Raw genomic sequence first — 72,089 nt, forward strand, 5'->3', positions numbered from 1 at the left:
ATCCGCTACCCACAAATTCAGAAGATGCTGTACGCGGTGATCCTGACGCGGCGGAAGTTGCGACACTACTTCGAGTCTCATCCGGTGACTATGGTGTCATCCTTCCCCCTGGGGGAGATCATCCAGTGCCGAGAAGCCTCGGGTAGGATTGCAAAGTGGGCGGTGGAAATCATGGGCGAGACGATCTCGTTCGCCCCTCGGAAGGCCATCAAGTCCCAGGTCTTGGTGGACTTTGTGGCTGAATGGGTCGATACCCAGCTCCCGACGGTTCCGATCCAACCGGAACTCTAGACCATGTTTTTCGACGGGTCGCTGATGAAGACAGGAGCATGCGCGGGCCTGCTCTTCATCTCGCCCCTCGGGAAGCACCTATGCTACGTGCTACGTCTCCATTTCCCGGCGTCCAACAATGTGGCCGAGTACGACGCTCGCGGTGACGCGCAGTGTTGGGGACCTTCGGCATCCGAAGGTCCTCAAAAACAGGATTTAACAGTATTTCTGGAGTATAATGTGTGAACAGGTATCTTCGGACTCAAGTCGGCACCACAGTAGACCAGAATAATACGAAGGTTGATACAGCGCCGAAGGTGTGAACAGGAAAGCTTCGGCGTGACAGCAGAAAGTGAAACCGACTTAAAGATGAAAAGGCTATTTAGACCTCGACAGATTACTATAGAATTATTATCAACTGTAAAGGGCATGAATGTAATTTTGTATGGGTTGTGTCCCGCGCCTATAAATAGGTGAACAGTACTCCCATACTGTTTACGCTAACTTGGCATTCGCTTTTTGCGTCACGCTTGTACTATCATCTCCTTCCAGTTGAAGGTACATTTGTAATTCAATGATATTCCTGTTTATACCTAATAATAATAGATAATTGTTTATGTTGTCTTTTATATTCCTTACATTTCATCCTTCGTCACTGTATGATGAATTTATGGAAATACGTCATTTATAACCTTCGTCCAGAAACCATTATATCCTAAAGGAAATAATGCTTCGAAGGACGAAGGGCTTTAACGATTAACATTTTCTATGTTGCCTTGTTCTTAACTCATAGCATTTGAGAACAAGTCCCCAACATTGGCGCCCACCTCCGGTGAACCCACTTCCACTCTTCGAGTTTTTTTGAACACCTTCGGCGATCATAAACCTTCGTTATGGCGCCGAAGAAAGCTTCAGCGACTGGGGCTGCAGCTCTGCAACCACTGGATCACAATCAGGAGACAATCTCCCTTCGGGAGGCCCGAAGCCAGAAAAGGAAGGCTGTCAGCCCGACACCACCAGAGGACGAGATAGATCAAGAAATCAGAGATATGGAAATGCTTCATCAACAAGTACAGAGGAAGAAAGAAAAGATGGCCAGGCTAGCTGAACTGCAGAGGCAGATAGACGAAGCCTCTGAAGAAGTTCGTCATCTTGCTCAGGATGAACAACACCGAAGGCCTCAGCACCAAGACCTTCATCAGGAGGGTTTTCCCAATGAAGATGACTGGTATGACAATTTCCATCATGGGAATTTTGTTTTTGATGATGCTTCTCCTCTGTCCGCTGAGCTGCAGGCTACACCTTGGCCTCCGTCCTACAAGCCACCTCAGCTTCCCGTATTTGATGGCCACTCAGACCCGAAGCAGTTTTTGATGAGCTATGAAGCAACAGTATCTTCGTATGGTGGCAATGCTGCAGTCATGGCCAAATCTTTCGTTATGGCTGTCAGGAGTGTGGCTCAAACCTGGTATTCCTCCCTTCGACCAGGAACGATCACTTCATGGCAGAAGCTGAAGGATTTGTTGTTAACTAGCTTCCAAGGATTTCAGACGAAGCCGGTCACTGCTCAGGCTCTGTTCCAGTGCACCCAAGATCACGAAGAATACCTTCAGGCGTATGTCCGAAGGTTCTTGCGTTTGAGGGCACAGGCACCAACGGTGCCTAATGAAATTGTCATTGAGGCCATGATCAAGGGGCTTCGGCCAGGACCGGCAGCTCAGTACTTCGCTCGGAAGCCTCCTCAAACTTTGGAGAAGCTGCTCCAGAAGATGGACGAGTACATTCGGGCCGATAATGATTTTCGCCAAAGAAGGGAGGAGGCTTTCAGGTTCTCTGAAATGACCAGGGGCTTCGGAGGGAGGTTCTACCCGAGGCACGTGAGATCAATTCATAACTCTACACAAAATGATGATAGAGGAAGCCAACAACAAAGGCCACAATGTTCCTCACAGGCTTCGGGGCAACAGCAAAGCTCCTTCAGACCACCAGCTCCAAGAGGCAGAGGCGCCAGGGGCTTTGGAGGAAGATTTGGCGATCAACCGAGAAGAATCTTTTGCTTATTCTGCGGTGAGAACAAAGGCCATACTACCAGGATGTGCCATGTTACTATTCAGAAGCAAAAGGAAATAGCTGAAGCAGCAGCACAACAAGCTCAGCCGAAGCAGGTCATGCATACAGCTTCGTATCATTCGCCCTACATTCCAGAATATGTGGGCAACCATCCTGCAGTTTCTGTTGCTTCGGCGAGCCAGCCTCAAGTTTCTTGGCAACAGCCTCCGCCTCCACCTCCGTTGCAACAAGGCCAGCAGCCAGAAGGGAGCCAGTATGCTCCACACCAGAGGGACTTCAGGGAGCAGTCCGAAGCTCGTACAGTCAATAGCACTGTGCCAGAGTCAAAGCACATCTATTGACAAATATCCTACCTTAATAGCAATCTTTTTCATTCAGTTTTATTTTTTGTAATAAAGGACATTGTTTAGGTTTCATGTAATTAGTTTCGTTGATTTCTACAAGGAAAATATATTTTCTTCACAGGCTTATATTGATTAAAGTTCAAAGACTTGTGATAACAAAGAGGACCTTCGAACTATCGCAAATTCTTCGAAGCAACAAAAAGTCGTTCTAAGGAACGCAGAGTAAGTTTGCCGAAGTCACAAAAAAGTCGTTCCAAAGGGAGCGCAGTGTAAGTTTTCTGCTCCAAAGTCGTTCCAAAGGGAATGCAGAGCATACAGCGAAAAGTCAACGCTGATACCGCCTAAGTAAAAGGCGAAGCGCGAAAAGTCAACGCGAATACCGCTGAAAGTAAAAGGCGAAGAAGCTCCTAAGGGAGGCTTACAGCGAAAAATAAACGCTGATTCCGCTGAAGTAAAAGGCGAAGAAGCTCCTAAGGGAGGCTTATAAAAGATTGTGTTTTATTGCAGGGATGCGTATGTATCTTCGGAATAAACATCATCGCACATAACATAACATCATCGCATCATTTCGCATAGCATAAGCATCATACATCATTTTGCACATGGCACAAGAGGTGGACACATTATCAATCTACAGAAGAACGCTTTCAAAAAAGGGAGAAATCATAGTCACAAAAAGATACATTATTGATCTTCGGAAGTGTAGCTTCGGAAAAAATTTTCACGAAGCCTGGATATTATTCATCAGAACATTGGATATTGTTGTGACAAAGATAAATTTTTCTTCACGAAGCATGAAAAGAAGGGAAGGTGTTTTTTCGTCAAAGACTCAAAAGCGGTACGTGTAAAGTTTCATGCATCGTAAAGAATTGACTAACAAAAATAGGTATATTACATTTGGGGTTACAAAATGTTACAGTATATTACATTTCAGAAGTTTTCACAAAAATACTTAATCTTCTCTCAAAACGACTTCTGCAGCCTCGTTCAGGAGCCGATTGACGACTTCGTCCATAATATCTTCAGCCATCTTTTTAATTTCGTCGTCTCCTTTCGGCTGAGGGCCCGAAGACGTTTTAGCAGGATCTGAAGTAAGACAGGATACGGCTACATTGCTATTACAAATCGCAAACAAATCTTAAAGCCTAAAGATTACAACACAATAAAAACTATTAGTTAATACCTAATTGACCTTCGGCCTCTGCGCTCTTTTCAGCAGCCTCAGCTACTTCTCTAGCATCGTGAATGCCCTTTTCACTTCTTCGAATAATTTCTCCGGCCATTTCTCGGCCACCATTATCCCAGATATCGGTAAAAAACTTTCCACCAATTATACTAGCTTCGGCCGAAGGATCTCTTGCATCTTCAAAGGACAAAGCAGCTTCAGACTGTGCTAAAATTTTTACATGTTCGCAGCCCTTCTTCTCTAAGATGGTGGCAATCCCTCTGGCACCAGAGAAGGCACATATGTCTCCTCGGCTATTTAAAATTTCTTCGAAGGCCTCAGCTTCGTGGTCGATCCATTCGATGGGACCTTCGGGATTGCCTCTCGTAAAGTTTTCTTCGCTTGAGAAGGCGCCAACCCTGGCGAAGCTAGCTTTTAACTTCTTAACACACTCTATAGATTTGTTATAGCATCTCTTTCTGGACGAACGAAGCTCTTCAACAGTTATTTCTAGGTGATCGGCCCATTGGTCGCTGAGTTCTCGCTTTGTTTCTTCAAGTATGCGTTCTTCCTTGGCTCTGGCCAGTTGTTTCCGAAGATCTTCAATTTCCCGCTTCTGAGTTTCAGCTTGACCTTTGAAAGCAGCTTCGTCCTCCTTTATTTTATTTATCAATGAGTGCAAAATTTTATCTTTTTCGAGACCTTCGTTCCTCAGTTCAATAACTTCGGAACGAAGGTTGCTCAGGGCTATAGAACACCCTTCGTCTTCAGCATCTTTCTGTGCCCTGAGGGCATTGCTAAGTATCAGGCCCTGCAAAGAGAAATATGTCTGCGTCAATAGGTTTAAACAAACGAAAAATTTTGGAATCAACAAAAAATACAAGGATTTCATTTGTCGCACCTTTAAGCTATTGTAAGCTAGGCTGTCGGCCAGATCATTCTTCGACAGCACCGAAAGCCCATCTTCTAAAGTTGGGAATCCGAAGCTCCTGCTCATCTCCCGACAGACAGAAATTTCCTTGCTGTTAGGGAGACAATACAAGAAGTCTTCTTCTCCACTGCCATTGAATATTAACGCCCCCTTTGGATATTTCAGTTTCTGGGCGTAGTGCTGCGCCTCTTGCTCTTCTTTTTCTGATAATTTTTTCCCCGAAGCATGACGAACAATATAATCACGAACTTTGGGGGATGCTTCGGGGGCAATGACACCGGTTTCTTCAACAAAAGTTGGCTTTGTTATATTTTCTGCCTCACTTTCCAAGGATTTTATCTTTGCAGGCTCTGAGGGCCCAGCTTCGGTTTCAGTCTCTTGCCCTGGAGCTTTAGAATCAGAAATTTCAGTTGTTGTTTCAGGAATGACAGCAGCCCTCTTCGGAGGTGTGCTTGAAGATTTGATCGTTTCCAGTACATCTAGCACATTAGCCATTCTCTTTCTTTTTGGAGTCACTGCTGGCACTTTTTGATTTTTTACTGTCTCAATGTTTGCTGCAGGACTCAAAACTTCTGATGTTTTGGATCCCTCAGTTGCTTCTTTTACCTCTTCCATTTTTTCTGTGGACGGCGCTTCGGCCTTCTCTTTCGTTTCTGATAATAAAATCTTTGATTGTTCCAATTCTATCTTTGTTGGCACTTCGGCCGTTTCTGCGACTTCTGGCAGCAAGGTTGGCTCGGCTGGTTTTTCAGCTTCGGTGGCCGAAGAAGTTTCTCCGGTAAACTCAGGCACCGAAGCTGGTTCAATATAGCGCGGCCGATGTGTAAGGACCTTTATCTTCTTTCTTTTCGGTTCTGGCTCGCTAGGAGCAGTTGCAGCTTCTTCTTTTGCAGAGGTTGTGTTTTTCTTTTCTGCCTTCGAATGGGATAGCAATAGTCAGGGTAGACAAAACCGATTGCATCAAATACCCGATTCAGCCTCTTCTTCTTTCGGCCTCCGAAGGCTGCTGACATTGCAGTGTCTTCGGCCTTCGAATAAGCCCCAAGCAGTTCATCACTTAAATTTTCAATACTTTTTAACCAGTCATCATCTGGCTCAACGAATTTATCTCCAAATTTAAAAGTGTACTTCAACCTGATAAGTCCACCTTCGTCGGCCTCTTTTACGGTTTCTTGTGGCATTTCCCATTTCTCCGCGAGCGGCCATACCCTGAAGGCAATATGCTCTTGTACTAAGTCTCTCGTTCCAATGAAAGAGCAGACTGCGCCGAAGGCCCTCTGGCATTCTTCGGCAGCTTCATTCATTTCAACCTTCGGCCTCCGAAGGCCGAAGCTTTGCCAGATAGGGCGCATAATTATACCTTTGATGTCTTCTCGTATTGTCAGATCATTCTTCACATAAAACCATTCTGTCATCCAGTCGCCGGGCCATCTCTTCCGAAAGGTTGGCACGGGGCAGCTTGACCCGGACCGAGAAACGAAACTATAGCAGCCAAAATTATTGTGATACTGTTCCTTACCCCAAGGTTTTGTTTCGTATGATAATTCGTGTATATTGCAGAAGCTTTTTGCATCAGGCTTCAGACCTTGGCTTCTCACGGCCCACACAAAGATATTCAGCCTTATGATTGCTTCGGGGGTAAGTTGGTGAAGATAGACTTTGAAGATTTTCAACACCTCCACGACGAAGCTGCTCAAGGGAAATCGCAGTCTAGCTTTCAAAAAGCTTCGGTACACTACGACTTCATTCTCTTCAGGGTGTGGGCACGTTTTTTCCCCTTCGTCGGCCCTCACAATGGATAAATCCCGGAAATACCTTCCTCTCATGTTGACAAGATGATTCTCTTTGATAGTTGATTTACCATAAACTGAATGGCTTGGTCGCCAGGGACGATCTTCGGAGTCTTCACCACCACTGTCCACATCATAGCTATCACTGTCACCAGTATCTTCAGACAAACCTTCCAGAATCTCCTTGGTGATTTTTTCTGTATTGGTCTTTGACATCGCTATAAGAAACCCCAAGTTTTTCTCTTCGTCCAGGCTCAGCTTCATCTCAGCAGCAGTCTTCTTATCCTCAGACATCTTCGGAGACACTAAAAACTATTTTCAAAGCTGAAGCTTCAAAACTAAAGGCTTAACAAATCTTAGTGCACAAGAGCTAAAAATTGAGTGAGCGGGAGCAGTTGGCCAGAGAGCGTGTCAAATGAGTTTGCGGTATGACCGTATTTATACGCCAAGTGCGTTGAAAATTGGAAGACCCCGCTTGTCAGTGAATGTTGCTATTCTAGCAAAGGGAAGGTGTTTTTTCGGACCTTCGGCGTAAAGCCTTCGTCCATGTCGCAATCTAAATTTATTATTTTAAACAAATTAATATTGCGAGGGGCTACTGTTGGGGACCTTCGGCATCCGAAGGTCCTCAAAAATAGGATTTAACAGTATTTCTGGAGTATAATGTGTGAACAGGTATCTTCGGACTCAAGTCGGCACCGCAGTAGACCAGAATAATACGAAGGTTGATACAGCGCCGAAGGTGTGAACAGGAAAGCTTCGGCGTGACAGCAGAAAGTGAAACCGACTTAAAGATGAAAAGGCTATTTAGACCTCGACAGATTACTATAGAATTATTATCAACTGTAAAGGGCATGAATGTAATTTTGTATGGGTTGTGTCCCGCGCCTATAAATAGGTGAACAGTACTCCCGTACTGTTCACGCTGACTTGGCATTCGCTTTTTGCGTCACGCTTGTACTATCATCTCCTTCTAGTTGAAGGTACATTTGTAATTCAATGATATTCCTGTTTATACCTAATAATAATAGATAATTGTTTATGTTGTCTTTTATATTCCTTACATTTCATCCTTCGTCACTGTATGATGAATTTATGGAAATACGTCATTTATAACCTTCGTCCAGAAACCATTATATCCTAAAGGAAATAATGCTTCGAAGGACGAAGGGCTTTAACGATTAACATTTTCTATGTTGCCTTGTTCTTAACTCATAGCATTTGAGAACAAGTCCCCAACACGCAGCTCGTTATCGACCAAGTCATGAAGAACTCCCACTGCCACGACCCGAAGATGGAAGCCTACTGCGATGAGGTTCGACGCCTGGAAGACAAGTTCTACGGGCTCGAGCTCAACCACATCGCCCGACACTACAACGAGACTGCGGACGAGCTGGCTAAAATAGCCTCGGGGCGAACAATGGTTCCCCCGGACGTCTTCTCTCGAGACCTGCATCAACCCTCCGTCAAGACCAACGACGCGCCCGAGCCCGAGAAGGCCTCGGCCCAGCCCGAGGCACCCTCGGCTCGGCCCGAGGCACCCTCGGCTTGGCCCGAGGCACCCTCGGCTCGGCCCGAGGCACCCTCGGCTCGGCCTGAGGTACCCTCGGCCCCCGAGGGTGAGGCACTGCGTGTTAAGGAGGAGCGGAGCGGGGTCACGCCTAATCAAAACTGGCAGACCCCGTACCTGCAATATCTCCACCGAGGAGAGCTACCCCTCGACCGAGCCGAAGCTCGGCGGTTGGCGCGGCGCGCCAAGTCGTTCGTCTTGCTAGGAGACGGGAAGGAGCTCTACCACCGCAGCCCCTCGGGCATCCTCCATCGATGCATTTCCATCACCGAAGGCCAGGAGCTCTTACAAGAGATACACTCGGGGGCTTGCGGCCATCACGCAGCGCCTCAAGCCCTTGTTGGAAACGCCTTCCGACAAGGCTTCTACTGGCCGACCGCGGCGACGGACACCACTAGAATTGTCCGCACCTGCCAAGGGCGTCAATTCTATGCAAGGCAGACCCACCTGTCCGCTCAGGCTCTGCAGACCATACCCATCACCTGACCGTTTGCTGTGTGGGGTCTGGACCTCGTCGGCCCCTTGCAGAAGGCACCTGGGGGCTACACGCACCTGCTGGTCGCCATCGACAAATTCTCCAAGTGGATCGAGGTCCGACCCCTAAACATCATCAGGTCCGAACAGGCGGTGGCGTTCTTCACCAACATCATCCATCGCTTTGGGGTCCCGAACTCCATCATCACCAACAACGGCACCCAGTTCACCGGCAGAAAGTTCCTGGACTTCTGCGAGGATCACCACATCCGGATGGACTGGGCCGTCGTGGCTCACCCCATGATGAATGGGCAAGTAGAGCATGCCAACGGCATGATCCAGCAAGGGCTCAAGCCGCGGATCTACAACGACATCAACAAGTTCGGCAAGCGATGGATGAAGGAGCTCCCCTCGGTGGTCTGGAGTCTGAGGACAACGTCGAGCCGAGCCACGGGCTTCACACCGTTCTTTCTAGTCTATGGGGCCGATGCCATCTTGCCCACAGACTTAGAATACGGTTCCCCGAGGACGAGGGCCTACGACGGCCAAAGCAATCAAGCTAACCGAGAAGACTCGCTGGACCAGCTGGAAGAGGCTCGGGACATGGTCTTACTACACTCGGCACGGTACCAGCAGTCCCTGGGACGCTACCACGCCCGAGGGGTTCGGTCCCGAGACCTCCAGGTGGGCGACCTGGTGCTTCGGCTGCGACAAGACGCCCGAGGGCGGCACAAGCTCACGCCTCCCTGGGAAGGGCCATTCGTCATCGCCAAAGTTCTGAAGCCCGGGACGTACAAGCTTGTAGGATTACGGGGAGGCTACGCTAGCGCAAAACAAAATTTTTCATCCCCATAATACCAAGAACTACTGCGGTTATAGGTCATGGAATTACCACTAGACGCGCAGAGCAGCGGAAGACGTCTCGATGTAGACGAACGCGTCGAGCAGTGTCGTGCGGTCGCCGGCGTCCTTCACGTCCTCGCACGGTTCGTCCAAGTGCTCCAGATGTAGCACCTCCGAGGTATCCACACGTACAGGGAGGAAGCGCCGCGTACCGAACTGCTAGGTTCGCGACGGCGGCTTGGCGAGGGCGAGAGGTGGGCGGCGGCTGTTAGTTCGCTGGTGGCGAATTAGGTTATCCCTTAACCGCGCCCCCGCCCCTCATTATATAGGCGTTATGGTGGGCTTCTGACGCCGAGGCCCATCATTAACCCTAAAGCCCAGTCTAATTTCGGATCTAATCCGAATTAGGCTTCCTTCCCCTTAAGTGTGTGACCCTATAGGTTCACGTACAAATAGACATAGGCCGAGTACTCTTACTTGGCCCAATAATTGACAGCGGCCTCTAGCAAGACATGTCAACTCCTATGTGTACGTAAAGATCATATCAGACGAACCATTGCGACATTACGTACATGTTGTTCCCTTTGTCTCACGATATTTGGTCTGGCTCTAAGCTGACCTCTCTTTCTCGATACTGTGAATTGGAATCCTTTCAATGGTTAACTCTTAACCCTAGCACGGCCATGCATTTCTTGATCCAATCACTCGAGGGGCCCAGAGATATCTCTCTCACAAAGAGAGGGACAAATTCCATCTTGACTGACCATGCCTCATAGCATGCTTCCTGACAAACCCAAAACTACCTTTATAACTACCCAGTTACGGGATAGCGTTTGATAGTCCCTAAGTAAGTCAATTCACATCTTGAGAACATGCGACAATCTCAGGTCTAAGGATACAGTATTCATGTTGCAAGAAGAGAACTATATTACAATATCTCACGTTGGGTCGGTCCAGCCTCATGTCATACATGCGCCCACATTATTAGTTTAACATCTCCATGTTCATGACTTGTGAAATGTAGTCATCAACTAATACATGTGCTAGTCATCGACTCTGACTAGGGACATCATTTAGAATAACCATATAAGTAAAGAATCTCACAAACAATTCACATAATTGCTAATCAATACAAGGTGCCTTCCATGGATATTCAATTAAGCAATATATATATCATGGATACAAAGAAATATGCTCATCTCTATGATTATCTCTAGGGCATATTTCTAACAGTCTCCCACTTGCACTAGAGTTAATCTAGAAGATATCTAATACCCATAGATCTCACGTGTGCCTCATGCTTAGGTTGTGGAAGAGGTTTTGTCAAAGGATCAACAACATTCAAATCTGTATGTATTTTGCATATCTTTATCTCACCCCGCCTAATGAATTCCCGTATGAGGTAAAACTTCCGCAGTACGTGTTTGTTTTTCTGGTGGTTCCTTGGCTCCTTAGCTTGCGCAATAGCCCCATTGTTGTCACAGTAGAGGTTCAATGGGCTAGATGCATTAGGAAACACACCAAGCTCGATGAGGAACTTCCTTATCCAAACACCTTCCTTCGCAGATTCAGAAGCTGCAATGTACTCGGCTTCTGTTGTAGAATCAGTCACAGTCTCCTGTTTGGAACTCTTCCAACTAACAGCACCACCATTTATTGTGAACACAAAACCTGATTGCGATTTTAACTCGTCTGGGTCAGTTTGGAAGCTAGCATCGGTGTAACCAGTTACAACGAGCTCCTCCTTACCCCCATATACCAGGAACATATCTTTAGTCCTTCTTAAGTACTTAAGAATGCCTTTTACCGCTGTCCAGTGATCCTCACCTGGATCAGCCTGGTATCTACTCGTAGCACTTATAGCGTATGAAACATCTGGGCGTGTACTTATCATGGCATACATGATTGATCCAATCGCTGAGGCGTATGGTACCTTACTCATGCGCTCTCGCTCATTAGCCGTCGCAGGACATTGCATCTGGCTAAGGTGTTTACCATGTGACATAGGTATGAAACCTTTCTTGGACTGTTCCATGTTGAACCGTTTCAAAACCTTGTCAATGTACGTATCTTGACTTAATCCTATAAGCCTCTTCGACCTATCTCTATAGATCCTTATGCCCAAAATATATGCTGCTTCCCCTAAGTCCTTCATAGAAAAACTCTTTTTCAGTGAAGCCTTGACGGACTCCAGCATAGGAATGTCATTCCCAATCAATAATATGTCATCCACATACAAGATCAGAAATACAACAGCGCTCCCACTTTCCTTCTTGTAAACACAAGCTTCTTCTTCATTCTGATGAAAACCAAGCCCTTTGATCACTTCATCAAAACGAATGTTCCAACTCCGAGATGCTTGCTTCAACCCATAAATGGATTTCTGAAGTTTGCATATCTTTCCAGCATTGATCGGATCGACAAAACCCTCGGGCTGTATCATATACACGTCCTCATCTAGGTTTCCATTAAGGAAAGCTGTTTTGACATCCATCTGCCAAATCTCATAATCGAAATATGCGGCAATAGCTAGAATGATCCGAATAGATTTAAGCATCGCTACTGGCGAGAATGTCTCGTCATAGTCAACTCCTTGAACTTGTCGAAAACCCTTTGCAACAAGTCGAGCCTTATAGATGTGAACATTTCCATCCATGTCTTTCTTCTTCTTATAGATCCATTTGCATTCTATAGGTCTAACACCATCAGGCGGGTCAACCAAGTTCCAAACTTGATTTTCTCCCATGGAATCTATCTCGGATCTCATGGCGACATGCCATTTCTCGGAATCTGGGTCCATCATCGCTTCTGAATATGTTGCAGGTTCGTCGTTGTCTAACAACAAACTTCCCCATTGCCCAACAATAGCACTTCTCCTCGTGCCTCACGAAGCCTTGCTGACCTTCGTGGTTGTGGTGGTGATTCTCTTGCCATAGACGTCTCAACTTGTTCTGCTACATTAGCATCACTTGTTGAATCTTGTCCCACTGGCTCATCCTGAACTTCTTCAAGATACACCTTTTGTTTACTTTTCTCTCTTTTGAGAAACTCTTTCTCTAAGAACACACCGTTCCGGGCGACAAACACTTTGCCCTCTGACCGGTGGTAAAAGTAATATCCTAAAGTTTCCTTTGGATATCCCACGAACATGCACTTGTCCGATTTTGGAGTGAGTTTATCCGACTGTAGTCGCTTGACGTAAACCTCACAACCCCAAATCTTCAGAAAAGACAAGCTGGGAGTCTTCCCAGTCCACATCTCATATGGTGTCTTAACTACGGACTTAGACGGTACCCTATTTAGTGTGAAAGCTGCTGTTTCTAGAGCGTATCCCCAAAACGACAAAGGTAGGTCCGACTGGCTCATCATTGATCGAACCATATCCAATAAAGTCCGATTACGTCGCTCAGACACGCCATTCCTCTGAGGCGTTCCAGGCGGCGTAAGCTGTGGAACAATTCCACAACTCTTTAGATGATTGCTAAACTCATGACTCAAATATTCACCACCACGATCTGATCGCAGTGCTTTAATTTTCTTGCCACGCTGATTTTCTACTTCATTCTGAAACTCTTTGAACTTTTCTAAGGATTCAGACTTGTGTTTCATTAAGTAGACATACCCATATCTACTAAAATCATCAGTGAAGGTTATGAAGTATTGGAATCCTCCCCTAGCTGTCGTACTCATTGGTCCACACACATCAGTATGTATGAGTTCCAATAAATCTAACGTCCTCTCTGGTAAACCCGTGAAGGGCGCCTTGGTCATCTTACCAAGTAAGCAAGCTTCACATGTCTCGTATGATTCAAAATCAAACGAAGTTAAAAGCCCATCAGAATGAAGCTTCTTCATGCGATTCTCACTTATATGACCCAAACGACAGTGCCACATGTAGGTAGGACTTAAATCATTAGGCCGAGGCCTTTTAGCACTAATATTACAGATAGGTGCATCATCAAGATTTAAAATGAATAACCCATTCATAATGGATGCAAAAGCCACAAACATGCCATTCTTAGAGATCACACAACCATTGTTTTCACTCGCAAATGAATAACCATCCTTCATCAAACATGAAGGAGACATAATGTTTCGACTCATACTAGGAACTAGATAACAATTATTTAACTCCAAAATAAATCCTGATGGGAGGTGGAGTTGCATCGTCCCGACGGTCAACGCAGCAACTCTTGCATTATTGCCTACCCGGAAATCAACTTCTCCTCTTTTCACGCTTCTACTTCTTATCATTCCCTGCATCGAATTGCAAATATGGGCAACCGATCCGGTATCAAATACCCAAGAATTAATATAAGAATCAGCAAGAAAAATTTCTGTAATGTGAATAGCAAGTGTACCTGTTGCGGCTGTACCCTTACCGCCGCGATCCTTAATAGAGGCCAAGTACTGCTTGCAATTCCTTTTCCAGTGACCAAGTTCTTTGCAATAAAAGCACTCTGCATCTGCAGCTGGTCCAGCCTTGGGCTTTTGATTGGGCTTGGATACTGTATCCTTTCCCTTGCCCTTCTTCTTTTGAGACTTACCCTTCTTCTTAAAGTTGGGTTTGTTTTGGACCGCCATCACATGGCCGCTGCTGCCAGCACTTTTCTTTATGTCCCCCTCTGCAGTTTTCAGCATGCCACATAGTTCATTGAGGCCCCTCTCCGCCCCATGCATATGGTAGTTCGTGATGAAGTTTCCATAGCTGGGCGGAAGAGATGCCAAAATGAAGTCAGTGGCCAACTCTTGGCTTATTGGGAAGCCTAGCTTCTCCAACCTCTGACTGTAACCAACCATTTTGATTACGTGTGGCCCAACTGCTGCGCCTTCTGCTAGCTTGCATTCCAGAAAGGCTTTGGACACATTGAACCTTTCAGTCCTAGCCTGAGTCTGGAACATATCCTTGAGCGCCACGATCATATCGTACACCTCATGGTTTGTCTCAAACTGCATCTGGAGCTCAGGCTCCATGCAACCAAGCATTAGGCAACTTACTTCAAGATTAGCATCCATTGCTTTCTTGTAAGCGGTTTTAGCTGCGGCAGTTGCATTTTCACCAGGATCCTCTGGCAGTGGGGAGTCTAGAACGTCTTCCTTTTTTCAGCCCTGAGAACAATTCTCAGGTTACGGATCCAATCCGTATAGTTTGTTCCATTTAACTTATCCTTTTCAAGAATCGATCGCAAAGTAAATGTTGGTGTGCTAGGTGCCATTTATCTACAACAAAATAATGCAAAATACTAAGACAAAAATATCCATGACAGAGTAAATCATATTAAACATTTAATAGTCTACTCCCACTAAAATCAATATCCCTCGATTGATACTTAGTGATTCAGAACCCACAACTAACAAGTCTACTAGTGAGCTTTAGCATCACCGCTAGAAGACAAGGTAGATCGGTAAGCAACTCCTTGCTAATCATATCATATATATGACTCCTGTTGTTGGGTGACATCTCTATGTCTCGGCTCCCAATCTTATGCCTCAAAGTCCTTAACCATTAAGCTGACTTTGTTTAAGTTAACCAACCCTTTCTGCAGTTCGTATCCGATACAAACCTATCTAGTCAAGGAAAACTGGTGGCACCCTAATTTCATAGACCCACCACCAATTGTACAAGACTTATGATAGTGCAAGGTTTGGAGAGGCATTAAAGCTTAAACATTTATGAGGGATCGTCCTACTTATAACATCGCACGCAAGGACATATATGCAATATAAACAAGTAGAACAATAAGAATGGCATTCACACAACAGTTGTGATTCGGTATGGCTTGTTTTTCACATGGTGATCTCCATCTCCAATAATCTGTCCATCACGATGATCTCCATCTCCATGATATAGGTATGCCATCCTCCAGGTGATGAGTCCTTCAAGACCTATCTAACGTATGCTGGTAAAACAAATTACATATACGCTTTGGATCATCACATGTTGACACGCAGGTCATTACATTAAATTTGGACAATACATGTGGCTCCAGCCGTATTGCCCTGGTCACGACACGCAGGTCATGAATAATTTGTTAACATGCATCACATACACATAATAGCCATACCGATCACAGGATTCCATGCATCGTATGTATGGAAATTCCACTGGAAATCTCATGCGGTTGATCAAATCAACCCAAATCCGAGACTTTCGACCCGAAGAAGATTACACTCATGACGTCGATCTGTTGCGTCAATCTGCTGGTTGTGTATGCAGTTAGCCCCGATGGTGATTCCAGCCGGTAGGGGCAAGTCGCGCATACAACAGAGAAGGACGAACTGATCTCTCCAGTCATATCCGATGTAATCTACTTCAACCCTTTATTACCAATTGATCTAATCAAACCGTGCATCAAGTAGATCCATCACATGAACCTAGATCCAGACCTAAAACTTACGCAGAACCTGCCTCTGATACCACTGTAGGATTACGGGGAGGCTACGCTAGCGCAAAACAAAATTTTTCATCCCCATAATACCAAGAACTACTGCGGTTATAGGTCATGGAATTACCACTAGACGCGCAGAGCAGCGGAAGACGTCTCGATGTAGACGAACGCGTCGAGCAGTGTCGTGTAGTCGCCGGCGTCCTTCACGTCCTCGCACGGTTCGTCCAAGTGCTCCAGATGTAGCACCTCCGAGGTATCCACACGTACAGGGAGGAAGCACCGCGTACCGAACTGCTAGGTTCGCGACGGCGGCTTGGCGAGGGCGAGAGGTGGGCGGCGGCTGTTAGTTCGCTGGTGGCGAATTAGGTTATCCCTTAACCGCGCCCCCGCCCCTCATTATATAGGCGTTATGGTGGGCTTCTGACGCCGAGGCCCATCATTAACCCTAAAGCCCAGTCTAATTTCGGATCTAATCCGAATTAGGCTTCCTTCCCCTTAAGTGTGTGACCCTATAGGTTCACGTACAAATAGACATAGGCTGTGGGAGATAGATATCCCCCGGGTCCACTAAAAGAGTAAAGGACCTCACGAAAGGCCCAAGGGCCCAATAAATCGTAAGGTCATTCTTTCGTGGGCCTGGGGAGAAACAACCGGCAAAGTAGAACGACATGAGGCTGGATTGGTGCAAACCCGGACGGCCCACAGTGTCGAGCGAATGGCTGCAACAGAGATCCGACTTTCCTGCACTGGAGTCTCCATGCAACGAAGCCATGCGAGGATAAGTCGGCGAGGGTTACGTAGGGATAATCTCAAGAGGTTCACTATCTTTTAGCTACTTGTTGTTATCTTACCCACGTGAACTGCCCCACGGTCGAGTATATAAGGCCTAGGGGGCACCCCTTCAGAACGATCGACCCTATCATACTTAGCCACCCACGTAAACTCTCTGTGCCTTCAACCCAGAGAGCCCTCTTGTAACCACAGCCGAATTCTCATCAGGACGTAGGGTGTTACGCATCTCTAAGCGGCCCGAACCTGTAAATCTTGTTCACTGTCTCTCGTGCGATCGGCACGAACCATTTTGCTACAGTCGTTGACACCGTCCTACTCCTAGAAAACACCTTGAGGGGCAACCCCGGGTGTGCGGTCGGACCCAAAACACCGACAGCTGGCGCGCCAGGTAGGGGGTGTGTCGACGATCCAAGCTAGCTCAATGGCCGTCACCTTCCACAGCAAAGTCGCCGTGCGTCCCGGATCTGTATTCTGCTTCGGGACAATCTCGTCCGTAGCAGATGAAGAAGGAATTCTACACCGCCTCGCAGATCTGCCGGAACAGAAGTCTCCTCCAACAAACTCCGAAAATGCTGGAAAGACGCTACTTCCGACTCTTCGGAAAAAGATCGTCTCCGGGGAAGCTGGAGCTAGAAGCTCGCTGACCTGGAAGAGTCCGCTATCTACTTCTCCGACGAAAGAATGGACACGGGTCGTGAGAAAGAAGGAGACCAGTGAGAGGCAAATCGTTCTTCCCGTTCCTCCGATCTCAAAGGAGAACGGAAAGAAAGTCGCCGCGGCAGCAATGCCGTTCTACCCCGACGTCCTCTTCATCGGGAGAGCAGAGTCGCTCGTCGTCTCCGACGATGAACCGACCGCGCCTGGAGAAGAATCGCCTCAGCGAGAATCCCGCCGACGAAGGAACCGACGCAGGAACGTTCGACGACATCACGCGGCCGGAGAGCGGGATCCGGAGCAGCCTGTCTCGCGAGACGAGGTCTCGGAGGTAGGAGAAACTCCGGAAGAACGCGTCTTCAGGGAACGAAGGAACTCCCGACGACGTGATCGCCGACGGATTCAGGAGCAAGCCGAGCAAGAGGCAAGGCAACGCCGGGAGAATCCGCTCTTCGGGCGCAACTTGAACCCCGACTTCGCTCGAGCTATGAACACGCCGAGCGAAGTCGGAGGCGTTCTAGCTCGGATAGCTGACGGACTTCCTCGGACTCCCGACGCCGAAGGATACCGACGCCTGTTTACTCAGGCGGCCAACCATCTTCTACCGCTCGCTCACCCGCCGAACGATTTGCGACACACCATCAACAGTCGTCGAGACGCGCGAAGCTCCATCAATGCTTCGCGCGAACGGCGGCATGAGAACGAAATTCGCCGTCGGGAGGAGTATGACCGAGATCATGGCTTCCCGACTCAAAGCCAGGCCACCAGGACTGAGTCGGCAACAGCTTCAACTGGCGGTACCACCCGGGGACGGTCAAGGGACCGCCACCACCACTCCCCTCCCCGGGACAGACGTCATCCCCAACGACAGGAGGACACGTGCGGAGTATCTGCACTTACTCCGCGCCTTAGGGCCATCCAATGGCCTCCCAACTTCAAGGTATCCAATGTTGACAAATATGAACCTAAGCAGGATCCAGGGGGTTGGTTAGCCGTCTACACCACTGCCGCTCGAGCTGCTAGAGCATCCGAAGACGTCATGACCGCGTATCTGCCCATCGTCCTTGGGCAAGATGCGCTGCAGTGGCTACGACATCTACCCCGACACTGCATCGACGACTGGGGAGACTTCAGTCGACGTTTCATCGCCAACTTCCAGTCCCTCTCTGACAAGCCGGCGCAACCATGGGACCTCAAATCCATCAAGCGCCGGGGGGACGAGACTCTCCGATCATACCTTAAAAGGTTCCAGACCATGAGAAACCGCATCCCCGAGGTCACGGAGGCAGCCGTGATCGAGGACTTCTACAGAGGATCCAATGACTCGGTTTTCGTCCGAGCCATACTACAAAAGGCGCCGACTACCTCCGAGGAGCTGTTCCGGGAAGCCGACCTCTACATCACCGCCGACGAGCGGGCCCAGGATCTCATCGGAGGAGCAAAACCTGCACCAGCAGCGCCACGACGTGACGCGAACCAGCCATCTGACAAACGCTGGGAGAAGAGGCCTCGAGAAGAAGTACACGCCGCCGGACCACCCGCCTCTCGCGCCCGAGGAGGACCTCGTGGAGGCGAGCGCACGCTGGACGACATCCTTGACGCCCAGTGCCCGTACCACAAGGACATGCGCCACACCCTTCGAAACTGCCGGGATTTCAAGCACTCCGTCGGGCACGGCCGACCCTTCCAACCTCTACCGCCTCCTCCACCGAGGGGAGGACCTGATGAACCACAACAGCCCCGTCGGCAGGAGGAGGGGGGAGGAGGAGCTTTCCCGCGCGTTGACAGGGAGGTCAACGTCATCTTCGGCGGACATGGGTCGCAGGAGAACAAAAGACAACAAAAGCTCAACGACCGCCAGATACTGGTGGCAACCACCGGACCTCCCGCCCCGTACCGGTGGTCGGAGCACCCGATCACTTTCACTCGGGAGGATCAGTGGCTCAACTTCGACCATCCAGGCAAATACCCGCTCCTCGTCGATCCGGTGATCCGAGAGAGCCGGGTAAAGAAGGTGCTAGTGGACGGGGGGAGCAGCATCAACGTCACCTTCCCCCGTACACTCCAAGGCTTGGGAGTTCACCTCAAAGAGCTCCACGAGTCGGACACTCCTTTCTTCGGCATCGTGCCGACGGAAGGGGAATACCCGCTGGGTCACATCTACATGCCGGTCACCTTCGGAACTCCGGAGAACTACAGAACCGAGTTCCTGAGGTTCGAGGTGGCGAACTTCGACTGCGGGTACAACGCCATCATCGGGAGGCCGGGACTGGCCAAATTCATGGCCATTCCGCACTATACATACATGATACTGAAGATGCCAGGACCACGAGGAATCATAACTGTGCGCGCCGACTTCCAAGGCGCCGCATAGTGTTTCAGAGTGGCCATTCAGGCAGCCCTCACCACCAAGCCGTCGGCGGTTCCTTCTACATCGGCGAACTCTAAGCCTGAGGAAGGCCTCACGGTACCAGCGAATGAAACTCAGGCCACGACCTCTATGCGGCCGACTGAAGAAACCAAAAGAATTAACCTGGGGTTCGCTGACGAGCGCAAGACGGCTGTCATTAGCTCCAGTTCGAACGACAAATAGGAAAGCGCGCTCGTCCAGTTCCTGCAAGATAACCGAGACGTATTCGCATGGCAACCTGCGGATATGCCGGGAGTCCCAAGAGAACTGGCCGAGCACAAACTGAAAGTCTACCCCCAGGCGAGGCCGATTCGACAAAAGCTACGTCGTTTCACGCCCGACAAGAGAGAGGCCATTCGTGCCAAGTTAGCTCGCTTAGTCGCGGCTGGATTCATTAGAGAAGTATTACACCCCGAGTGGTTAGCCAACCCTGTTCTTGTACTCAAAAAGAATAAAGTGGATTGGCGCATGTGCGTCGACTATACCGATCTCAACAAACACTGTCCGAAGGATCCCTTCGGGCTCCCGAGGATAGATCAGGTGGTGGATTCCACCGCTGGATGTTCTGTGTTGTCTTTCTTAGATTGCTATTCCGGGTATCATCAGATTAGTTTGGCAAAATAAGACGAGGAAAAAACGGCGTTCATCACTCCGTTTGGTGCCTTCTGTTATACCTCCATGCCGTTCGGCCTCAAAAACGCTGGAGCGACTTATCAGAGGGCCATTCAAACATGCCTAGCCGATCACTGGGGCAAGCGTGTGGAGGCTTACGTTGATGACGTGGTGATCAAAACTGAGAATCCAGAAAACTTCATCGAAGATTTACAGCTGGTTTTCAACAGCCTGAGAAGATATAGATGGAAGCTCAATCCTGAAAAATGCGTTTTCGGGGTACCAGCAGGAAAGTTGCTCGGATTTATCGTCAGCCACCGGGGAATTGAGGCTAATCCAGATAAGATTGAAGCTATCATGAAGATGGAAGCTCCTCGGTCACAAAAGAAGGTTCAGCGACTCACAGGATGTATGGCAGCTCTAAGCAGATTTATATCCAGACTGGGAGAGAAAGGTCTACCGTTTTACAAACTACTCAAGAAGGTGGACAAGTTTCAGTGGACTTCAGAGGCACAAGAAGCTTTAGATGCACTGAAGAAATTTTTGACAACACCACCAGTATTGAAACCGCCCCGGCGAGCTACGCCGACTCAACCGGCTGAAGATTTGCTGTTGTATATCTCTTGCACGACTCACGTGGTAAGCACTGCGTTGATAGTCGAGCGAGTGGAAGAAGGGCATGCCTACCCAGTACAACATCCTGTTTACTTCATCAGTGAAGTTCTAGGTCCCTCGAAGAAAAAATATCCTCAGGTTCAGAAGCTATTATATGCAGTACTTCTAACTGCCCGCAAGCTGCGTCACTATTTTGACGACCACAAAGTCATAGTAGTCACTGGTTTTCCAATAGGAGATATTCTTCACAACAAGGAAGCCATTGGCCGAATAGCCAAGTGGGCATGCGAGTTGGGATCCCATGATATCGAGTTCCGACCTCGCACAGCCGTCAAAACTCAAGCACTGGTTGATTTCGTATCAGAGTGGACAGAACAGCAAGTACCGGATAATCCAGAAACCGCAGAAGTATGGCGAATGTATTTTGATGGCTCGCTGAAACTGCAAGGAGCAGGAGCAGGAATTCTCTTCACTGCACCTGGAGGCGAGCACCTCAAGTATGCTCTCCAGCTGCTATTCCCGGCCTCTAACAACGCAGCCGAGTATGAAGCCTTGATACACGGATTAAACATCGCCATATCACTGGGCGTCAAGAGATTGATGGTATACGGAGACTCTCTGGTAGTCATTAGCCAGATAAACAAAGAATGGGATTGTTCAAGTGATTCAATGGGAAAATATTGCGCTGCCGTTCGAAAGCTGGAAGATAAGTTCGAGGGTCTAGAATTTCATCATGTGGAAAGGGATCGTAACACAGCAGCAGATACACTATCCAAGCTCGGATCCGGTCGAACTCAGGTCCCACCCGGAGTTTTCGTGCAAGAAATTACACGGCCGAGTATCTCAATAGACCAAACAGAAGAGTGCAACATCGTAGATCAACCCGAGTCAGACTCTGATGACTGGAGGAGGCCGATCATTAAGTACATAAAGAACGAAGAAGAGCCAGACGACAAGAACTCAGCAGAGCGCATTGCCAGACAGTCAGCTCACTACACACTCATTGGGGAGATATTATACAGAAGGGGTGCATCAGGGGTTCTCATGAAGTGTATTCTCCCGTCCACTGGGAAGCAACTTCTGGAGGAAGTCCATGCAGGGCAATGTGGAATACATGCAGCCTCCAGAACACTAGTCGGGAAGGTCTTCAGGTCAGGGTTCTATTGGCCGACGGCGAAGAACGACGCAGCCGAGTTAGTTCAGAGATGCGAAGCTTGTCAATACCTGTCAAAGCAACAGCACATGCCAGCACAACAGCTACAGACCATACCAATAACTTGGCCTTTCGCATGCTGGGGATTGGATATGATTGGACCTTTCAAGAAAGCTCAAGGAGGTTATACCCACGTATTGGTGGCAATTGACAAATTCACTAAATGGATAGAGTTCAAGCCCATTGCTTCTTTAACCTCTGCTAAGGCCGTGGAATTCATACAGGATATAATATTCAGATTCGGGATACCAAACAGCATCATCACTGACTTAGGATCCAACTTCACCAGCTCAGAATTCTTTGACTTCTGCGAGCAAAAGAGCATTCAGATCAAATACGCATCTGTGGCGCATCCAAGAGCCAACGGGCAGGTTGAGCGAGCCAACGGAATGATATTGGAGGCACTCAGGAAAAGGGTCTTCGATAAGAATGAAAAATTCGCAGGAAAATGGATAAGAGAACTACCTTATGTTGTTTGGAGCCTGAGAACCCAACCTAGCCGAGCCCTGCATGGAAACACTCCTTTCTTCATGGTCTATGGGTCGGAGGCAGTGATACCTGCTGACCTCAAGTTTGGGGCACCAAGATTGATCTTCGAAAGCATAGCGGAAGCTGAGGCCACCAGGCTGGAGGATATTGATATACTTGAGGAAGAACGACTGAATGCAGTAATCCAATCAGCACGGTACCAGCAGACTCTAAGGCGCTATCACGATAAGGCTGTGCGGCAAAGGTTCTTTTCAGTAGGAGACCTCGTCCTCCGCCGAATTCTAACGGGGGAGGGACGGCACAAGCTATCACCCTTATGGGAAGGACCCTTCATAGTAGCAGAGGTCACTCGGCCCGGATCGTATCGCCTCACCCAGACGGATGGTACAGAAGTCGGGAACTCTTGGAACATAGAGCACCTCAGAAAGTTTTACCCCTAGCTGTATTTCAAAACAGCCGGGGCGACTATGTACTCTGTAAAGTGGAAATATGTCATCAATAAAGATAGATTTCAAAGATACTCGGTTCGTTTATGATTGACTTGCATTCTTACTTAACTCGGGGTGACCACTATGCCCTACAAACGGAGCAATCGACTTGAGTCGGCAACGACTTAAGGCGGTGCAACATGCTCACGCTTACTTAACTCGGGGTGACCACTATGCCCTACAAACGGAGCAATCGACTTAAGTCGGCAACGACTTAAGGCGGTGCAACATGCTCACGCTTACTTAACTCGGGGTGACCACTATGCCCTACAAACAGAGCAATCGACTTAAGTCGGCAATGACTTAAGGCGGTGCAACATGCTCATGCTTACTTAACTCAGGGTGACCACTATGCCCTACAAACAGAGCAATCGACTTAAGTCGGCAACGACTTAAGGCGGTGCAACATGCTCACGCTTACTTAACTCAGGGTGACCACTATGCCCTACAAACGAAGCAATTGACTTAAGTCGGCAACGACTTAAGACGGCGCAACATGCTCACGCTTACTTTACCTAGGGGGACCACTATACCCTACTAACGGGGTTATCGGCTAAAAGTCATTTACGGCTTAAACCGGTATAGCATACTCGCGCTTATGCAGTTCAGGGGATGATTTCCATATCCCACAAACAAACTTCATAATCATCATGTAGCGTTACCACAAATTCGAAATTCGGATACAATAAGAAAATGATGATGTCATTTGAATGATAAGCCGATAACCTCTAGCGAGTACTTGATCATACTAACTGCGCGCTCAGAGCACGCGAACTGTTTCTCTATTTTCCAATGTCTTTCTCAGGAACGACTGATGAAGAGGGGTGATTCGAAGAATCGGGGGCGGCATGCACATCAGCTTTTATATCTTCAGGAACTACCACTCCGGGTCTTCTCATCAAGATTCGCCCCGCTCGAATAGCCTTGTCCATGGCTTTATCGCGCTGGGCTTTGAGAGTAGCAGCAGTCTCGTCAGCGGTTTTAGCGGCCAGCTGAGCAGTTTCTAACTCCTGGGCAATGGTTTTCTTGGAAGCTCGGAGTTCCTTGATGGTGGCATCCTTCGCTGATATCAATTGCTTAAGGCGGGTCATTTCGTCCACAAATTCTTGTAGCCTACAACGCTGATTGTCCAGTTCCTCCATTGTAAAGCGGTGGCTCCTCTCCAAGATGGTTAGCGAGTTGCTAGAATCTCGATACAATCTGTCCAGATTGTCGCAAGAAGCGGCAAGGACGCGTTTTTCTTCCTACAAGCAAAAAATCAACTCATTCAGAATCCAAGAGCATGATAAGGCGAAGCATGGTTTCGTAAGTTACCTTTTCGGAGTCAAGCCGAGCATGAAGAGAAGAACTCAGAGCGTTGGCGTCATCCAAAGAAGCAGAAACCTGATTCAGTTCAGTCTGGCTCTGAAGATACTTATCCTCGAAGTCAGCACACCGTTGAGCCATTTCAGCTTGATCTCGAGAATGTTTTTCCTCAAGAACTGCGATCTGCCGAGTCATTCCTATCAAGAGATAATCAAATGAAGTGAGGTCAGAAGGTAAAACAATCCACGAGCAAGGGTAAGGAAGAAGAAGAAAGGGCACTAACCAGCATTTGTTGCCTCCAACTCGGATACACGACGATGAAGCAACACTGGATTCCAACGCTCGAGAGATGAAGCCACTTCTGGGGTGGAAGCACCCTGTGATTTCAGTTGACTGGCCAATCCATTCACCAAAGCCTGACGAGAAGAACAGATGAGCATAATGACAGCAATTCATGCAACATAAAGATCAAACTAAAGCACAGCACAGCACCTGGAGGTTGGAAAAGAACGAAGGGATCCCCAAGTCAGGAGAAATCAGCTGATAGTCAGGCGTCAGACCACCACCCGAAGCAGTTTGCAGTAGACCAGCAGGAACGAGCTCAGTACATTCAGCAGAGCCTAACGCCAGACTAGTGGGGATGCTGCCCTCTAAAGCGACCCCCTGATCTGGAGTTTGAGCCACCACCATGCCGCCAGAGTGTGGAGGTGAACCCACGTGAACGTCCATAGAAGTGCAGGAAGGAGACCCTGCTCGGGCACCCTCGGGGGCTGGGTCACAGTCGGCGCTGCCCACCTGAGCCGGATCATCCCCGGCAACACCCTCGGGGGCTGGGCAGTGGCCTACACTCTTCACCCAAGCTAAGTCACTCCCGACGACATCCTCGGGGGCTGGGCATATATCAGCGCCATTCTTGGGACCCAAGCTCTCTGCCGTGACCACCTCTAAGGTTGACGGGCCTTCAGCTACTTCCATGGGGTCAGAACAATCCAGGTCAGCATCCCGACCCTCGAGACCATGCTCTAAGGTCGATGAGGCACGGGATGACCTTAACCCAGCATCTGGCACGGCTGCACAAGTTTCTGTCGCATCAGCATCTGCAGGCTCCGATAGCAAGTCTTCTGGGACCATATCCTCTAGAGTTTTATCAAAGTCGGCCATGGACAGCTCTTGCAAGCCAATAAGGGCAGACAAAGCAGGAGAAGGAACTCCACTACTTCCACCGCTAGCAATGAATTGCTGACTGTTTTTCCGAGTTAAAGGAATTTCATCTTCTTCCTCTTCATCCTCTACAGTGGCAACACAAGCAGCACACCCATTGGGATCAACGACAGTTTGGGCACACCCATTGGGTTCAACGACAGTTTGGGCACACCCATTGGTTTCAGTATCAGTAAGACCGATAACAGGCACTTCTTCAGCAGCAGGAGCTAAAATGCCGGCATCCTCATCGAAACTGGATACTCGCCGGAGGCGTCTTCTCTTTTTCTTTTGCTCATCAGCAGAAGGCTCGGGACGACTAGCTCGGCTAGGGCGCCTCGGACGAGTGCTGACAGTTTTTGAGACATCCAAAGTTGTATCAACCTCTGGAAGGGGCACCACTGCCAAGGTACCAACAGGAGCAGCATCGGACGAATCCTCAGCTAATAGATCAAGCATATCATTTATGTCAGCATCACTGGGATTCAGAGGCACTTCAAAATAAACCTGCCGTTCATCATCAGAAATCGCCCCGAGCGAAGCAACTAAAGAATTGACTTCCTCCGCAGAGGGTCGCACTCTAAGGCCCAAATTGCTGTCAGTCACAGGCGGATTTGACACAAAAAGGGTGAAATCTTTGGGAGGAGGCAGGTTCCAAGCCGAGTATGCCACTGGAGCACCAACATTCGAAACTTTACCTCTGAGGATCATTTCAAGCCGGCTTACCAAATCAACAGAAGGAATTCTCCTATTGGTAACTCGGGTTGAGTCGGCCAGCCCTCGGTAAAGATATGCCGGATAGGCCCTGTCTTTCAGCGGTTGAATGTTTTTGAAAACGAAATCTGTGACCACAGCTTCGGCAGTCAGACCTCTCTCTTTCAGTAATCCGACCTCAGTAAGCAACACGCTTGCCTCGGCCACTTCTTGATCCGTGGGAGACTCAGTCCAACTCAGAGTACGAACGTCTGGCTGTCTTCCTGAGCGGGGAGGGAGAGAATTTCCATAATTATCAATTATAAACCACTCCAGACGCCAACCTTTAATGCTGTCCTTGAAGGGTATCTCGAGATACTCGGTCTTCCGTCCACGGCGCATTTCCAAACTAGCACCTCCAACCAGCTGATGTTGCCCCCCGGCCATCCCAGGGCGACAATGGTACAGATACTTCCACAAACCAAAATGCGGCAGCACACCGAGGTAGGCTTCGCATAGGTGGACGAAGATGGAGATTTGGAGAATAGAATTAGGGTTCAAATGGGTCAAGTTGATATGATAAAAGTCAAGAAGGCCACGGAAAAAAGGAGAGATTGGAAGGCCGAGGCCGCGGAGAAGGAAAGGAGCGTAAACTACTAATTCGTGGGTATCTTCGGTTGGGACAGTAGTCCCGTGGCAAACTCGCCAAGAGCAGAGTTCCCGCGGAGGGAGAACCCCGATGGAGACAAGACGGAGAAGCTCATCTTCGGAAATTACAGACATGTGGTTACCTGCGAAAGGTAACTGACTGTTGGGGTCGATTGGGGGGATCACCGCAGCAGACGAGCTCGCAGTTTTCCTCTTGGGCGCCATCTTGCTTCTCACTGGCGAAACAGAGTAGGAGGCGAGTAGCAAAGAAGATTCAGATGCGGAAATGCAAGAACTAGGGCACGGAAAGCAAAGGCGGCTAAAAGCGCGACTCTTAAGGGATATTCTTGAGCCAGATACCCTTTTAAAAGTGCCCAGTCATCACCCGGCGGTCATCTCCGAAATTCCAGCATGCCACGTAGATATCTGACAGTTATTCCCAAGAGAGCCGACGTGCCACCTCATCACTCGGTTATTTTCCTCAAAATAACTTGTAAAGCTGGCTATCATTCGGCGTTACCTCTAAAACGCCGACAACGTGTTCAATCGCTCGGCATTACTTCTAAGATGCCGATGCCGACCTTCAATCGCTCGGCATTACTTCTAAAATGCCGATGCCGACCTTCAATCACTCGGCGTTACCTCTAAAACGCCGACCACGTGTTCAATCGCTCGGCATTACTTCTAAAATGCCGATGCCGACCTTCAATCACTCGGCGTTGCCTCTAAAACGCCGACCACGTGTTCAATCGCTCGACATTACTTCTAAAATGCCGATGCCGACCTTCAATCACTCGGCGTTACCTCTAAAACGCCGACCACGTGTTCAATCGCTCGGCATTACTTCTGAAATGCCGATGCCAACCTTCTATCATTCGGCATTGCCTCTAAAACGCGGATCTTGTGTCCGATTGCTTGGTGTTACTTCTAAAACGCTGATGACAACCTACACATCGCTCGGCATTGTTTCTACTACATTAAAAGAATTGGTTCAACATTCAGGGAAAGCAACGACAAGTCATCAAAAAGGGGGGATCAATGATAGTTCTTCATTAAAGGGAAGTTAACGAGTTTACAAACCAACTCTTCATGAGTTGGTACCCCCCTACTTCTACTCTACATTATTACTACTACTAAACTACACTAATTACTACTACATTATTCTAACTATACTAAACTATACTAACATCTAAGAAGACCAGTGGCGACTAGCCACTGGCCCTGCCCCTGCCGCCGCCGCCCTTGGTGCTGCCCTTGCTGCTGCCACCCTTGGTGCTATCCCTGCTGCCGTCACCGCCGCCCCTGCCACTGCCGCTGCCGTCACCGTCGCCGTCGTCGTCGTCGTCGTCATCGTCGTCGTCGCCTTCACCCTCGTCGCCGCCGTCCGAGTCCTCCTCATCCGAGGAGTACTCCGACTCATCCGAGCCTTCGAGCCCGGAGCGCTCGACGGCCCGGATGTACGTCCAGACCTCCGCGGCTATCCCCTGGGAGTCGTCCGAGTCGTCGGACGACGCCGGGGGAGAGACGGGGGCTGGGGATCCCTCGGACTCAGAGGAGAACTCCTCCTCTGAGTATTCCGAGTCACCGAACTCGTTCGACGGAGGAGTCGGCTCGCGCTTGCGCTTGGTGCCCTTGCCCATGGTGGAAGCAGACAGAAGGGAGGAGAAGAAGGCAGTAAGTAACAGCGAAGAGATGTGAAAAAACCAGAGAAGCAAAAGGCGTTATTTATAGAGGGGAAAGCAACCGCTCACTTCCAACCGCGGTCACTGAACAGTCACAAAGCATTCAATAAGCACTCCCACCCATCTGAAGACACGTCAGACAGCGGACGCCGTTTCATGCATCACTACACCCATTGGGACTCCAGTCAACAGCGCAAAGGATATGATTACACTAGCCGTCCCATCGCATTACTACTCAGAGGCAATCGGCTAAAACACTCAGCGTACCAAGCCGTCCCTTGCCCACACCCATTGGGGGGGGACGCCCAGGAATTATCAGTATATTTTTCAAAACGGTCACATCCGTGCAGGGCACGCAGTGAATACCTCGAGACAAAAATGAGATATCAACAAGAGTTAGAGGGAAGCCAAATATAGCCAGTAGAGTGCAAAATATGGTCGACAGAAATGACTTGAAGACTAGACAGAGAACGTCCATCAAATGTCCAATCAGTCACAGAGCAAATAAATTACACTACCTAGCGAGATATGGATGGATTGCGAACTCGGCTGCAAAAGACAAAATACATGCTGACCTCTGAAGCATAATACTGATGACATAGCGCGGATGACATCATGCCAATTTTTTACAAGCAGAAAGGATAATTTTCAGCAAAAAGGACACAGAAGGAAGACCTTCGAGTGGATTATCCTCAAAAATCCACTTGAAGGTCGGGGGCTACACCCATTGGGTGCACCTTCGGTGCACCCCATGGATTATCATTCTAAATCAATATAGTGCCGACCTCTAAGGCGTGGAACAAGATTGGAAAGATCAATCCTCAACTGAGATGCAGGAACGCGAATGGAGATAATCTTTGGAGAAGACCTCTGAGTAGATTATCTTCTAAAATCTACTCAAAGGTCGGGGGCTACACCCATTGGGTGCACCTCCGGTGCACCCAATGAAGTCCAGAATCTTACAATCCAAAATGCTGATTTCTAAGGCACAGGCACAAAACTAAACTTTGGTCGAACAAGTGATCAGAGCGAGAGAAAACAGCAGGGAGTCATTTTTGGACCTTGGATCTTTGAGTTGATTACCTCCAAATCAACCCAAAGATCGGGGGCTTGTGGGAGATAGATATCCCCCGGGTCCACTAAAAGAGTAAAGGACCTCACGAAAGGCCCAAGGGCCCAATAAATCGTAAGGTCATTCTTTCGTGGGCCTGGGGAGAAACAACCGGCAAAGCAGAACGACATGAGGCTGGATTGGTGCAAACCCGGACGGCCCACAGCGTCGAGCGAATGGCTGCAACAGAGATCCGACTTTCCTGCACTGGAGTCTCCATGCAACGAAGCCATGCGAGGATAAGTCGGCGAGGGTTACGTAGGGATAATCTCAAGAGGTTCACTATCTTTTAGCTACTTGTTGTTATCTTACCCACGTGAACTGCCCCACGGTCGAGTATATAAGGCCTAGGGGGCACCCCTTCAGAACGATCGACCCTATCATACTTAGCCACCCACGTAAACTCTCTGTGCCTTCAACCCAGAGAGCCCTCTTGTAACCACAGCCGAATTCTCATCAGGACGTAGGGTGTTACGCATCTCTAAGCGGCCCGAACCTGTAAATCTTGTTCACTGTCTCTCGTGCGATCGGCACGAACCATTTTGCTACAGTCGTTGACACCGTCCTACTCCTAGAAAACACCTTGAGGGGCAACCCCGGGTGTGCGGTCGGACCCAAAACACCGACATAGGCCGAGTACTCTTACTTGGCCCAATAATTGACAGCGGCCTCTAGCAAGACATGTCAACTCCTATGTGTACGTAAAGATCATATCAGACGAACCATTGCGACATTACGTACATGCTGTTCCCTTTGTCTCACGATATTTGGTCTGGCTCTAAGCTGACCTCTCTTTCTCGATACTGTGAATTGGAATCCTTTCAATGGTTAACTCTTAACCCTAGCACGGCCATGCATTTCTTGATCCAATCACTCGAGGGGCCTAGAGATATCTCTCTCACAAAGAGAGGGACAAATTCCATCTTGACTGACCATGCCTCATAGCATGCTTCCTGACAAACCCAAAACTACCTTTATAACTACCCAGTTACGGGATAGCGTTTGATAGTCCCTAAGTAAGTCAATTCACATCTTGAGAACATGCGACAATCTCAGGTCTAAGGATACAGTATTCATGTTGCAAGAAGAGAACTATATTACAATATCTCACGTTGGGTCGGTCCAGCCTCATGTCATACATGCGCCCACATTATTAGTTTAACATCTCCATGTTCATGACTTGTGAAATGTAGTCATCAACTAATACATGTGCTAGTCATCGACTCTGACTAGGGACATCATTTAGAATAACCATATAAGTAAAGAATCTCACAAACAATTCACATAATTGCTAATCAATACAAGGTGCCTTCCATGGATATTCAATTAAGCAATATATATATCATGGATACAAAGAAATATGCTCATCTCTATGATTATCTCTAGGGCATATTTCTAACAAAGCTGGCCAACAGTCAAGGCGAGGTCTACAGCAATGCTTGGAACATCCGACAACTACGTCGCTTCTACCCTTAAGATGCTTTCAAGTTATTCGTACACATTGCTCACACACGAAGTCTAGTCATCAAGGAAGGGTAACCCTTGCCTCGGCAAAGCCCGACCCTCCCTCGGGGGCTAAAAGGGGGGAACCCCCTCTGCGTCAAAATTTTCCTCGGAAAAAGATCTTTTCTGCCAGAATGTCTTTCGTGCTTCTCGACTACTTCGAAAGTGGGATCCTGAAAACGACGGAGTACACGTAAGCAGCCAAGGATGACCGAGCCGAGGGACTCCTACGCCTCCGGGATACGGATACCTCACTCATCACATTCTGCGATAAGTAACTCACGCTCGGATAGATGATTCCGCGGACCGAACAAGTCTTCACGCTCGAAAACTCTTCTACCGAAGCGATCTTTCGGGCCTTCTCGACTATATCGATGGCAGAACCCTACGGACGAGTAAGAGTACACGTAAGCGGCAAGGCCGACCGAGCCGAGGGACTCCTACGCCTCCGGGATACGGATACCTCACTCATCACCTTCCGTGAAAAGTAACTCTCGCTCGGACAAACAATTCTGTTACCGACAAATAAGTTCAGATACTCGAAACAAGAGGAAAAGAAACGCAGCTTTATAACACGACGATAGTGTGTTTGGGCCTCGGCGGCCGCATAAAACATACACACACTACAAGATAACCCGATCCTGCAGGCTCGGACCCTGACAGTTGAAGGGAGCAGCGGTACCCTCGGCGTCAACTACACCTTCGGCGAAATCCGACCTAGCCTCGGACGGCGACGCGGTCGGAGGATCTCCACCCAGAAGGACGACATCAGCACCACGCCCAGACCATCACCGGCGGGGTCTTCTCCAGGAATCCGGCTCGAGCAGACACCTCGGCCGGCCACCCCGAAGCCTCAGCCAGCTGTCCCCCGAGGACATCAGCCAGGCTCGTGGCCTCGACAACTCGACTCCGGCGTCGGTCCCGACAGTGGACGGCCCGGCCAGGCTTCGGCTGATGAAGTCTTCTTTTCGAGCCAACTCTGCCTCTGTCCGTACTGACACCGCTACCTCCGGCTTCGGCTCATCGAAGAGTGGCCGAGGGTTCCTTTAACTAAGCAAGAGTAGCCTCGGACAGCAAGACCGACCGAGCTGAGGGACTCCCACGCCTCCGGGATACGGATACCTCACTCGTCACCCTCGCATGAGGCAACTCACACTTGGTGAGGCGGTTCAGATAGCCGACATACGAGTCTTAGTGCTCGAAATGAGGAAAAAACACGGCTCCGCGCCGAAGATACATACATGTTCAGGCCCCGACAGCCACAATGAACAAAACACCGGCACTCAAGGTGCCATTACAAACGGAACTCCGGTTCCACCTCCGCGGGTACGAACAACCCCACACGATTGGAGGGCCTGCGGAGCAACAAAAGGCCGACGGGTGGCTCACCGCCGCCCGCTCCAAAAGCGACGACGACGACTTCTGCTCCGAGGGGCCGAATAGCAGCAGCGATGACCTCAGGGCGGATGCTGCTGCCATAAGGCCCTCGCCCACGCCCTCACTCAAGAGGCAAGGACGAGCAGAAGGCCATAGAGTTGGAGGTCAGTCCGCGGGCGGCACCGACTATCTCGTCGGCGGAGAAACCTCTTCCGGCTGCCGCGGCGGAAGGTGGCACCGGAAGCGGCGCCGAAGCCACCCGGACCGGAGAGCCGGACACGCGGCAGCTGCCAGCACCACGAATGGCGAACGCCCTTCCCTCCGATCGCTGAGGGAAGGAGCGGGCCGCTGCCCGTGCGGAGACCGACCCCAACTCGGTGCACTCCCCTCCCCAGCACTGATGATGAACATCCTTGAAGCTGAGGGAGGGGCAGAGGCCGCAGCCCGGCTTGCTTCTCCCCACCTAGGAGCTGGTGGTCACCGTCTTGGGTGACCACCGGCGAGGGGATGCGGCCAGGCTGCCTGATGAAAATCCTTGAAGCCGAACGATGGCTGAAAGGTACCAACTTCCGCGAAGTTGCGTTCCTCCAACGACAAGGCGGAAGGATTGCGGGTGTTCCCCATCCGGGGGCTCGGAAGGTGGAAAGACGCGATGCATAAGGGAGCGCGAAGACATGGTTGCCTTTCAAGGGGGTCACCCTCCTTTTAAAGGCAACTCTCCCCACTTGCGTCCTCAGCCATCGCAGGCTGAGTCTTCTCCAACACGCTCCAAGGTCCTCCCCCTACGACCCGGGGGCTGGGTCCCATGCGTCATGCAAGCTGGCCCAGGGCAGAAGAAGCCAAACCGCCGCGCGCGACTACCCAGCGGTTACAAGCATTCCTCCTCTTTCGCCCAGACCAGCGGGTGAAAGGGCGGACAGCCATGCAGGCAGCATGCAACCGCGCCAAGTGGGCGCACCCCTTCGACTCCAACGCGCCCAGCATGGAGGCCCATGCCCACACGTCATGCAACCGGCGCGCCGGTTGCTACGTGCGAGCAACTGCACCGCCACTCGCGCCACTACCGCGCCTCCTCGACTGCGGAACCAGTACCGCGACTTGAGGCAACCCTGCGTATGACCCAACAGCGCCAGCCAGACACATCGGTCACGGGTCAGTCAGCTGCAGGAGAAGGCGCGGCGGTCAATACGGCCAAAAATGGGCCGACAGTAATGGCGGTGGCAGGCGGGCGGAAGCAGCGGTCACGTCGTCAGCCGAGCTCACGTCCCATCCAGGGACAGCAAGGGAACCCTCTCTCACGGCGTGAAGACGGCGTGCCGTGTTCCGTTCCTCGAACGGCTCGCACGCGCGCAACGGCTGCCCTGTGAACCACTCGTCCTGTCGCACTAACTCTGCGGCAGGACAGGCGGCACCTTTGGCAGGAGAAGCGGGCGACGCTTCACCTTCGCCATAATGACCGCATCAAAAAAGGTGCGCCACGTCATTCGATTTTGTATCCTTTTCCTTTTCTTCTTTCTCTCTCTTACAACAGGGACCGGGAAAGGGGGATACCCCGAAAGGGATCCTTCTCCGCGAAGGAAACGGGCCCCGAGCCCCCCTACTGATCAGAGGTTCGAAGGCTGGCCCCTCGGAGGGGTTCAACAGTCGCCTCAGAGCGCTCGGGCTCCGCGCCCACTACTGGTCAGAGGTTCAAAGGTCGGCCCCTCGGAAGGGTTCAACGACCGCCTCAGGCCACTCGGGCCTTGCGCCCACTACTGATCAGGGGTTCGTAGGCTAGCCCTCGAAGGGTTCACAGCCGCCTCAGACGCAGAGCGAGGGATGACCCTGGGTACGTTCGATACATAACCAAGGCTCGGGCTACGCTCCCGAGGTACCCTAGGACATTTCTGAGGCCAGCGGGAACGATCTTGTAATGGAATCCCATCAGAGGGAGGCATCGAGCCCCCGGACCCCGTCAAAAGGGGACAGGGTCCAGCAAGTCACCCGCAGGTACTTTTGAAGCACGCCTCCGGGAATCTAGCCGACCCCTAACAAATGGAGCACGGGCGTCCACTCGGATTACCCGTTAGCAGCTCACTGGAGACACCATGTTCGGCGCCCTCCAAGGGCAACATGGCGCTTTTCCCCCCTCCTCCTTGCGGAAAGGCGACGCAGGGGCGTATGTAAAAAAGTCGAGTCTGTCCTTGACCGTCCTCTCGCCCTGTGTGGAGGCTCGGGGGCTGCTCTCGCAAACCCGGCCCCTGCCAAACCGTTGACAGCGTCAACATACCAGCCCGAGAACTTGGGACCCGACCGTGCACCCGGGCTATGGCCAGCTCGCATGAGGGAACAACTAGACTGGCCGAAGCATTGCGAAACGCATTAAGACCTCGAAGGAGTCAAACCACTCCTCCGAGGCCTCGGGGGCTACACCCGGCTGGTGCGCTCGCGCGCACCCATCGGAACAAAATGCAACCGAGAAAGGCCGGTCCCCTTGCAAAAAAGTGCGACAAAAGCCTCCAAGCGAGTATTAACACTCCCTTCGAGGCTCGGGGGCTACTATCGGGGACCATAATTAGGGGTACCCTCAAGACTCCTAATCTCAGCTGGTAACCCCCATCAGCACAAAGCTGCAAAGGCCTGATGGATGCGATTAAGTCAAGGATCGGTCCACTCAAGGGATACGATCTCGCCTCGCCCGAGCCCAGCCTCAGGCAAGGGCAGCCGACCCCGGAGGATTTACGTCTCGCTCGAGGACCCCCTCCAGCAACGGACACACCTTCGGCTCGCCCGAGGCCCAGTCTTCGCCAAGAAGCAACCTTGGCCAAGTCGCCACGCCGACCGACCGTATCGCTGGAACATTTAATGCAAAGGTGGCCTGACACCTTATCCTGACGCGCGCCCTTCAGTCGACAGAGCCGAAGTGACCGCAGTCACTTCGCCGCTCCACTGACCGGCCTGACAAGAGGACAGCGCCGCCTGTGCCGCTTCGACTGCTGTGCCACTCGACAGAGTGAGGCTGACAGCAGCCAAGTCCGGCCTCAGGCGCCATAGGAAACTCTGCACCGCCCGAAGGGCTCGGACTCGGGCTCAGCCCCGGAAGACGACGAACTCCGCATCGCCCGACCCCAGGGCTCGGACTCGGGCTCAGCCCCGGAAGACGACGAACTCCGCTTCGCCCGACCCCAGGGCTCGTACTCAGGCTCAGCCCCGGAAGACGACGAACTCCGCATCGCCCGACCCCAGGGCTCGGACTCGGGCTCAGCCCCGGAAGATGACAATCTCCGCTTCGCTCGACCCCAGGGCTCGGACTGGGGCTCAGCCCCGGAAGACGACGAACTCCGCATCGCCCGACCCCAAGGCTCGGACTCAGCCCTGGCCTTAGCCGACGGTCTCCGCCTCGCCCGACCCAGGGGCTCGGACTCGACCTCGGAGGAGCCTCCACCTTGCCCACCCCAGGGCTCGGACCGACCACGTCACAGGAGGCGCCATCATTACCCTACCCCAAGCTAACTCAGGCTACGGGGAACAAGACCGGCGTCCCATCTGGCTCACCCCGGTAAAACAAGTAATGATGGCGCCCCGCATGCTCCATGACGACGGCGGCTCTCAGCCCCCTTACGGAAGCAAGGAGACATCAGCAAGGACTCGACAGCCTCGACAGCTGTCCTTCCGCCAGGCTCCAGCGCTCCTCCGACGGCCACGACACCACACGAACCGGGTGCCAAAACCTCTCCGGCTGCCACGATGGCATGTACTTAGGGCACTAGCTCTTCTCTGCTAGACACGTTAGCACACTGCTACACCTCCCATTGTACACCTGGATTCTCTCCTTACACCTATAAAAGGAAGGTCTAGGGCCCTCTTACAGATGGTTGGCCACGCGGGGAAGGACGGGACGACGCTCGCATACGCCTCTCGCTTCCTCCCGCGTGGACGCTTGTAACCCCCTACTGCAAGCGCACCCGACCTGGGCGCGGGACAAACACGAAGGCCGCGGGTTTCCCCTTTTACGCCTGTCTCCCTCCGGTTTTTCCCCCCTTCGCGCTCCGTCTCGCGCCGACCCATCTGGGCTGGGGCACGCGGCGACAATTTACTCATCGGTCCAGGGACCCCCCGGGTTCGAAACGCCGACAAGTCTTGCCTCATATTTTTTATGGATGCTTATCTTCATACCCCAATGCCTATTTAAGACATTTCAGTTAACCTGCCCTTGACCACCCTTGTTTCTTAATGATCCATGAGCGGCAATTTTATTTTGCACATCCTTGGTGATCTTGTTAATTCCTTGTAACTTCCTTCGGTAATGAATTTTTTTACTTCAACTCTTCTGTCGGAACCTCACTTATCTGATCCTTGATTGTTTTCTCCACTTCGCCACTTTGCGAGTCTTGCCTTAACTCTGTCTAGGGTTATGCTTTTCATAATTATCACCCTTACCCTTATCACCTCTATATCTTACCTTGATGTTTATCTTATACCGGCCCTTTAAAATCTCCTCTTTTCATCTCAATACTAGCATTGTACTTTACCTATTTTTCCCTTGGTCGTATCCTCTTCCTTGTCGCTTGCTAGTTTTTAACTCCATCCTTTGTTGTGCTCCGGTTGGGTACTACCTTTACCTTTCTCATCTCTCGATCTTACCTTGGTAATTACACTATGTATGTTCTCTAAAATCTCCAATATCCTATCATAGTTTAGGAGCGTTGTTTTACTTACCCCACCGTTGGCAATATCCTCTTCTTTACGGCGGGTAAGCCTGGGCGCAACTCCATTCTTTGTTGTACTCATACCACTGGCTCTTCAATGCCTTCATCTTTTCTCTCATACCTTATCTCTTGTCGCCTTTGACCCTTGCGATATTGAGGTCTTCTACCTAAATGCTCACCTTGAACTTATCCTTTAAAAGCCTCCCTTTTCTTTCAACCCAGTTTGAGAGTTGCGAGGTACCTATCTCTCCCTTCATTTCTTTTCACTTCTTGTCGCCTTACAGGTTTTGTGTTAATTCCATCCCTTGCTGTGTTTTTATTTGCTATCACCCTCACCTTGTCGTCCATCGATCTTGCCTTGATACTCATCTTTATTCCTACTCTTTAAAAATCCCCTCTCTTCCACCTCAATTTGAGAGCGGCAACTTACCTATCTGGCCCTTGGACATAACCCCTCCTTTTCCACTTGCAGGCCCCATCTTAACTCCTTCCTTTATGGTACTTATATCCTTGGTTCTTATGCGCATTTACCTCCTCTCTTACATTCTTGTCCGGTATCACCTTTAACCCTTGTAATATTCATACCATTACCTTCATGCTTACTTTGAACCTCCCATTTAAAGCCTTCTCTTTTCCATCCTTGTTCGAGGATAATGTCTCACCTATTTCACTATTGACTGCTCCCCCTTCTTTGACGCCTTGCAAGTTTTGTCTAAAATACATTCTTTGTTGTGTGTTTGTCCATTATCACCTTAACCCTTGTCATCCCTCGATCTTTACTTTGATGCTTATCATGTACCTGCATTTTAAAGCCGCCTCCCCCATTTCATTTCAAGAGTGATGTCTTACCCATCCCGCTCTTGTTCGTTCCCTTTTTCCTCTGTCGCGTTGCAAGTCTTATCCTAACTCTATCTTTTGGTGTGCTTTTGCCTTTCACCTCCCTTACCTTTGTAATCTCCAAATCTTTCCATGATGCTATCTTATGCCTACCTTTTGAAATATCATCTTTTCCATCTCAAATTGAGAATGGTGTTTTACCTATCCTGACCTTGGTTGCATTCTCTCCCTTGCCGGTTACAATCCTGGCTTTAGCTTCATCCTTTACTATTTTCATGCCCCTATCATGCATGTCTTATCATTCCCCTTGCCGTTTGATGGCCTTAGAGTAGTTTCCCCTTGGTAAGGAAAGACCACCATCTAGTTGATATTAATGTGTAGCAATGAGATGCTTGTTGTTGTGTGCTCGTGCCGTTTGTCTTTGTGTTATGACTGATTTGCTTCTTTGTGATGAGTGTTGGTGTGTTGTGGCCTTTGGTCCACAATGGCACCAGTTTACTACCTGAGTGCAATAGAGTTAGTTAGTTGGGTGCTCTCCCTTTTCTCTTTTAATCCATCTAGGCTTACCTTTTCTATCTATACTCTTCCCTCTTGCACCTGTCCGGTTGGCATCCTCCAACCTCTCTTAATCAGTCAAGATCAGAGCCGACAACATTGTCACCAAGTGCGTATCAACGCTCCTGTTAAGAGGGTTAGCCACTAACCCCAATGAAGATAATGTGATCAACATCAGCCAACAAGATCAAGGTGGCACAACGAAAGCATCTGTGGGCCCATAACCCACAGGTCCAAGGGATCCTCAAGAATTGCATCAATTGGTCTCAAGTATCTGAAGGTCCAAGCAACCAGTCCACAAGTTGAAGTTTCTAGAGTCAAAGTTGAATAGAAAAAGCTAGGAAAAACCAATGAACCAATCTCATTATCTTGCTAGCCTCTTCTTGAATCTCGAGGGCGAGATTCTGTTAAGGGGGTTAGATTTGTAACACCCTGAATTTGGGGGTATAATATTTCTTTTCTGATATCCACCAAATTCAGGTGTTACCCTCTCCTTTACTTGATTTTCTTCTTTTTTCCGAATAATGGAGAGGTAATTTGTTATATATAAGCGTAAGCCTAGTAAAGTGAAACTCTAGAGAAACTTTGAATATTGCATTCATGACGCTGTATAGTGTTTCTATGTTCAAAACGTGTTGGAGCATGTTAATATACCTCGTAGAAGTTTTGGTAATTTTTTCATATTTTCTTTCCGAGTATAATTCTCTCCTTTTAAAAAAATCAAACTGTACATATTAGAGGCGCTTAACAATCTTTTTATAGGTTTCAAAATTTTTATTTTAATTTTATTTCTTTGGTGTCAAATCATGTCTAGGACCATTGCTAGAAATTTTGTTTTCCGGGTATTAAATAAGAATTTGAGTCTTTTCTATAATTGTTCTAAAATTATAAAATTCAAGATTTAGACATATCTAATCCCAATTTAGCTCCACCGAAACCCTTTTCAAATACCACATCCATCTGCCTTTTTCTATCTAGTAGCCAAGCACGAATTCCAACCTCCAAACTACTCCCGTGAGAACAGGACCTCCATGATCGCTACTGCCAGAACTCGTTTCGACATCTCCTTCATCCTTGTCGCTGCCGCTCGCCTGCCCAGCGGGCCCAGGCGCCAGGCCGCACCATGTCTCACGCGCGTGCGCGTCGCGCGGACGCAGCAGCCCATCAGTCGCTCCAAGTTCCCTCTTCTCCAAAACTGCTTCTCTCGCGCAGCAGAGCAACCGCGCGCCAGGCTTCTTCTCCAGGTCCGCGCGTGAGAATCGCAGCCTCTGTTCATCTCCCAAATTTCAAACCATCTCCTACCAATGTCGCGAAGACCTGGGATCCATGGCGCCCTTGCAGCAGACCAGTCGATCTTGGCACCCTGTTGGACACCAAAATGAGCGGACGGTCTGGCCCATGGGCCCGAACGGTCCGCGTGTCCCGAGATTAGATTGACTCGGATGTTTATCCTTATCTCGTGCGTGGTTATCCATCTAATCACGTGGGAGTTTGTTGGCTATCTCTTAGGAAAAGGTCCAGACCTCCTCCCCTATAAATATAAAGGGGTACGGCCGATTGAGAACCCCCGAACACATTCCAATCGAACCAATTACCTTACTTACTTTTCCTGCCCTAGGAGTAGATGTAGCATAGTTCTAGTTGTAGCCTTCCGCATATCCACCTCCACCCCTAGTCGACTCTACGTCGTCTAGATCCGTCTTGGGTGGCTTGCCGATCCCAAGACGACCCTAGGATCTCACCCCTCCTGGGGGGCAAGATCTAATTGTCCATCCAAGACCTCTTCCTCGATTTGATCTCTTAATTCCTAGGCGACTCCACGTCGTCTGGGGATGCCCCGGGTGACCTGTCGACCCGGAGCACCTTAAGATCTTTCCCCCTAGGGGACGAGATCTAGATTCCAGCAAGGAGGAGGAAGACGACCCTGTTGCCAGGTCGCGGACCGTCCGGCCCAGAGCTGCGGTCCGTCCGGTGTGACGCAGGGAAGACACCACTCCTACGCCCAGGTCGCGGACCGTCCGGCTCAAGGCCGCGGACCGTCCGCGCCGTCGCAGAGGGCACTACCAGGCGATCCGGCGACCTGTCGCAGGCCGCCACTACTGTTCACGTTGCGGAGCCGAACCCAAGGTGCCAAGTACCGCCAAGCGGTTCATTATAGTGTTTGGCGCCTCCAAAAAGGTGTCAACATACTTTTTGGCGACTCCGCTGGGAAGAGGTTGCAGGTCTACAAAATCAGGCTTACATGGCCAATTCTAAAGATCTCAACAGTGCTTCTCCAAACAGCAACACAAGGCTGACTAATTTATCGGCCGCTAAGCGTGAAAGATTAAAAGATGACATGAAGAAAATAGACGAGGAGGTCCAGCGACAAGCAGATCAGGTGCTCAAGGTGGCGGATAAGTGGTTCCTCTCGCACTTCAGGGTAGATTGCCACCAGAAGGCCGTCCAAGAGAGGGAGATAAACGCCGAGTACATGTCAGCCGTGCTGCAACAGCTCCCCACGATAGGTGATGCCAGGTCAGCCGATGATATTCCATTTATTAAAATTTCTTTTGATAATCGGATTAAAAGTATCACGGAGGATATAGAAAGGATGGCGCATGCATTAGGAAAAACTCACATGCCTAATTTTTTATCACATAAATTAGGCGCCAAAACAATTGCGCCAAATACATCGGCAACAAATGGGTTTCCCCAGCCATATTCTGGTATGCCGATGGACTCATATCCAGGACGAACGTCACCACCATCTTCGCTAAATGGTGAGTCAATTCTGAGCACGGCCGGACCGTCCGCACGTAATTGCGGACCGTTCGGCCCTCCGTCAGACCGTCCGGCACCCTACGCCGGACAGTCCGGAGTTACACAGAGCCCACCACAAGGGTCGCAGGTGTTGCCTGACGTGAACGGACAGTCCGAGGATAGTACCGGACCGTCCGATCCACCCGCAGACCGTCCGACTGCGCAGGTCGGACCGTCCGGAGCACCAGAAGTCACCTATGATCCGCCTAGTGCGGAAGGCCGGCATAAATATAACCGGCCACCCAAGCCCCAAGAACCAAAAAAGTCACACGTCCCTGAGCTTGTTTGGCCCGCTAAGGACAAACCTTCTGTTCGCTCTCACCCGCACTCGACACAAAAGGAAAAGGTTAAGTTCACATTTAATATTACTAAATGCGATAAAATATTTGATGAGTTGCTTAAACATGGTAATATTAAATTGTCACATGCAATTCCTCCGGTTGAACAATTAAAAGGGCGTGTTTATTGCAAATGGCATGGCTCCTTTCTCCATAACACCAATGATTGTGCCGTCTTCCGTCGGCAAATACAATCGGCTATAAACGAAGGCCTGTTGAGGTTTCAAAAAGAGGTGAAAATTGACAGGCCACCTGTTCCTGTCACCACATTAGAGCCAACGAGCAAAAAGGCCATAATTCGGCCTTGTGCGGCCGATAAAAGTAAAAATAAAAATATCGTCATTGGTGATCCTCGCACACCAAATATGTCACGCAGAATGGTTACTCTGAAGGCTCCGGACAAAAGAAAGACCGGAGGCACCGGAGGGCAAGCACGATCGGACACCCGATCACGGTCATTTGTCCTGCGTACGCCGGACGATCCGGGTACTAAGGCTGAACAGTCCGAGACAGGTGCGGACAGTCCGGCTATGATGGCCGGACGGTCCGCAGATGGTCAGAAGCAGCAACCTCAGACCATCGGACCACAATGTTTCAACACAAGTGTTAGGAAACAAAACACTACTAAGACGTCTGGACGACTCAGTAGAGTCGGCCCTACGTTTGGTCAGTTGCTTGCCAAATATATGAAGAAGGTCATTCCACACAACCGGCCAATAAAACAAACGAAGTCAAAAGGGCGACCTGTGCGAAAGCAAAAGACGACTAAACGGACCCAAAGGGTAGCACAACCAAGATCGCCTTGTCATCCTCCTCCAGGGATAGCATGGTGCATCCCATTCTATCCATCGTCGATGTGTTGTCCTGCTCATGTGTGGGGTGGTACGGCGATGAATTCGTATTACTGGCCCAATCCGTTTGCTTATTTGGGCTGGGGGGCACCACAAGTTTTTGCCTATTGACAGGTTGATCAGGTAGACATGGCCGAAGAGGATGCGATCCGAAACGGCCTCTGTGCATTAAAGTCCCATCAAGTATTTATATTATCTGATCGCAAGAGCCGATGACTTGCATCGAGCTGAGTCCTTACTTCGGGAACAAAACCTCATGAGGTCAATTGTTTCCGAAGTTTTCGCTAATGCTTTTGGTTCGTCAAGCTCCACCAAAAGGCAGGGGGGCATATGTTGGACACCAAAATGAGCGGACGGTCCGGCCCATGGGCCCGGACAGTCCGCGTGTCCCGAGATTAGACTGAATCGGATGTTCATCCTTATCTCGTGCGTGGTTATCCATCTAATCACGTGGGAGTTTGTTGGCTATCTCTTAGGAAAAGGTCCAGACCTCCTCCCCTATAAATATAAAGGGGTACGGCCGATTGAGAACCCCCAAACACATTCCAATCGAACCAATTACCTTACTTACTTTTCCTGCCCTAGGAGTAGATGTAGCATAGTTCTAGTTGTAGCCTTCCGCATATCCACCTCCACCCCTAGTCGACTCTACGTCGTCTAGATCCGTCTTGGGTGGCCTGCCGATCCCAAGACAACCCTAGGATCTCACCCCTCCCGGGGGGCAAGATCTAATTGTCCATCCAAGACCTCTTCCTCGATTTGATCTCTTAATTCCTAGGCGACTCCACGTCGTCTGGGGATGCCCCGGGTGACCCGTCGACCCGGAGCACCTTAAGATCTTTGCCCCCCAGGGGACGAGATCTAGATTCCAGCTAGGAGGAGGAAGACGACCCTGTCGCCAGGTCGCGGACCGTCCGGCCCAGAGCTGCGGACCGTCCGGTGTGACGCAGGGAAGACACCGCTCCTGCGCCCAGGTCGCGGACCGTCCGGCCCAAGGCCGCGGACCGTCCGCACCGTCGCAGAGGGCACTACCAGGCGATCCGGCGACCTGTCGCAGGCCGCCACTATTGTTCACGTTGCGGAGCCGAACCCAAGGTGCCAAGTACCGCCAAGCGGTTAATTATAGTGTTTGGCGCCTCCAAAAAGGTGTCAACACACCCCAACCCCTGTGGCTCCCCTGCCATCCGTCCCTGCGTTCCAGGGTGGTCGTCCTGCGTCGTTGCCGTTGAGGTGAGCTCCCTCCTTCTCCCTCCCCTCCTCTTCTCCTCGCCCTGTTCTCTTGCGGCCAGCAGCTTGGGCACGGCGGCCAGCGGCACGACCCGGATAGCCCCCATACCCCCCTTCGTGCAGCTGGCCGAGCGGCCATGGGCCCCCACGCGTGGCCAATTCCCCACGCTAGATGCTAGGCCCCTGCTTGCCCTACAGCCAAATCAATTTCCCCATCACCTTGCTGCTCGTGGATGCCAGGAGGAAGAAAGAGAATTGTTCATTCACACAAAATCCCTCAAGTCTGATCTGTTGTGCCTGCAACCCCATGTGACCCTCGGTGCGACAACCTCTAGCGAGTAGAATTGTGCCTCATCATATTAAATTCGCAATTTATTAAATATGTGTTAACCTTTGTATTAAACGTTTGATTTATTTTGTTCCAGTTGCGTTAACTTCGTAACAACATCAATTTCGTATTAGTAACGTTATTTTAGTATGTCACAGGCCTTAAGTAATTAATTATTTGTTCATTCGTTGTGGTTAAAGAACGACTTTCAAATTAAAACTAATTTATAGTTCTAACTTGCGCTTTATAAATACGCGTTAATTTGATTAATGCCAACTCAAATATTTTAAATTAATACTCGCTTAGTGTATTTGTGACATCTATTTAAGTATTTCTCGTATGTAGCGCATATTGTTCCGCGCGCGATGGCGTGCTGGATCGCGTGTCGTTCGCGTGCTGTTTTGCGCTCGTCACCACACGTCGTCTTCGCGTGTCGCATGTGCAGATCGTGTGCATTGCCGCACGTTGTCCACGCGTCGTCGGGCATTGTTCGCGTGTTGTTGCGCTGTTTGCGCGGTGCCGCGCACGTTGTTTCTCGTTTCATTCACGCGCTGTTTCTGCGTCGTCGTCGTTCGTTCGCGCGTTCGCGCCACGCGTCTGGTTCGTGTGTTGTCGCATGTTGTTCGTGCGCCGTTTGCGTGTCGTCCGTGCACTAAGTCGAGAGTGTCCGCGCGTCGTTCGGACGTGCTCTTCCCACATTGTCACGTGCCGCGCGTTGTCCGCACGCGATATTAAATCGTTCGCTTATAATCACTCATGTCAGTTAATTAATTATTGGTTTAATCTTTCTCTATTAAAATAGTAATTTAGTCCAAACTAAGTAGTAGTTTTAATTTACATTTGATAAATGTCAATTGATATAAATTGTGTCAAACTAATGTTCTAACCAATACTTGATTAGCGTAATCGCGTTATTTGTTGGCGTCGTCGCAGTGTCTGCGCGCTGTTCGCGCGTGATGTGCTCGTGGTGGCGTGCTGATTCGCGCGTCATCTGCGTCGGTCACGCGCACTATTTCGTGTGTCGTCACCATGCTATGTCACGCGTATCCGCGCGTTGTTTGCACGCTGTCGTGTTATTTTGCGCGTCGTAAATTCGCCTCGCTTAAAATCTCTCGTTCAATTAAAGTACTGGTTTAACTGATAGCTGCTAGTGTAACAGGTTAAGCGAAACTAAATATTAGATGTAATTTATATTTGATAATGTAGAATTAAATGTCCTGACTATTACTTGCGTAGCGTAAACGTTATAACTCCTAGACCGTAGCTTCGACTATAGCAGTTCTTTTCCTCGTGTAACCGTAGAGGCACTCTCTATTTTATATTGCTTGCTTTTATAACATTTTATCTTGTATGGTGTAATGTTCTTATGTATATGTATATGTTTGTTTGCTTGTGCCTGTTCGTCTTCGCTTCGCGTTGCGATTAGAATGCGATCTGTTCCTGAGCTTCGAGGAATCGACGGTCAAGCTTCAGCGACCAAGAGATCGAACTCTTCGAGTTCTACGAGGCTGAAGATTCCGAGCATCTGTTTGGTGAAGGCAAGTGTCCTCTGACCTATTATGTCCCATTTACTTTATAATTCATCAACCCGCATACCACGATCAACCTAAGGATTGACTAGCTTTGTATTTACCTTGTCCTTGATTACCTTTTGGGTTATTATGGTTAGCTTCATGCTATTGCTTTACTTTAATCAATGAACATGATGTGAACACTTATGATACGATGTTGTCTCTATGATTATGATGTTGGAATGGTGATACTTTAGGGGGCTCGAGTGGTTTCTCGAGTGCCTCTCCGTAAGGACCTGTTCGTTGGATGACCGCCCGGGAAAACAGTGCAACCATGAGGGTAGAATGGGATGCCCTTAGCTGAAGAATTAGAGGAACTGAGGTGTAGTTCGCATCGCCGTCGTGCCGTTAATGGGGCTCGGTGTATGCGACTCGCTCTGCCAAGGTTGGTTCGCCCCTTGGGGAGGAGTGCAGTGCATTTAGGAAACCTAACGGGCGGCTACAACCTCAGGGAATCTTTGTAAAGGCTTCATAGTGAATCCCTGGCCATTCACCTCGGAAGTGAATAAGGGTCTTGCAAGCCCGGGCTAGAGAGGGAATCACGGCTTGTGGGTAAAGTGTACAACCTCTGCAGAGTGTTATGAAACTGATATATCAGCCGTGCTCGCAGTTATGAGCGGCCAAGGGAGCTCCATTGATTAGAGATACTTGATCAGAGATGGTTGTTTTACATGTGGTGACGAGGATGATGGTTTTGACTATGGTAATGGTAAGTGGTATTCTTTCCGTTTGGAAAGGGTACTTTGGGTTAATAACTTGGGTTGATGCTAAAACCTGGCTTTCTACTAGTAATAATAACCTAACCAACTAAAAGCAACTGCTTTACTTAACCCCACATAAAGCTAGTCCACTTTAGCTAAACGGGACATTTGCTGAGTACGTTGATGTGTACTCACCCTTGCTTTCACAAAACACTAGGTTGCCTTTGGTGCAATCTATGCTCAGGTAAGGAAGAAGGTGTCGAGGTGGATCTCCAGGAGTTCCAGGACTTCGACGAGTTCGAGGACTAGGCTAGCGACCTCCCCCAATCAGCTGCCTGTGGTGGGTTGTTTACGTTGGCTACGTTTCGGTTCTGTGTACTTTGATTTATATTATGTAAATGGCTCTAGTCTGTAATATTATTACTTACTCTTTATTGTAATTCGAAGCATTGTGCTATGATGAGTCATTTATGTAATCGTTGTGTACGTGAATTTCTGATCCTGGCACGTACATGGTTCGCATTCGGTTTACCTTCAAAAACCGGTTGTGATAGTGGGGCTCCTCGGTAGGCGTGCGAGCGGCGGCGTGGTGTGGGGCGGCCGGGGCGCGTGCTGGGCGCGTACGGCGGCGCGGCGCGGGCGGGCGGGGCGCGGGCGGTGCCGCGAGGGCGGGCGGGCGCGAGTGAGGCGGGGCGCGTGTGGGCGGGGCGCGTGCGGCGTGCAGGGCACGTGCGGTGCGGCGAGGGCGGACAGGCGCGAGTGCAGCTGCGCGGCGGGATTGAGACGAGCGAGAAGGTGCGGGCTGAGGCCGAGATGGACGATTTAGGGCCTCTATTTTCGTCGGCCTCACTAAGGTCGACGAAAATAGTGATCGGTCAATGACTTATTTTCGTCGGCCGGGCTGAGGCCGATGAAAATATGCCACATTTTCGTTAGTCTAGAGGCCGACGAAAATAACTTCCGTATTTTCGTGGGCCTGCCCACAAAAATATTCCCCGGCCCACGAAAATACGCCACATTTTCGTCGGTCACGAGGCCGACGAAAATAACCCGGCCCACGAAAATTTATGCGTTTCCTGTAGTGGAAGCCCCCACAAACCCTGGAGAAGCTCCTTCAGAAGATGGATGAGTACATCCGGGCCGATAATGATTTCCGCCAAAGAAGGAAGGAAGCATACATGTTTTCTGAGATGGCCAGGGGCTTCGGAGGAAGACATCACCCCTGGCATGTCAGGTCAATCCACAACGCTAGCCCAAGTGATGATAGAGGAAGCCAACTCCAAAGGCAACAACACAGCTCCCAATCATCAGGGACACAACAAAGCTCCTTCAGGCCATCAGCTCTAAGAGGTAGAGGGGGCAGAAGTTTTGGAGGAAGATATGAAGATCAGCCCAGGATACTGTTTTGTTTGTTCTGCGGCGAAGACAAAGGCCACACCACAAGAACATGCCAAGTCACGATTCAGAAGCAGAAGGATATTGCCGAAGCTGAAGCACGGAAGAATCAGCCGAAGCAAGTTCTACATACTGCTTCGTGCTATTCTCCTTACGTCCCAGAATACGTAGGTAATCAACAGCCTACGGCCACCGTCGCTTCGGCAAGCCACTCTCAAGCTTCCTAGGCCCAGCTCCCACCACCACCACCGCTAGCACCTACTTTGGCTCGAAGCCAGCAGCCAGAAGGGCACCAACACGCTCAGCAGCAGCGCGATTTTCGGGAGGAGTTCGAAGCTCGCACAGTCAAAAGCATTGTTCCTGAATCCAAACACATCTACTGAATAATATCCTACCGCTGGGCATCTTTATCTTTTCTGCCGTTTTATTTTTCTTGTATGAAAAACAATTCACGAAGGATTGAATTCTGGTGTCATGTAATAATATTATACTCATATCATCGAGTGGAATGCTTCCTCTTAACAAGATTCCGAAGCTATAAAAGTAGTTCCTAAGCGAGCGCAGAGTAAGTTCCGAAGCTACAAAAGTCGTTCCTAAGGGAGCGCAGAGTAAGTTCCGAAACTACAAAAGTCGTTCCTAAGGGGGCGCACAGTAAGTTCCGAAGCTCAAAAGTCATTCCTAAGGGAATGCAGAGCCAAAACACCACCGAAATAGAAGGTGAAGAAGCTCCAAAGTCGTCCCTAAGGGGATGCAGAGCTTAAATGCCACCGAAATAGACGGTGAAGAAGCTCCAAAGTCGTTCCTAAGAGGATGCAGAGCTTAAATGCCACCGAAATATAAGGTGAAGAGACTCCAAAGTCGTTCCTAAGGGGATGCAAAGTCTGAGAATGTTTTCGTGTGGATATGTGTCTTTGGCATAAACATCATGCTGCATCATATCATTGCATCATTCCACATAGCATAACATCATACATCATGTCACATCAACACCAAGAATTGAGCACGAAGCAAACCTTCGACAGTTACATGAAGAATGAAAGTGTGCCAGATCACGAAGTAAACCTTCGGCAATTACAATCTTACCAGGAAAATTTTTGTCGACAACATCATACAACAGTTTTGCTATAGAAGGGTTTTTTTCTTTACGAAGCATGAAAAGAAGGGAATGTGTTTTTTCGCCGAAGGCTCAAAAATGGTATGTACGCAAATTTCATGCATCGCAAAGAAATATATCACATTAATATACACATAGATATACAATGTTTAACTTGTACGCACATTACATCACACAAATATTGAATTTTCTAGCTACACAAGTCTAGTATTCCTTCAAAATTTTCTCGGCAGCTTCGTTCAGAAGTTTGTTGACAGCTTCATCAACAGCTTCTTCAGCAATTCTTATAGTTTCTAGTGTCGCCTTCATTGCTGGATCAGCTTTGGGATCATAAGGCTCAGGTGGCGGAGAAAGTTCAGCTATAGTAAAAGTAATAAGTTGATATTCTGAAGCCAGAAAAATACTAAAGCTTTGAAACAGTTAAAATACCTATGCGCCTTGCGCGCTCGGCAGCCTCTTCGGCTCGCTTGGCTTCTTCTTGAGCCTCATGAGTTTCTTTCTTATTCTTTTTTATCACCTCGTTCGCTAGTTCTTGGCCGCCTTTCATCCAAATGTTGGAGTAAAATTTTCCGCCCATCAGAGTCGCCTCAGCCGAAGGATCCTTCGTGTTTTCCACAGTAAAGACAGCCTCCGTCTGGGTTGCAGCTTTAACGTGTTCGCAGCCAGATTTTTCCAAAATTGCTGCAACCCCTCTGGCACCGGCAAAGGCATAGAAATCACCACGATCACTAAGGATCTCTTGAAAAGCTTCAGCTTCTTCATCGATCCATTCGATGATTACTTCGGGATCGCCTCTAATAAATTTTTGCTCGGACGAGTAAGCACCCACCTTTGCAAAACTGCCTTGTAGCTTCTTGGCACAATCCAAGGATTTTTCGTAATATGTTTCCTTTGATTCCTGAAGCTCATCTACATTCTTTTGCAACCTTGAGCTAGTCCACTCACTTATTTCCTGCTTCGCCTTAGCCACTTCGAAATCTTCATTTTTCTCGGCAAGCCTTTTCTTTAAATTTTCAATTTCGGCTCTATGAGTTTCGGAATGCGCGGCAAGGTTGGCTTCACTAGCTTTGACTCTGTCTACTAAGCAAAGCAAAATTTTGTCCTTCTCTGCAGCTTCATTCCTCAGTTTGATAACCTCAGACCGAAGGTTACCAAGGGTTATCTGGCAACTTTCATCTTTGGCATTTTTCTGTGCTCTTAAGGCGTTGCTCAGGATTAAACCCTACAAAAACAAGGGAGGCAAAGGATTAGCACAAGGATAAAATACATAAAAAATAATCTGCTTAAAAGTCCATAACTTCTGTACCTTCAAACTATTGTACGCGAGGCTGTCGGCGAGGTCATCGTTCAACATAGTAGAAAGACCAACTTCAAGCTTCGGAAATCCCATGTTTTTTGACATCTCTCGGCACACAGATATTTCTTTGTTGTTCGGGAGGCAGTATAGAAAGTCATCTTCGTCGGTGCCATTGTACACCAAGGCCCCCTTCGGGTACTTTAGTTCCTGGGCGTAGTGTTTGGCTTCCGCAATTTCCTCTTCAGACAACCTTTTACTCGAACCATGTCGAATTATAAAGTCAAGTCCTTCAGAAGTTGCTTCGGGAGTAGGAGATTCAATCTCCTTGGGCATGTCTTCTTTATCCAAAACAAGACCGATGTCTGAAGGTCCTTGTTCATCACCCCGCCCAGTCCCAGTAGGCTCTGTTTCAAAGGGCACTGATGTAACACTTGGAATTTCGGGGTATAAAACTTATTTTCTAATATCCACCAAATTCAGGTGTTACCCTCTCTTTTCCTTGCTTTTCTTTTCTTTTTCCTAAAAGGTGAAGAATTATTTTGTTTATTATCTATGTGTAGCCTAGTAAAAATAAAACCCTAAAGGAATAATAATTGTTGCATCATGCCGGAATACATCTACTTTTGTAAGATGACTTTCTTTAGTTTGCATCTATCTAAACTCGCAGAACATGGTTGAATTTGAATTCAAAATCTAAAATAAGATTCAAATAGAGAAAAGAGAAAGAAATAAAAAAAGGAGAAAATAAACCCCAATACCCCTAGCCGGCCCAGCTCCCCTGCCTCGGCCTAGTGCGCCCCTTCCCTAACCAGCCCCCCCTCGCTCGCGGCCTAGGCAGCCCAGCAAGCCGCGCCAACCCCAGCGCCGCCGCCTGTGCACACCTGCCCAGCGCGCTCGCTGCGCCTGCCCAGCGTGCCCACGACCTCATCTCGCATGCGCGCAACCGCCCTGGCCGCGCCCCTGCTCTACCACATGCATGCGCATCGGCGCGAGCGCCACTGCAGCCACGTCGCACATGTCGCTTGTCCCTGCCCCCGATGCCTTAACCCCCCCCCCCCCCGCACACATCTCTCTACACAGGAGCACACGCCAGAACCGCCCGCCTCTCTTTGCTCGCCTGCGCGGCTTCTCCTGTGCCCTCGCCGTTCGTCATCGTGCGTCTGCGCCTCGCCGCGCAACCACCATCGTCGTATCTTCGACCTTCACTCGTCGGCCATGGTGGACGCAGAGTGTCGCCGTCGACGCTGTTCTCTTCCCCGGCGCGCTCGTCGTTCGTACCCGCCTCGTCGGTCGTCGTCGGCAAGTGTAGGTGAGGAGCTCTTCATCTTCTTCCTCCCTCCCTGTGCACGGCAGCGGTCGGCCCGACCCTCGTCGGCGTTGTCTAGTGGTTAGCCCGGCGACTCGGCTCCTACGTGTGCTCGTCCTCGTTAAGCAGTGTCCGGGATGGCCTATGCGCCACTGACCTTCGTCTCGCCGTGCTGCGCGCCTTGCCAGTGTCGCTGTGCAGAGCCACCTGGCGTGTCGTCGTTGTCATCATCGTCCGTGCCCGCAGCAGCCTCAGCGTAGCCTGCGCAGCACCCTCGCTGTCGCATGATTCGCGTCGCGCGCAGCACGTCTGTTTGCGCATGATTCACGAGTTGTCACATGTGTAGTCATGCGTCGTTCGCGTGCTGTCCGTGCGCGTCGTCAATCGCGTAAATCGCTGTTGGCACGCTTTAGTAAAATCATTTCGCTATATCGTTCACGTTAAATAATTGATTACTTGTTGAGTTGTGTATTATTAAAATAACAATTTAATCGAACCTAATTAATGATTTTAATTATGCGTTTGTAGATACCTGATAGTGTGTGTATGCCAACTTAAGTGTCGTGTTTAACGCGTAGTTTGTATGAATACGACATAATTTAGCAGTACCCGTGTATCGCGTTGTTTATAAGTTCATTATAGGTTTAAATGTATTAAGTCTCATGCGGCGTAACTCGTTCGGTCATGTCAACTCTAGCGGCGTCAATTTCATATTAGGAACATTGTTTAGTCGCGACACATGTTTATTTAATTAATGAATTAATTATTTACCTATTAGTTATTAAAGTAACTAATTTATCATTTTAACTTACGCTTTATAAATATATGATAGTGTAATTAATGACTACACAAATATTTTAAAGTTAATACTTGTCTGGTATAGAGGCGACATCTATGTAGTAGTTCTCGTTTGCGCGTCATCGTGCTATTCGCGCGCGTAGTCGTGTTGACTCGCGCGTGTCGCGCGCTGTTGTGCGTATTGTTTCATGTACTCGCAGTATGTCGTCGGAGTCCCGACGACATCCGTCTACCCCCCTAGACGACTCACGTCTACCTTGTCTATCCCCTGCGCTAATTAATTTCCTATTTAATTGTCGGTCAGTAAACTGAATACTCAATCGGATTAAAATTATGATTTTAGTTTGGCGATTGTAAATATGTGGTAATGTGATTTTAACAACTTAGATGTGGTATTTAATACCTATTTAGTGTTTAGTATAAACACGATGTCTATTAGCGACTCTTGTGAGTCGTGCGCGTCGTCGCACTGTCTACGTGTTGTTCCGCACGTGGTGGCGTGCTGGTTGGCGCGTCGTTCGCGCTCGTCGCGCGCGCTGTTTCATGTGTCGTCAGCGTGCTGTGTCGCGCGTGTCCGCGCGTCGTTCGCACACTGTCATGCTGTTTCACACGTTACGTGTTTCATCTCGCTCCGCTAATTCGTCCTGCTTAGAGTCGCTGATGTTATTTAAATTACTTATTTAACTAAGAAACGTTAGTGTGGTCAGCTAATTAAAATTGTGCGATAGCTCTAGTTTCATTTTAAATAAATATTGATTAATATAATTAGATCAAACTAAATGTTATGATTAATACTCGGTTAGTATAGACGCGATAACTTCTCGACTGTAGCCTCCGCCGTCGCGTTTCTTTTTCCTCGTGTGACCGTAGTAACGCGCTCTATTTCATTTTGCATGTTTTACTATGTTTGTATTTGTATGGTGTAATGTTCTTATGCATATATGTGTTTCCTTGCTTGTGTCTGTTTATCTTCGTTTCGCGTTGCGATTAGAGTGCGATCCATATCCAAGCTTCAAGGAATCGACGATCAAGCGTTGGCGACCAAGTGATCTAGCTCTTCGAGTTCTATGTGATTAAAGACCCTGAGCATATGTTTGGTGAAGGCAAGTGTCCTCTAACCTATTATGTCCTACATACTCTATAATTCACTGTCCCGCATTACTTTATGAAACCTAAGGATTGACTAGTTTGTATTTACTTTATCCTTGTTTACCATTTTGGGTTTATCATGGTTAGCATTTTGCTATTGCCTTAACTTTTATCAATGAACATCATGTGAACATTTATGATATGATATTGTTATCTTGATTATGTCGATGATCTTGTGATACTCTAGGGGACTTATGCCTTTTTCCTGAGTACCTCTCCGTAAGGACCTGTTCGTGGAGTGACCACCTGGGATAATAGTGCAACCATGAGGGTGGAATGGGACGCACTTAGCTGATTAATTAGATGAACCTAGGAGTATAGTTGGCTTTGCTGGAGGGCCGTCAATGGGGGTCGGGGCGTAGTGCTCGCTCTGCCAAGGTTGGGGTGCAGAGGTTCATTCGATTTGGTTTTGTTAGTCACCCACTGTCGGGTACCGTAATAAGGGGTACCCCCAACACTCTTAAACACGGCTGGTAACCACCATCAGCACAAGTTGTAGAGACTGATGGGCACGATTCAGGTCAAGGCTTCGTCTACCCAAGGGACACGATCTCGCCTCGCACGAGCCCAACCTCGGGCGGGAACTGTAGTCCCGGACGAAGTTACGTCTCGCCCGAGGGCCTCCTCAGGTAGTGGGCGCACCCTCGGCACGCCCAAAGCCCAACTCGAGCAGGCTTCGTCAAGAAGCAACCTTGGCCAAATCGCCTCTCCAACCGACCGTATCGTAGGCGCATTCAATGCGAGGATCGCCTGACACCTTATCCTGACACACGTGCCTCAATCGGCAAGGTCGAAGTGACCGCAATCACTTCACCCTTTTGCTGACCGACCTGACAGGAAAACAGCGCCGCTTGCCCCGCTCCGATTGCTGTGCCACCCACCAGGGTGAGGCTGACAACAGCCAAGTTCAGCCTCGAGCGCAACAGGAAGCTCCGCCTTGCCCGACCTTAGGCCTCGGCCTCGGGAGGAGGTCTCCGCCTCGCCCGACCCCAGGGCTTGGCCTCAACCTCGGCCTTGGAAGGTGGTCTCCGCCTCGCCCGACCCTAGGGCTCGGCCTCAACCTCGACCTCGGGAGGAATCGCGTCCTCACCCGACCCTGGCCTCGGCCTCAGGAGAAGTCTCCGCCTCGCCCGACCTTGGGCTCAGACCGACCACGCCATGGGGGATACATCATTACCCTACCCCTAGCTAGCTCAGGCTACGGGGGAACAAGACCGGCGTCCCATCTAGCTCACCCCGGTAACAAGTAATGATGGCTCCCCGCGTGTGTCCATGACGACGGTGGTTCTCAGCCCCCTACGGAAGCAAGGAGACGTCAGCAAGATCCCAATCGACAGCTGTGCTTCTACAGGGCTCAAGCACTTCTCCGATAGCCACGTTATCGCCTACGCAGGGTTCTAGCACCTCTCCGACAGCCACGTTGGCATGTACACAGGGCTCTAGCACTTCCCTGCCAGACACGTTAGCGCATAGCTACACCCCCCATTGTACACCTGGACCCTCTCCTTGCATCTATAAAAGGGAGGTCCAGGCCCCTCCTGTGGGAGGGTCGGAGGAAGGTCGCGCGGGAGAACGAGCTAACGAACAGGCTCACTCTCTCTCGCGAACGCTTGTAACCCCTACTACGAGCACACCCCCCTGGTGCGAGATAATTCGAGCCGCGTTTCTCCCTTGTGTTCCATCTCGCGCCAACCCATCTGGGCTAGGACACGCAGCGACAAATTTACTCGTCGGTCCAGGGACCCCTCGGGGTCGAAACGCCGACAGTTGGCGCGCCAGGTAGGGGCTTGCTACGTGTTAACGAACAACTTCCCGTTGAGTTCCAGATGGGTAGTTTTCAGCAACCTCTTCAGCCCGGGACGGTGCTCCGCTTCGGGAGTCTCGAGTTCATGTCCCTCGACGGCAGCTACGACATGGTACTCCTCCCCCCGCAGCGCGACAGCATCCACGACGGTCGTCAGCTCGCCCGGTGGTGGCGGACTCGACGGCGTCTTCCCCCCATGGCGGAAGAGCAGCATCCGGGTTTATCCTGCCACCCTCCTCGCCGCAGGAGGAGGAGACGGGGCAATCGTGGCCAGGCAGGAGGCGGCACCTCGTCGGCTGTCGAACGAGTCGACGACGCCGGCACCCCAGCAGGGGACATGTCGGGCGTTGTCCTCGCGCCTGAGACAACAACGGATGTCGTTTCCCCGCAACGTGCCAACCCCAAGCGGACAGATGACGCCAGTATACTCGTGAAGGGCTTGCTGGGCGTAAGCCTCGTACCTGAGATAACGGTGCAGTCCGTCCCCGACGCGAATTCGTCATCATCCATTGATCAAGAGGTACCGTCTATTTTCCACCCTATGCCTTTTAGATTCAGCTTCGATCCACCAAGCGACCCCGCTTCGGTGAGCGCTTTTGTAAAGGCATACCCTAACCTTCTAGTGTACCACATGTGGTCAACCTGGGACCGACTGACGGCCGTCTCAACCTATGGGCCCCCGGGTTCCGAGGAAGAAGACGAGCCCGACTCTGGTTGGGATTTCTCCGAGCTCAGTAATCACAGTGCCATGCGAGACTTAATGACCGCATGTGACTACTGCCTCTCCGATTACTCCGATGATGGCCACAACCTTGACGACGAGGGTTATGGCCCAAATCGTGAATGTTTCCACGTTGATCTAGGGGGTCATGACGAAGGCAACCACCTCAGTATGCCGGAGGGTGACGATCCCCCTGGGCCTGTGCCTCGCGTTGACATCCTGCGGGAGCTAGCTGTGGTCCCAGTCCCTGCGGGGGGTCAGGACACACAGCTCGAGCAAATCCGCGAGATGCAGGCCAAGCTCGACAAGGAAGCAGGGCAACTTGTGCAGCTCCGGCAAAACATCGAGCAGGAGTGGGCAGGCCAACCCGTTGCCGGAGAAGCGTGTCATCGAGCCCGGGACGTCCAACGCCGCATCGTTGACGATGCCAGGGCAAGGTTGCCCCCGGCCTCCAGCGGGGTCGGCCAGAATCTGGCTGCAGCGACAATACTACTTCGGGCAATGCCGGAGCCATCCACCACCGAGGGGCGGCGCATCTAGGGAGAACTCAAGAATCTCCTAGAGGATGCCGCGGTCCGACGGGCCGAAAGCTCTGCCTCCCGAAGGCAAGGGTGCCCCCCAGAGCATCGCGCAACGACTTCCCGACTCATGCAGGAGGCCTCAGTCCACACCAGGCGCACGCGGGACGCGACGCCTGTAGCCCCTGGTCGCCTCGGCAACGAGCACCACCGCCGCGACCGTCGAGCCCGCCTCGACGAGAAGGTGCGCCGAGGCTACCACCCAAGGCGTGGGGGACGCTACGACAGCGAGGAGGATCGGAGCCCCTCGCCCAAACCACCAGGTCCGCAAGCCTTCAGCCGGGCCATACGACGGGCGCCGTTCCCAGCTCGGTTCCGGGCCCCGACTACCATCACCAAGTACTCGGGGGAAACAAGGCCGGAGTTGTGGCTTGCGGACTACCGGCTAGCCTGCCAGCTGGGAGGAACGGATGACGACAACCTCATCATCCGCAACCTCCCCCTGTTCCTCTCCGACGCTGCCCGGGCCTGGCTGGAGCATCTGCCTCCCGTGCAGATCTCCAACTCGGACGACCTGGTCAAGGCTTTCGCTGGAAATTTTTAGGGCACGTACGTGCACCCTGGGAACTCCTGGGATCTCCGAAGCTGCCGCCAGCAGCCAGGGGAATCCCTGCGAGAGTACATCCGACGGTTTTCAAAGCAGCGCACCGAGCTGCCCAACATCACCGACTCGGATGTCATCGAGGCGTTCCTCGCCGGCACCACTTGCCGCGACCTGGTGAGCAAGCTGGGCCGCAAGACTCCCACCAAGGCGAGCGAGTTGATGGACATTTCCACCAAGTTCGCCTCTGGTCACGAGGCGATCGAAGCCATCTTCCGGAAGGACAAGCAGGCTCAGGGACGGCAGCAGGAAGACGTCCCCGAGGCGTTCGCCCAACGGGGCACGAAGAAGGCCAAGAAGAAGGCACAAGCAAAGCGCGACGCTGCTGACGCGGATCTCGTCGCTGCTATCGAGCACAGGAACCCACGGAAGCCTCTCGGAGGGGCCAACCTGTTCGACAAAATGCTCAAGGAGTCATGCCCCTACCACTAGGGTCCTGTCAAGCACACCCTTGAGGAATGCGTCATGCTTCGGCGCTACTTCCATAAGGCCGGGCCACCGGCGGGAGATGGCAAAGGCCAAGACAACAACAAGAAAGAGGGCGATAAGGAAGAGGAGTTCCCCGAGGTCCACGGCTGCTTCATGATCTACAGTGGGCAAGTGGCGAACGCCTCGGTTCGGCAACGCAAGCAGGAGCGCCGGGAGGTCTGCTCGGTGAAGGTGGCGGTGCCAGTCTACCTAAACTGGTCCGACAATCCCATCACCTTCGACCAAGGCGACCACCCAGACTGCGTGCCGAGCCCAGGAAAGTACCCGCTCGTTGTCGATCCCGTCATCGGCAACGCCAGGCTCACCAAGGTCCTCATGGACGGAGGCAGCAGCCTCAACATCATCTACGCCGAGACCCTCGGGCTCTTGGGGATCGATCTGTCCACGATCCGGGCTGGTGCGGCGCCCTTTCACGGGATCGTCCCCAGAAAGCGCATCCTCCCCCTTGGGCAACTCGATTTCCCGTCTGTTTCGGAACTCCCTCCAACTTCCGCAGGGAAACCCTCATGTTCGAGGTGGTCGGGTTCCGAGGGACCTACCACGCTATGCTGGGGAGACCGTGCTACACCAAGTTCATGGCCGTCCCCAACTAAACATACCTCAAGCTCAAGATGCCAGGCCCCAACGGGGTCATCACCGTCGGATCCACATACCGCCATGCGTACGAATGCGACGTGGAATGCGTGGAGTATGCTGAGGCCCTCACCGAGTCTGAGGCCCTCATCGCCGACCTGGAGTGCCTCTCCAAGGAGGTGCCTGATGCGAAGCGCCACGCTGGCAACTTCGAACCGGCTGAGGCGGTTAAATCCGTCCCTCTCGACCCCAGCAACGACGCCTGCAAGCAAGTCCAGATCGGCTCCGAGCGTGACCCCAAATAGGAAGCAGTGCTCGTCGACTTTCTCCGTGCAAACGCCGAAGTTTTTGCGTGGAGTCCCTCGGACATGCCTGACATACTGAGGGATGTCGCAGAGCACTCACTGGATATCCGAGTCGGTGCCCGACCCGTGAAGCAGCCTCTGCGCCGTTTCGACGAAGAAAAGCGCAGAGCCATAGGCGAGGAGGTCCACAAGCTGATGGCTGCAGGGTTCATCAAAGAGGTATTCCATCCCGAATGGTTAGCTAACCCTGTGCTTGTGAAAAAGAATGGTGGGAAGTGGAGGATGTGTGTAGACTACACTAGTCTAAACAAAGCATGTCCAAAGGTTCCCTACCCTCTACCTCGCATCGATCAAATTGTGGACTCCACTGCTGGGTGCGAAACCCTGTCATTCCTCGACGCCTATTCAGGTTATCACCAAATCAAGATGAAAGAGTCTGACCAGCTCGTGACTTCTTTCATCACACCTTTTGGCATGTACTGTTATACTACTATGCCATTTGGCTTGAGGAATGTAGGTGCAACATACCAAAGGTGCATGAACCACGTGTTCGGAGAGCACATCAGCCGAACAGTCGAGGCTTACGTCGATGACATCATTGTCAAGACGAGGAAAGCCTCTGACCTCCTCTCCGACCTTGAAACGACATTCAAGTGTCTGAGAGCGAAGGGCGTGAAGCTCAATCCCGAGAAGTGTGTCTTCGGAATCCCCCGTGGCATGCTCCTGGGGTTCATCGTCTCCGAGCGGGGCATCGAGGCCAACCCAGAGAAAATCGCGGCCATCACCAACATGGGGCCTATCAAAGATTTGAAAGGAGTACAAAGGGTCATGGGATGCCTTGCGGCTCTAAGCCGCTTCATCTCGCGCCTCGGCGAAAAAGGCCTACCCTTGTACCGCCTCTTAAGGAAGGCCGAGCGCTTCACTTGGACCCCTAAGGCCGAGGAAGCCCTCGGAAACTTAAAGGCGCTCCTTACAAATGCGCCCATCTTGGTGCCCCCGCTGCGGGAGAAGCCCTCTTGATCTACGTAGCCGCAACCACTCAGGTGGTCAGCGCCGCGATCGTAGTCGAGAGACGAGAAGAAGGGCATGCACTGCTCGTCCAGAGGCCGATTTACTTCATCAGTGAAGTGCTATCCGAGACCAAGATCCGCTACCCGCAAATTCAGAAGCTACTGTATGCAGTAATTCTGACGCGGCGAAAGTTGCGACACTACTTCGAGTCTCATCCGGTGACTTTGGTGTCATCCTTCCCCTTGGGGGAGATCATCGAGTGCCGAGAGGCCTCGGGTAGGATAGCAAAGTGGGCAGTGGAGCTCATGGGCGAGACAATCTCGTTCGCTCCTCGGAAGGCCATAAAGTCCCAAGTCTTGGCGGACTTCGTGGCTGAATGGGTCGACACCCAATTGCCAACAGCTCCGATCCAACTGGAACTTTGGACCATGTACTTCGATGGGTCGCTGATGAAAATGGGAGCAGGTGCTGGCCTGCTCTTCATCTCACCCCTCGGGAAACATCTCCGCTACGTGTTGCGCCTCCATTTCCCGGCGTCAAACAACGTGGCCGAGTACGAGGCTCTGGTTAATGGGTTGTGCATCGCTGTCGAGCTAGGGGTTCGGCGCCTCGATGCTCGCGGCGACTCGCAGCTTGTCATTGACCAAGTCATGAAGAACTCCCACTGCCGCGACCGGAAGATGGAGGCCTACTACGACGAAGTTCGGCGCCTGGAAGACAAGTTCTACGGGCTGGAGCTCAACCACATTGTTCGACGGTACAACGAGACTGCGGATGAGCTGGCAAAAATAGCCTCGGGGCAGACAACGGTTCCCCCTGACGTCTTCTCCAGAGACATACATCAACCCTCCGTTAAGATCGACGACATGCCCGAGCCCGAGGAGGCCTCAGCCCAGCCCGAGGTATCCTCGGCCGCCGAGGGTGAGGCCTTGCGTATCGAGGGAGAGCGGAATGGGGTTGCGCCAAACCGAAACTGGCAGACCCCGTACCTGGAATATCTCCTCCGAGGAGAGCTACCCCTCGACAAGGCCGAAGCTCGAAGACTGGCGCGGCGCGCCAAGTCGTTCGTCTTACTGGGTGATGAAAAGGAGCTCTACCACCGCAGCCCCTCAGCCATTCTCCAACGATGCATATCCGTCGCCGAAGGACAGGAGCTATTGCAAGAAATACACTCGGGGGCTTGCGGTCACCATGCAGCACCTCGAGCCCTCGTCGGAAACGCCTTCCGACAATGTTTCTACTGGCCGACCGTGGTGGCCGATGCCACTAGGATTGTACACTCTTGCCAAGGGTGTCAATTCTATGCAAGACAGACGCACCTGCCCGCTCAAGCCCTGCAGACAATACCCATCACTTGGTTGTTTGCTGTGTGGGGTCTGGACCTCGTCGGTCCCTTATAGAAGGCACCCGGGGGCTTCTCGCACCTGCTGGTCGCCATCGACAAATTCTCCAAGTGGATTGAGGTCCAACCCCTAACCAGCATCAGGTCCGAGCAGGAGGTGGCGTTTTTCACAAACATCATCCATCGCTTTGGGGTCTCGAACTCCATCATCACCGACAACGGCACACAGTTCACTGGGAAGAAGTTCCTGGACTTCTGCGAGGACCACCACATCCGTGTGGACTGGGCCGCTGTAGCTCACCCTATGACGAATGGGCAAGTGGAGCGTGCCAACGGTATGATTCTGCAGGGACTTAAACCGAGGATCTACAACAACCTCAACAAGTTTGGCAAGCGGTGGATGAAGGAGCTACCCTCGGTGGTCTAGAGTCCGAGGACGACGTCGAGCCGAGCCACGGGTTTCTCGCCGTTCTTTCTAGTCTATGGGGCTGAGGCTATCTTACCCACAGACTTAGAATACGGTTCCCCGAGGACAAAGGCGTACGACGACCGAAGCAACCAGACCAGCCGAGAAGACTCACTGGACCAGCTCGAAGAAGCTCGGGACGTGGCCTTACTACTCGACACGGTATCAGCAGTCTCTACGACGCTAGCACGCCCGAGGGGTTCGGCCCCGAGGCTTCCAGTTGGGAGACTTGGTACTTCGGCTGTGGCAAGACGCCCGAGGGCGCCACAAGCTTACTCCTCCCTCGGAAGGGCCGTTCATCATCGCCAAGATTTTGAAGCCCGGAACATACAAGCTGGCCAACGATCGAGGCGAGGTCTACAGCAACGCTTGGAACATCCAACAGCTACGTCGCTTCTACCCTTAAGATGTTTCAAGTCGTTCATATTCCTCGTTTCTCTTTACATACACAAATAAAGTCTAACCATCAAGGAAGGGTCAGCCTTGCCTCGGCAAAGCCCGACCCTCCCTCAGGGGCTAGAAGGGGGGAACCCCCTCTGCGTCTTCCTCGGAAAATTTTTCTACCAAGAAAGATTTTCTACCAAAACGACTTTCGTGCCTTCTCGACTATATCGATAACAGAATCCTGCAAACGGGTAAGAGTGCGCGTAAGCGGCAAGGTCGACCGAGCCGAGGGACTCCTACGCCTCCGGGATACGGATACCTCACTCATCACCTTCCGCGAAAAGTATCTCTCGCTCGGGTAAGCGATTCTGCTACTGACGAACAAGTCCTGATACTTGAAATGAGAGGAAAGGAAACACAGCTTTATAACACAACGATAAAAGTGTTTAGGCCTCAACGGCCGCGAGAAACACACACACGCTGCAGACAAACTGTTCCGGCAGGATCAGACATTGGCAGGGCCACCCTCGGCGTCGTCTCCACCATCGGCAAGATCTGGCCCGGCCCCAGACGACGACGCGAGCGGGAGGATCTCCACCTCAAAGGAGGACGCCAGCACCGCGCTTGGGCCCGCCGCGGCCGCGTCAAGCCTCTGGACCTCGGCTAAGGCAGCCTCATCTTCATCGGGTAGGCAGTACCCCTCGCTTACCCACTCCAGATCCACGTCGTAGTGGGAAGCAAGCAAGGCGAAGGCCCGCCTAACGCCGCATGTGACTCTGGGGGGAGCTACCCGAGGGGACGTCGTCAAGGTCAAAGGCCCGGCAAAAGTCCGAGATGGCATCAGACATAGCCACGCGGTCGGCCTCCTTCTGCTTGGCCGCCTGGGCGAGCGCCTTGACGGACTCTGCCGAAAGCCGAACAAAATTCTTCAGACACGAGTTGAAGAATGAAGTTGAATCTGTGACACCCCAGGTGTCAATTTCGCGTTATGTCGGGAGATTTATCCTAATCTCGGATGCTCAGTGAAAATTTCTATTTCTCGATCACATCTATCTCCATTTATCAAGTTACTCATGAAAGTTTCACCAAGTTCGGAATTATTCGATCTCAAGAACAACCAAATTTGGAGCCTGTTAAAACTTTTTGTTTCTTGAAGCAAACGCAAATTCGAAAGTCAATCTCGTCTCGCAACTCCCGTCCAGACTCATTTATTCGGACTCTCGATAGTTGTTACGTCATCCAATCGGTGTCTGAATCCGCTTTCTCGATATTCGGTCTATGTCCAAATACATAGTCTAAATCCGCATTCTCTAGCAGAATCTCTGTTGTGCCAATCTCTAATTAATTCTTATGCAAATCAACTTCTTATCTCTATATCATCATTCATCTCTATCTATCAAGTGTATTCTAAAGATTTCTCAAAGTTTGAACCAAATGCTCACATCAAAACATAAATCATATACTTGCTTGAAACTTCTCGTTTGAACATGTGCAAATTTTGAAATTCAACCAAGCCTTGTAATCTTGCTCAAACAACTCTATATTAACTCTACAACAAAAGTTATTAAGGGTTCATGTAGAGAAAATGCCAAGAAAATATCGAGAAAATACCCCGATTGCCTTAAAAATATAATTTGAAGCCTTATAATGATGCTACCTTGACAAAAGCGAAACTTTAATTTATATTCAAGATATGAGGTTTGATCTTTAATAAAAGTTGTAGAACCTGTGTTATACAACAAATATTATATTTAAACGAAGCCTTGATTCAACCTCTAAGTATCTCAAACAGTGCCATCAAGACAGAATAAAAATCTGATTTCAGGATTCGAATTCTTCTAAGTCTGAAATCAGCGTTGTTCGGGTCGACGTCCCGCATTCCCAAATTTTTGTTGAACAACTCAAGTTTTTCCAAATATAAAAGTTGTTAATAACTAATAGGGGCACAACATATTAAAATATGGCATTCATCCGATTCCGTGTGACATACTTTGACATTCAGTTTTCACGAGTTTCCACTGTTTTCTAACCCACTGACAAACCAATTTTCGTGGGTCTTTATCTCTCTAACCAGTGCTCGAATCACCTCAAGTGTTGTACAAGGTTTGTAGAGTGTACATCAAGGAAGATATTTCCTACAGTAACCTTGATCCAATTCCAAGGGGAAAACGACGAAAATGGGCGCCCAAAGTCGCTCTGCCATCACCTGCCATCTGCTGGTGCAGTCTGACATGTCCAGAGCTTGGCTCTATAAATGGCAGCCCACCCTCTCCCTTATCCAACACACCACTCCCTTCCCTTCTCTGTTTTGGCTGAGCAGGGAGCTCCTCCTTCTTCCCTATGACGCCCTCCCCCATCCATGGTCGTCTCCCCTCCCTCACCTCCCAGCCCGGCCCCTTCTCTGCTCCCTTGCGTGGAGGAGATGGCTGGAGGTTGAAGAAGACCTCCCTGTGCCTATGACGAGTGGGCCCAAGGCTATGGGTAAGAACACACAAAATTGCAGATTTGTGCTCTTCCTTCAAATATTCATATCTCGAGTTTTAGAGCTCCTAAAATCGTGAAACTTGTTTTGTTGGCTTCCTTATGAAATTCTCTAACTATTGGATCTATATGTTGGTATGGTTTAGTGGAAAAGGTTTTCTGTAGAAATTCGTATTTAAAAACTGGTTTACAAAATAAATAAACTTGCTTCTCTCCATAGTTTTATTTATAAAAATCCAAAAATGATGAAACTTGTTTTGTTAGTTAGATGCTGTCATACTCTATCTAAGAAAAATATAAAACTTGTAGGTTGTTCACTGTTTTCTTGGTGTGTTAATTAAAACATGTTAAATAGGAAAAAGATGATGGTTTTGCTTGTTATTTTTAGATCTGTAGCTCTAGTGCTCCAAATGGATTCCAATTTTTACAGTAAACTCTTGTTGTGATGCTTGGGGACTGGTAAAAATTTCATGAATTGTTGTGCATGTATGATTAAGTTAGTGATTTAACTTGTTTAATGCACCTTAAGTAGTTTTAAATGATTTATAAAAAATATATGGATGTAAAAATGGAAAATGAGGTTCCACTGTCTTTGTATGATATTATAGTAGCCTAAGAAAACTTGATATGGTCATGCATCCACAGAAAATAATTAGTTTTAGATTTAACCTTGTCTCACATGCTTTATTGCATCAACAATTTGTTATTTTTGTAGTAAATAAAATATAAAACCTGGGCATGTGAAATTTATACATTAGTCATAATTTGTTATTAAATATGCCTCATAAAAATTCCAGCCCCAAATTAGATAGTTTCATATGGTGCTAAAATAACACCCCTTTTATAATTACACGAGTTAGTGGAAATTAGGAGAAAACAAAATCATGCATGTTTCATGGAATGCTTGAGTTACACCTTAACACCAATTAGAGTTTAAATGGTTATGTCATGATGGTCTAAAGTTAAATATTAGTATTTCATCATAATTTTGTGTGATGTCGGACATGTGTGCCGAAGTACTTTATTTGGTGCATGTGTTTGTTAATTGTGTGGTAATAACTCTAGCGCACGAAATGACTCGGATAAAATTTGTAAGTGACTTGTTGGTCCTAATTTGTTTGTTTCAACTCTAATAAATAGTAAAGTGTTAGAGTAATTTCAGTCTCTAGAACATGACAATTCTTAAAGTAAAAATGAGCTAAAATTTATAGTTGCTGTTTTGGACTGCACGCATTGTTTTAGTTGTGTTGTTTGTTTGATGAACTAAATCATGTTTTCTGTAGAAAAATCATATAGAAGAGTTGTAGAAAACTCTATTATCTTGCTGGTGTTAAAATTTGACAGCCATAGGATTGACAGTTTAGGAGTTATGTTGTTCACAAATTCAGTAACTGAATCTGTCCAAATTCTGTACAGATTTCAGAAACTGCATTGTTTGCTCAATTTAATATTGCAATCTGTTCATGGTCGTTATAAGAAAGTTGTAGATGCTTTTCTGATCTTGCTTGTGTTAAAATTTCATAACCACAGGCCTGATAGTTTAAGAGTTATGAATTTTACAAAATGGTTGCTGTGTTCTGTCCACTGTCAGAACATATTTCGAAAACTGAATTGTTTGACTTGGTTAAAGATAGAATCGCTTCTTGGTAATTATAAAGGTTGTGTAGTGCTTTTGATGAGCTTTTCAAAAAGTCTTGAATCACTCTTTTTGATGATCTGAAGATTAAGTTGTAGATGTTTGAAGTGTGAAGTCTGAATCTGTCCAAATCTGGACAGCAAAGCCTTCTAGTGTCTTTTACTCTTGATACACTTTAAATCAACCTAAGATGTTTATAAATAATTTGTAGAATGTTTAATTAGCTTTCCAGAAAATCTAGGATCAATTGATTTGAATGCCTGAGTCTCTAGTTATAAATTTTTGAAGTCGCAAGTCTGAATCTGTCTAAAGCTGAACAGAGCTATCGTTTGTCACGATTTAACCTTGTTAAGTTTCTAATCAAATTGAGATAACAGTACCAAAATTGTAGAGCATTCCTTAAACCTTCCAAAAAGTATTTGATCACTATTTTTGGATGAATGTCTTGTATGTTATAACTGAAACAATCAACTGTTGTGCTGCTGTCACAAACATATTGAATGTGATTGATTGCTCTACTCTGTTGTAGCTGTCTTGAGTTGACTGCTTGCTTGTTTTGGGTTTTAATTGAACATGAGTAATAATGATAGTGACTAATATAATTGAGGTTATATATAAGTAAGTAGTACACATCTCACTAAGTTAGTGAACCAAATTGGTTAAGGTCTAATAAGTAGCTTAGCTTAATCAACAGTTAGCAAGTGCAGTTATATATTAGGGAAACAAAATGAATAATGTCATGTCTTTGGCTTTCTGCTAATACTACTAAATAACCAACATCATTAAAGTAGTACAATTTGTAATTGTGAATAAACTATCTCCTCATGTGTGTTCTCTGGGGTGTATGCTTGCAGTAGAAGGTTGTGAATGATTGTAAAACCCGATTAAGCAACTATTCCTTTTTTTTAACTAAGTCTGTCTATGTGTAAGTCATCGTGAATTTATGCGTACTTAACTAGTTTAATAATAAGTAACTAATGAATGATAAAAGTGAACGTGGCGAATGCTTGTACTTATGATGTCGTGTTTGCAATAGATAATTATAGGAAGTGTTTGTTGTTTTCCAGTGATGATTGACTACGTATGCCCGATGACGTATAGATAACTAGCGCTTGCATATGGTTGTCGCGGTGTCTTACAATTTAATGTTTAGTTCGCTACCATCCATTTTGGGATTATCTTGTGACATATTTCATCATATTCATACATATGCATCCTGCATCTCATTTAGGACCGAGAGATGACGACCGTGCAAGTGATGTGGTGCCAACAACAAGATGCAGTTGGTGGACTACCTGAAGAATGGTGGACTTACCAAGTGGATGCTCGCCAAGCGAGTGCCACCCAGCAAACACTATCTAAGTGTTAAAAATTAAAGGCAAGCCCCGGTTTTATGCATAACCTATTTATTATGCTATTTTACTACACTTAATGATTGTAGGATTGAATGTGCACTTAAGTGTAGGAGTTGTTTGAAACCCTAGTTGCATGATCTCAGGAATCCTATTGAGATGAATACTAGTATGCTAGGTCGAGTAGCTGCTTTACTAATTAGGGATCTCGGTAGAAGTCGAGTGATTTTTCTAGCACTCGCGCGAGGTCAGGACATTGATTGTACCCACTTTCATATCATACTGATGTTGGTTTGTGGGCAACAATCCATGGGGATTGGTTGTCTACGGGATAAAAATTTGAATAAGGATTATGGTATGGTACCGTGAGTCAAGCGTTTGAACGTACTAAACATATGCCGAGAAATATGGTAAATCGGTAAGCCTAGTACCTGAGTGAACCTGCCCGCAGACATATCCCCTCACGCGACCTGAGACGTGGTCTCCCATTCCGGTTATGGTGGGTACAAGTGCGGTCACTGCATGACGGCAGTCGGGGTCAGTGAGGCATTGTACGCCAAGGCGGTGAGCCCTGATCTGTTGCCAGGGAATCGATGGGGACGGTTGATGTGTGTGGGGACGGAGTGCCTCGCCACGTCATGTGTTTAGGTTTACCTTGCAAGGTTTAAAAACTCGATTCGAATCGTTTGCTTCTCGCAGCTAATGAGACTGCTTGATACATGCTGCTACATTGAGTAATAAGTGGAAATGAGTTGACTGGCAAAAAGGTTGATTGCTTAAAAATGTTTGATATCATGTATGAGTAGCTAGGTACTCATCTAGTTTAAAAAGGATCATACTAAAACTTGAAAAGCTAAAACTTGATTTTAGACTCAGCTAGTGCTTTTGACAAACCAAACCCCTCAGCCAAACAACTGCATGTCTAGAGGTAGAGGAGTAGACTCCTCACACCGGGTAAGTCTAGTTGAGTATTAGTATACTCAGCCTTGCTTGTGGCACAATTTTTGCAAGTACATCCTAGATTTGGTTGATGGTGTGACTTGGCCTTCATCCCAGCCACCGGGATAGATGGTCGAGTGGGTTATTGCTTCCGCAGGAGAGGACCTGGAGGAGTAGCGTGGCCAGGCTTCGCCATGTTACTCGGTTTTCTCCGTTAGTTATTTCCGCTGCATTAAAATTTATGGTTATTATTTCCGAAACTCCGATAATGTAATCACTAATGATACTTATTTAATTTGTGGTATTATGTTTTATTGTATTTCTCTGTGCCTCACCTTCGTGTGAGCTAGTGGTATTCGATCCTGGTAAGTGGCTTTATCGGACTAGATCAGAGGAACTGACGGGTTATTCCTGTTTAAGTGTGTTGCTGCCCTTAAGGGTGCGACTTGGGCACTTAAGCTGGAATAATTTGGGCGGTTCCGCCACAGAATCGAGGTCACAAAGCGGTCGAAACATACCTTCGGCCCAGGCACGCTCCTGCGAGGCCATGACCTGGGTGGACTGGGCAGACCCGACGGCTACGGCCAGGTCCTCAGCAAGGGTCCCGGCCCGAGCGGATGCCTCGGCTAGCTGCTCCGTAGCCTCAGCCAGCTAACACCTAAGGGCCTCAGCCCGGCCCACGGCCTCGGTAGCTTGGCTCCGAGATTGGTCCTGCTCGTCGATGACCTAGCCAAGCTCCAGCTGCCGCCGCTGCATCTCCGTCCGTGCCAACGCCGCCTCTGCCCGCGCCGCCGCTACCTCCGACTTCAGCTCATCGCAGAGCAGCCGAAGGTCCGCCACCTCGGTGCTCCGCTGGGCTAGGCGTTCATTAGCCTCCGCAAGCGCGACCTTCTGGGACCGCAGTGAACCCCAGACACCGCTCTCACGGCGGATGAACAACGACTTGGCGGTGCTCATATCCGCAAGTTCCTGAGGGAGGAAAACAGGATATTACGAAGAATGCCCTGGTCACGCAAGGTGTACACCTAAATCCTTACCTGGCAAACCCTGGGAACGTCCCTGGAAAGGACCTCCATGGTCGACCAAAGCGACCTCATCATCGCCTCGGCATGCTCACGGAGCTCATTCCGAGATCGCTCCTCCCGCTCATCGTCAAGGAAAAGGAGGAGCTCCGAGGCGTCGTAGCTCCAGAACCAGAACGGCTGCCCGCGCCACTCATTGGGGTTGCGCTGCGCGGGGATAAGGCCGCTGCTCCCCAAGGCGGGTCGTGGTTCCGCGCGCCCCACCACTAAGGCGTCGGGTCCCCCTGCGGTCGACGCGTCAAACACCATCGACGTCGACGCACTGGGCCTCCCCTCGGCTATGGTGGCGGGCCTCCGATCACCGACCTCGGCAACAGCGGTCGCCCTCTCCTCATGGCCAAGAACGGGGAGGTCAAGGACGACCACGAGCGGTGGCACCTCAACCGTCCCGACGTCGAAAGCGACGGGCGGCTCCGCGGGCGAATCAGCGATGGACCTGGCGGGGGTCGATGCCGACGTCGGCAACAGGTCAGGCGGGCTTGGGGCCACGGCCGCGTCAGCGGTCTCCTCCGGCACGATGGCCGCCCCGACAGAGGGGTCAGCTTGGGAAGCTTGCCCCATGGCAAGTCGCGCCGCCTGGGCCCCCCGCTCGAGGGCGCCTTGTGCAGGGCCCAGCCAACCGGCATGGCGCGCCACGGTACCAGCTGCAGAAGCCAGATCCGTCTTAAGGGCCTTCCTAGGGGCCAGACCAGTCGATCCTTGCCTTCGCTTGCTGAAAGAAAGAGAGAAGACAAGATCAAGACACACAGAGAAAAAAACCAAAGCAGAGGTATCCTCGGATACTTACCCGCTCCGGACCAGGGCCAACCGTGCCTGCGGGGAGGCCCCTCGGGCCTCAGCCCTCGCAGGCGCTGCCGAGGGTAGCCCCGCTGCCGACTCCGGCGCCGCCTCCACCTTGGGCGCCCGAGGCGATGAAGGGGCGGCCCGCCCAGGCGTCGTCACGACGGCCGGAGGACCAACTTCCTATGCAGCCGGCGCAGGCGCCTGCTCTTGGGGGACAGGCGGATCGGCCTGACTCCCCGGAGTCACCTCAACTACCTCATCCAAGGGGTCAAGTACCCCCTCGACCTGCCCCGCTCCTCGGACCGGGACCTTGATATCCCGGCCCCAGATACTGATGGCGCCAGCCCACTTGGGGGCTAGCTCGGCGACCCCTGGCCCAGCCTCAGATCCGGGCTGAGGACAAGACGGGCCGCCATGTCGTCGTCCTCGTCATCATCATCGTCGTAAGGCGTCTCCGGCGATGGCTCCCTCGGGAGCCCGTCCCTCTCCTGCCTCCGACGACGCCTCTCCAAGGCTTCCCGAGCCCGCATTCGCTCGTGGGCCCAGGCCTTTTCCGCGTCCTTCTTCTACTTTTTCTTCTCCGTGGCGACCCTCCGCACGGCTCGGCCCACCGCGTCCTCCGGGACCGGTGGCAGGGAGGGCTTGTAAAACCCCAACCCCTGGAGATGAACGGAAATCCCGACGGTAAGAATCAAAGGCAACTCGGCGCAAAACAGGAGAAGGAGCGGACACTCACTAGGGACACGTACCCATGCTCAGGACACATTACGGGCTGGGTAAGGGCGCCGACATCCAGCCTCCCTACCATGCCCGCTACCCGCCTGCGGAGGTCGTCGGCGGAGAGGGAAGCCAAGGACATCTGCGAACCATCCAAATCAACCCCCGGCTTCATCTCCGAAAGCGGCAACCGCCGCTCTGCCAAAGGGAGCACCCTCCGGCGATGGATGGCGGCAAGCACCCTCGCAGCGGTGAGCCCCACATCTCCTAACCTCTGCAGGGCCTCCAAAAGAGGCTAGAGCTTCTCCTGTTTCTCGCGCGTGGCCCCCCAGCGCCAGTTGCTGCCGGTGGCGGTCACCACTCGTTGAGAAAACGACGGGAGCCTTCCGTCGTCGTTCCGGAGGTAAAACCACCGGCGCTGCCACCCCTTGTTCGAAGACACAAGGATGGCAGGGATGTACAACTGCGCGCGCCCCGGCCTCAGCTGGAGGGTGCAGCCACCGGCTTGCACCGCCATACGGACCTTCTTTGCCTCCGTCGTCGAGGCAAAGAGCTCCGCAGAGAAGAGATGGGTCCATAGATCCCAGTGGGGGTCAATCCCCAAAAAACCCTCGCAAACCGCCACGAAGATGGCTGCTTGTGCGATGGAGTTGTGGTTGAAGTTGTGCAGCTCCACCTCGTAGTAGTGCAGGAGCGCCCGCATGAAACGGCTCGCTGGTACTCCAAACCCCCGCTCGTGGAAGGGGATGAAACTAACCACGTACCCCGGCGGCGGAGTCGGGTCGGCCTCGCTCGGAGCTATCCACTCCGGCTACGCCCCTTCGGAGAGGGGACGGAGCAAATCGTCGGCAACAAGGGCCTCTAGATCCCCCACAACGACGGTGGAGGAAGGCCACGGGTCACGCGGTGGAACGACGGTCACCTTGTCAGCCATCGCCAAATGAAGGTGGCGGAGGCAGAGGGGATGAGGTGAGCGGTTTTCTTTTCCCTGGCTATTCTCTTAGGTTACGGATACCAAAGCAGAAGACGAGCGCAAATGGCATGGTAAAGAACCACCGCCGGCCCCTCTTCTGGGTATATAAAGGCCCGGGCAAGATCTATTCGAAACTTCACTCGAACTCGCCGCGAAATTCAAACTCAAAGGTGAAACGCCCGTTCCTCGAACGACTCAAGCACGTGCAACGGCCATCCCGCGAATCGCCCGTCCCGTCGCATTAACTCCTCGGCAGG

The sequence above is a fragment of the Zea mays genome, chromosome 1 (assembly GCF_902167145.1).
Source record: "Zea mays cultivar B73 chromosome 1, Zm-B73-REFERENCE-NAM-5.0, whole genome shotgun sequence".
Lineage (NCBI taxonomy): Eukaryota > Viridiplantae > Streptophyta > Magnoliopsida > Poales > Poaceae > Zea > Zea mays.